This window comes from Poromitra crassiceps, assembly GCF_964638095.1.
Source record: "Poromitra crassiceps genome assembly, chromosome: 8".
In the NCBI taxonomy this organism is placed as follows: domain Eukaryota; kingdom Metazoa; phylum Chordata; class Actinopteri; order Beryciformes; family Melamphaidae; genus Poromitra; species Poromitra crassiceps.
In genome coordinates this window covers 39,404,620-39,474,249 of record NC_139629.1, presented here as the reverse complement: position 1 = coordinate 39,474,249, position 69,630 = coordinate 39,404,620, and the positions used below count along the sequence as shown (strand labels likewise).

Below are 69,630 nucleotides of genomic sequence, written 5' to 3'. Positions count from 1 at the left end.
TTGCCCTAACACTCCACGCTTTTATCTGCTGATATTCATCTCTGTCTGCTGCTCTATCTGTTCCATACATTTGGAGGTGATGCAGCTATCTGTGCATAAATACATATCACGGCCACATCTGCACATCTTCTCCTCCTCTGTCTCTCCATCTTGCTCTCCTCCTCATTCTCCCCGTCTCCTTCCCTCTCTTTTTTCTCCCCACCTTTACCTCTGCCTTTTCCTATCTTCCCTTCTTGCACTCTCGCGCCGACGCCCCCCCCCCCACGCCTCTCTCTCTCTCTCTCTCTCCCTCCATCCCTCTCTCTCTGTCCCCTCTCCTCTCTCTCCCTCTCTCTCTCTCTCTCCGCTGCGCTCTGATGAATTGCCTTCCCCTCCCGGTGAACTCGACCGATAATCCAGGGGAAGCAGTAAAAGACCATCGATCAGGCCTGCAGACAGGCCCACAAGCCACAGCACAGAAACAACACGCTAACAACAAGCACCCTGCACTTGGCTCTCTCGCTGCATATGCCTGCATGTATGTATGTATACGTATGGATGTATGCATGTATGTATGCATGAGCGTGCACGTGCATGTGAGCGTGCACGTGCGTGTGAGCATGCACGTGAGAGCGTGCACGTGCATGCATCTGCAGCACGCATGCTCGTGGTCCGTGTGCATGTGTGCACGCGCGTTTATGAATGAGACGGTCATGTGCAGGACTGTTGGACGCGAGATGCGAGACGCGAGACGATTGCATGTCTTTGTATAGGTTTTTGCTTGCATGTTTGTGACTTAAGACGGTGATTCTCAAGATTTTTCATATCAAAGACCCCCCTAATCTAGTCTACAGTAGGTCCATGGACCCCCATTTGATGAGATGTGTTGTCTCTCAGGCTCAAATCGGGAGAATATTTGTATTGTTTAGATATGATTTTGTCCAGAATGCCATGACTATCTGTATTGTCGGCGGTAGAGAGATAACAGAGAAACAACTGTTTTGATCATAGTTTAAAACCTATGATCAAAACAGTCTACATTCTCTGTTACCTTCTCCTCAAATGAAATAATGGTAACGTTAACAATTCCTGGGGGACCCCCCCCTGGAACGCTCTCAGGACCCCTGGTGGCCCCCGGACCCCACGTTGAGAACCACTGCAAGAGGCTACACAATGGATGAGTTGCAGAGAGCTTAGCAGCACTGCTGCTGGTGTTTGGTGCACTATGTTTAGCAGCATGTGTCACCGGCATGCTTAGCATATACTGAGGAGATCCTCCTCCCCCCTACCGCGTGCTGCGTGTCTCATCCGCTTGGAACGTACGTGTGTGTGTGTGTGTGTGTGTGTGTGTGTGCGTGTGCGTGTGTGTGTGTGTGTGTGCGTGTGCGACCCGTGCATGTCTATGTGTGTGTGTGTGTGTGTGTGCGTGCGCACGCGCGTGTGTGCGTGCCCGTGACCCGTGCGTGTCTATGTGTGTGTGTGTGTTGTTGTGCATGGCTGTGTCAATGTCTGCGTGTTTGTCTCTGAGTGTGTGTGTGTGTGTGTGTGTGTGTGTGTGTGTGTGTGTGTGTGTGTGTGTGTGTGTGTGTGTAGTGTGTGTACCCTTGGCAGCGTGTTTGTGTGCATAGAATTTGTATATGTATGCAGCACACACAGAGGCCATAAATCATCTGGCAGTCTCCAGGCCCATCCTGGAGGAGAAGGGGAGAGAATGCACATGGTCTTGGAGCAACGCTCGATGGCTCTGAAATTGACCAACTGATTGATTGAAACAATTAATTATTTTGCACCATGGCTCTCATAAAAGCCGAGCAGCCAAACAATCATTAGTTTTGAAACAAGCAAGTGAAGACAGCCGGATTGTTTTATAATTTCCACTACTGAAAGCCTGCAGCAAAAGGAACCAGCTATAATGCTCTCTAGGCTTAGGGGTAATGCTAAGCTACTGGCTGATTGGTTAAAGTGATATCACATGATATGATGGCTTGGACTGTGCGGTCATGTATGAAAGTCTATTCATCTCAATCCCCCCGTTTCTGCACACAAAAATAAGCTCAACTTGAGCGATTCAAACACGAGGCAAAGCCAAATGGTCATCATTCTATCCTCTTAAATATGACAAATGGAGTGTCGCTTCTATCGAAATCCCATTCTTTACGCGGCATATTACAACGCACCGCTGTTTCTTTTACACGCCGTATTACTACGCACTGCTGTGGGCCCAATGTGGAGGAGCTTGACCATAAAAAGCCAGTTGCTTGGAAGATAAATCTTGACAAGCCGCTGCACTGCTTTCCCATTGAGGAGGCTCCACCATTCATACTTTATCTGCCATTTTTTTATTTGGGGTTTGTGGGAGTTTGTCCTTCAATGCCTTTCTCTGCTGCTTGTGTCACTAATGTACTGGCAAAGGCTGACTTCATTAGGCTCCTGCACGCGGCAAACACATTTAGCGCCTATTTTCATTTTTCCCATTTCATTTTGCCCGTGATACACCACAGCACTGCCACCAAAGCGGAAAATAAAAGCGGCCCCTACCAGCACAGGCTTGAAGAAGCCATGGAGCTGTTTGTGAGCAAGGTGCCACCTTGTGGCCGAAACGGAGAACCACCGCCACACACACCGGCTGAAACCTCACACAAGCTAGAGGAGGAGGACCAGTTGACATACAACTGGTTCCCACACAGGGAACTGGCCCGCCGCTGCTATTACTGGCAGTTTCAAAACCAAGCTGAACGAGCCGCCCCACCGAGCGCACGAGAAACATGATGGCACGAACACCACCACCCTACTAACCTCAGAAGACAACCAGGTATCTGAGGTATTCGGCTGGTATGAGGAGGAGGAGGAGGCGTTTCTTCTGGCAATGATTCTTCTAATACCTGCGCGATGAGTTAACGCGAGGAGGGTGTGTGCGAACGTGCGAGTGAGGCCTCCCTGTGCGCGTTTCCTGAGAGCTGAAGCGCCGTCGCGCGCGGACGTTGACGGATCACAGGGGACGACGGCACAATTGCAGGTTGTTGCGTCCTGCTGTCACTGGCCTCATCTGTCACGGGGCCCTCGGCGAGCTGGGAGGCAGGAAGAGGCAGGAGCGAGGGGCGTCACTCCTTCCCCCGCAAGACGATGAGCGCAACCGGGGGCCGCGTGCCAAAGCACAGCCTGCTGGCCCTGTCTTGCTCCTGTGGTCCTTTTGAATTCTTCGCCTTCACGGGCTGATCCACAGAGCAATCATATGACGCGCTTTGATGGAATATAGACAGGAAGCGAAAGCAGGCCAGGGGATTTTCCCGGCTGAATACAGTATAGCTCTGTCTGTCTATCGTGCTATCTCTTGGCCATGGCGCTGTGTTGACGGTACGAGAAACTGTTGAGATGGATTTGGCAGCTCGCTGGGTTGTTTTGGCTGGATGAGGAGACATTTCTCTGCGAGGAGATGCCACACACAGATGCTGCGACTGTCTCACAGATCACGTGTGTGCGTCAATAGAGAGGCCTGCCTGCAGGAGCAGAAGTGATCGGACCTGCTCTGTCTCGCTATCTCTCTCTGTGGTTAGGTGTGTGTCTGTGTCACATGCACAGACAGACGCACAAACCACACACAGAGTAAACTGTCTTGCACTCTCGTAACCTCTCCTCTTTCTTAGCACACCTTCCCCATTCAGATTCAGAACCAACTGTAATATATCCTGCATAGGGAAATGATCTTGGTCCAGTGCTCCAGACATAAAAAAAACAAGTCCGCATAAAGACAATGGATTAATTAATACACAGGACAAGATGTTACTATCCCTTGTGCCAAAATCCGAGGAAAAACACATTTAGAAGCCCAATCCAGAATAAAACAAGCTAACAGGCTAACAAACTAATAAACAAGACACAAATCACCAGTTACCTACCCTAGCCAACAGCAGTATGAAGCATGTCATTGGGGTTTTCAAGTGGGCACCTTCCTTCACCGATGTTTCGTTAAGTTAGGCCACGACACCTCAAGAAGGCCTAACGGTGTAATCCAGCGTCCTGGAAACACCCCCCTCCATGCTACCACCACACAACTGCATATTACCTCACTATCTAAGCCTAGCTATCCGGGTCGGCTCGGTATGACATTCCTAACTACACCACCACTGTCAATGATTCAGCCCTGTTGATGCGGACCGTCAATCATGACCAACAACAAACAATCAATCTTACCTTAGTGAGCTCCCCAGCTAGCTAGCTTATGATTATGGATAATCATAATAAAACACAAGACATCTACACTCACAATCAACAATAATAAGACGATAATAAGTTAAAAAACAGCGCTCCTACAGTCTCATTAAACTACCAAACTGCAAAAGTGCAGACTGACCAGCTAAACGACTTGTTGGTTGAACCCTGCATGTTATACAGGCTGATAGCCTGTGGAATAAAATACTTCTTGTATCTGCTTGTTTTGTAAGAATCTCTTTCCCCGGACCACGTTGCGGCTGCGACTGATTTGAGTGTAGGACAGGTTAGGGATGGGTGTACCGTCCTGCAGAATAGACCCTTTTCACGGGGGCCATTTTGTGTGGAAACGGCAGGGTAAACACAGGTGCAAGCAAAACACTAATGAGGGTTTCCAACTTCCATGATTGGATTGTGGAAACGGCAGGGTAAACACAGGTGCAAGCAAAACACTAATGAGGGTTTCCAACTTCCATGATTGGATTGTGAAAAGGGTCTATTGTGTTTGCTGTCTCTCGCTCTATGTCTTGTCATTTTTCCTGCAGTCCTGATTTGGTGTTGCCGTCTGGCTCGGTCCTGTTTTGCGCATGTTACCAAGTTCACAGATGAGACCGAAAAATACCTCCTTCCTTTGTGTTTCTTCTTCCTGCGTCGAATCTGTTGTTGCCACACTGGCACACACACGGCTGCACTTTCACACCTGGCGCCCTCTACAGTCAGTGCCGGGGAAGGGCCTGTTGTTACATGAGAATAGATACAAACAGGAAGGGCAATTACAGCACAGCAGTCATCTATCTGTCAGGCGTGTGACAGGAACAGAGCACAGCCAAATATACGACGGCGCTCATAAATCACAGCGTCTCACTCTAACTAGCCTGTCTCGTGTGAGTAATTAGTAGTATCATGCAGAAGCATTTCGGCGTGCCGAAATACCATTAGATCATTTTACTTTTGATTTTCAGTCACTTTTCTCCAAAACCCACACACTCAGATGGCCAAATGTTCCTGAAAATGATATGCATAAAACTGATTTAAGAGGCACTCAGGCGATCGATCATGCAACAAAAATCGTTTAATGTTTAAGGAAGGGCCTTGTGATTTGTGGTGTTGAAACGGAGTTCATATTCCACATTTAAAGATTAAAAAAGAGGACCTTGTATTTTCATAGCGAAGCCCCGTAACCGCCTCGTACCCCCTCGGAGCAGTCCCCACCCTGAGAGCCTCCATTGCTATTGCAGATGCTTTATGACGGGCAATTTAGCTTCAGCTGCTATCTGAGCCATCTCAGGAATGGACGCGCTTAGAATCAAGTGCAATAAAGCAGAGAGGGAAGTGGAGAAGAGAGAAGAGAGGGGAGAGAGAGAGAGAGAGAGAGAGAGAGAGAGAGAGAGAGAGAGAGAGAGAGAGAGACAACAAGCTCGTCTGGACAGCCCCTCTGGACAAAAGGTTCGAGGGGAAGGGGAGGGGTGGGACACACACAGACAAACACACACAGACAAACACACACAGACAAACACACACAGACACACATCAGACACAAACACACACAGACACACACACACACACACAGAAACAAACAAACAAAGATTGGTTTCCCCGGCTTCAGGCTAGACAAGGCTGTGGTGGCATACCTGTTTGTTTTCACAGTAGCTTCTAAACAAGGCAATGTGTGTGTGTGCGTGGGGGGTGGGGGTCTCCATACGCTCATATGCATATGTGCACATTTTTGGGGGGTGTCTATACATTCCTGTGGGTGGGTGTGTGTGTGTGTGTGTGTGTGTGTGTGTGTGGGGTGGGGGGTGACATTTGTCCCTGCACCCTGGCTGGGCTTTGTTGAGTCTGCTGCCCCAGGAAATCTGTCTCCCCCCCCTGAGACGGGGAGACAGATTTACACCTTTCCCCCTCAGAGGGCTTAACAGCCTGGGACCCAGCAGAGCAACGGAAAGGGCCAAGAGCACGCACCCAGTGAAGAGCATGGGGGATGAGACACACAGGGGGGGGGGGGGGGGAGGGAGAGAGAGAGAGAGAGGGGGGGAGAGAGAAGAGGAGGGGGAGAGAGAGAGGGGGGAGAGAGAGAGAGAGGGAGGGAGGGAGAGAGAGAGGGAGGGAGAGAGAGAGAGAGGGGGGGAGAGAGAGATAGAGGGAGAGAGAGATGGGGGAGAGAGAGGGGGGGAGAGAGAGGGAGAGAGAGAGGGAGAGGGAGAGAGAGAGGGGGGGAGAGAGAGAGGGAGAGGGCATGAAATATGGCGGAGATTGGGAGAGGGGGCGAAAACGGTGATATCGATGGAATGCAACATGGCCGCCGTTTGCTTGCAGCCCTTCGCCTCCACTCGCATGCCCTCTCTCTCTCTCTCTTGCACCTTGTGTCTCTCGCTCTCATTTTATCCCTCCTGCTCCTTCTCTTACACAGCACACACGTGCACAAACATGTGTATGCACACACGCATGCACGCACGCCCACACACACACACACACACACACACACACACACACACACACACACACACACAGAGAGAGAGAGAGGGGTGATAAATCTGCCAGTGAGTGCTGCTATAGGATAGAGACACCAGGACAGGACAGGCCTCTGCTGTGTTTGGAGAGAATGCAGATGTACCTGCCTCCAGCACATCATCCTCTGTCCCTCGTCTTCCTCTCCACCCCTCCTCTGTCCCTCGTCTTCCTCTCCACCCCTCCTCTGTCCCTCGTCTTCCTCTCCACCCCTCCTCTCTCCCTCGTCTTCCTCTCCACCCCTCCTCTCTCCCTCGTCTTCCTCTCCACCCCTCCTCTCTCCCTCGTCTTCCTCTCCACCCCTCTTCTCTCCCTCGTCTTCCTCTCCACCCCTCTTCTCTCCCTTGTCTTCCTCTCCACCCCTTCCTTCCCTTTTGTCTTCCTCCAAAGTCTTTCTGTCTCGTGTTCGTTAACCCCTTTCCACCGTACAGGCCTGCGTCTCGCTACTCGATACATGGTATCGATCGAAACAACCCACCGAGTAGTATCGAAACGTATCCAGTCAAACGATACCTGCATTCAATCCTTCTTGAACACAAATCTAAAAAGAATGACTACCGTATTTGTGTATGGATTTACTCGCAGCCAATCCATAAGTGGTCTTTGTTTTAGTGTGATTAGCCCACTGACAGCTACAACACAGAGCAATCTAGTAAGAGAGTGGCGTCAGCGGAGGTCCAAAATGCATGACTCGTTAGCCAATGAACAGCCAGGAAGGGGACTCGCGCTACGTTTGAATGCTAAAAGAAAACTGATCATGTACAATTGGATTATTAAAAAAAAAAAAACTTTCAAAGTACTTCACAAACTGTCCATTTTGCTGCAACTCGACAGTGCTGCTTAATCCAGGACCTTACTTCCTGGAACTCTTGAGAGTAAAAAAACTGGTCCATTGGAGTGAATGGAGATGTCGGGACTCTTCTATATACACGACTCTGCTACCACCCATACAGTGTGTGGTGGTGAAGTCAAACCCATACAGTCTGTGGTGGTGAAGTCAAACCCATACAGTGTGTGGTGGTGAAGTCAAACCCATACAGTGTGTGGTGGTGAAGTCAAACCCATACAGTGTGTGGTGGTGAAGTCAAACCCATACAGTCTGTGGTGGTGAAGTCAAACCCATACAGTGTGTGGTGGTGAAGTCAAACCCATACAGTGTGTGGTGGTGAAGTCAAACCCATACAGTGTGTGGTGGTGAAGTCAAACGTATGTGGCCGAGTTGCCATTCAGCGTGCCGAGATGGCACCACAAGCGTTCCAAAGTATGGCTCTACTACTCCAGTCCTGTGGCATCATGTGATCAAAGTCAATCTGCATCAAATGTAGATGATTGTGTCGGGAGGAACTGGGAATGCTGATCAAGCGTGAAGACAACCTCAGGGTGGAGCATGCACTGCATTCAGACCAACGGCTTCTTCGACAGCAGCATTGGGGGGGGGAAGTACTGAATGAAATTCTCTGTAATTAGCGTTAGTATCGCTTAAAGGTCCTGGTGTCGTAGTCGCACCGTACCATACCCAGGCCTAAACATACCATACCCAGGCCTAAACATACCATACCCAGGCCTAAACATACCATACCCAGGCCTAAACATACCCATACCCAGGCCTAAACATACCATACCCAGGCCTAAACATACCATACCCAGGCCTAAACATACCCATAACCAGGCCTAAACATACCATACCCAGGCCTAACCTTACTTTAGCTTCTCTCTCTCCACTCACGCTTTCTGACCCATCTAATCCCCTTTGGTCTGGCTTTAGGAAGCAGCGGAGTCTCCCACTTAGGGGAACAAAACACTCCTGCCGGGTCCCATGTCAGTGTTGTGGCGGGACAAGGCCAGGCCAGGAGGGGGGGTGAGGACAGACAATAGGCTTCAGTCTATAGGCGACACCTTGTAGGGAATAATGGTAACACGTATAGGGCCGATGTAACCTGTTTGCTGCAGTTCCTCTTTCTGAGAGGCAGAATCCATCATGCAGTGACAGCTCTAACTACCTGCTGAGCGATACCTGATGTCCTCGGATGGTCGACATTCGCAGACAACCCACCTCTACCTGATATGGCTGGGAGAGAGACAGGCAGGCACGCCACAAAAGAACCGGGGGGAAACGTCCTGAATGAGAATGAGAACATGGAATGGTGGCGGCAGGTGCAGGTGTTGAGGGGCTGTATAAAAAGCTTGTTTATTAGTCAGAAGGTAGGGATGGGAATCGAGAACCAGAAACGCTTAGAACCGGTTCCAAATTGTCCAATTACTCTGAATCGTACGCCTCCGAGGTTATCAATTCCTTTTATCGATGCCGGCATGTTTCTCTGACAGTTGCGCAAGCACATTGCAAAATGACATCAAACTCTGTGTTGATGCTGCTGGAAACCTCCAAGGAGTCATTGAGTCATGGAGTCATAGAGTCATATAGAGTCATAGAGTCATGGAGTCATGGAGTCATAGAGTCCTGGAGTCATGGAGTCATATAGAGTCATGGAGTCATGGAGTCATGGAGTCATAGAGTCATAGAGTCATGGACTCATAGAGTCATGGAGTCATAGAATCATGGAGTCAAGGAGTCATTGAGTCAAGGAGTCATTGAGTCATGGAGTCATAGAGCCATAGAGTCATATAGACTCATAGAGTCATGGAGTCATGGAGTCATAGAGTCATGGAGTCAAGGAGTCATAGAATCATGGAGTCAAGGAGTCATTGAGTCATGGAGTCATAGAATCATAGAGTCAAGGAGTCATGGAGTCATGGAGTCATGGAGTCATTTAGTCATGGAGTCATAGTCATTGAGTCAAGGAGTCATAGAGTCAATACAATAATCATGAAGTCATGGAGTCATGGAGTCATAGAGTCAATTAGTCATGGAGTCATAGAGTCATGGAGTCAATACAAGAATCATGAAGTCATAGAGTCATGGAGTCATAGAGTCAATACAAGAATCATAGAGTCATGGAGTCATAGAGTCAATACAAGAATCATGGAGTCATAGAGTCAAGGAGTCATAGAGTCAATACAAGAATCATGGAGTCAAGGAGTCATAGAGTCATATAGAGTCATAGAGTCATGGAGTCATGGAGTCATGGCAGAGAGGAAGAAACAGTCCAAAGCGTGACTTCATTTCTCAAAGAAAGATGACAACAGTGCTGCTTAACATCTGTCAAATGATCATTTGGAGGGTGGAAACAGCAGCAATCTGTTGAAACATGTTATATCATTTGAAGAAAAGGAGCATTGCAATTTATTTTAACATGTTCAAATGTTATTAGGCAGACAGTCCACACTGTGTTCAGACTCAAGAGGTAATGAAACAGCTGCGTTGATGCTGAAAACCTGTGTAGGCCTAACATTTTTTACACGCCGATTATTGATCAGCAATCAATAAGGGAATGGATGAAGAATCGGACCTATAAGCAGAATCGATAATGGCATTGGTATCAATAAAATCTGATCAATTCCCATCCCTAGTCAGACGGCATAACGAGTTAGGCCTATAGCTAGTGTTTCAAACCATCTGCAGTGGCCTTGGTGGCCTCCAGAAAAACAGACCAACAAACACATGCACACAATAGATGTGCAGGCACCAGGCACAGCCTACTAGTCTATAGCCAAAACATGGCCTCTCAAACACAGACGCACACATGTAAACACACATGGTCCAAACAGACGTGGCCTGTAGGAGCTGATTTACAGCGGAGTAAACGGTTTAAGCCGCACATCTCACTCTAACACCTAAACACCTGACAGGCCTCTCATAAATAAGGCTGGCCAGAGACTCCCACATAATTTACACCTTCGCTATCTCCTAAGCTAACATGTAACAGGTCTCCACTCCATATTTCACCATTCAGAGCCCAGCACTCATTGGAGAAGATAGACGTGCAAAAGCTGGACCAGATGAAGGGGGCAGGGGAACTTCAAAAGCTCCCGAGAAAGGTTTGGACTTTGGGATGTGGTCTCCTGAGCCTATGGGTAGGGTGTGTGTGTGAATGGCCCCAGCCTGGGGCGTAGCCTAGCCTAGCCTAGCCCAGCCCAGATCAAGGTCCACATAGCCAGGAGTTGCACTTCTACCTCCGCCATAAATCGCCCGTGCCTTTTGTCTGGTCCCTCTTTCACTGGCTGAAACTTATCCTCTTCCATTAAGAGTGATGGATCAGCAGCTCTCAGGGCATAAGAGACTCTGAGGTTACAGGTCCTTCCAAAGACTGTACTTTACCCTGCGAAATGTCAACCAAATATACACACACACTCAGACGTGCACACACACACACACACACACACACACACACACACACACACACACACATACACACACACACACACACACACACACACACACTCAGACATGCGCACACACCTAAACCACACACACACAAAGCAACTCAATAGGCAACGTTAGACATGATATTAACTTTCCAGGCCGAGACAGACAAAGTGGCCCAAAACTACAGTTGTTTGGTGTTGAACCAATTGCAGAGCTGGTGATACAAATTTGAAAAGGTAATGGCTTGTAGCGTGTGTTTGAGAAATGGTATATCCTTTTACTGTTTTTTCTGTAGTAATGATTTTTAACTGTCACATAGCTCCCTTGCATTTAGCAGCATCTGTGCTCCCTCTGGTGGCTGCTCGCCGCCATAACTCCTTAATGTGATGCAATGTCCATTATGACTCAAACACGTCACTTAAAAATTTACCAAAAAACTATTCTCTATTTTGATAATAATACGACAATTGCATAGACACTTCATGTTACCGCAGAACACAATAATTGTAATATTATGATATATAGCCTATATATTATATTATAGCATGTGATAAAAATCACTGTAATGAATAGGCAATATATAGAGCCATATAGCCTACTGTTCATATTACAGATACAATATGACTATAAAGAAAGATATAGATTGATTGCTGGCTGTGGATTTGAAGGTTGGTTTTTCCCACAGCATGATTGAGGGAGATCATAGTTTGGCAAGAGATGTTACACCTCCGCATGTTGCAACAACTACCTCAGAGCAGCAGCTGTGTGTGTGTGCGTGTGCGTGCATGTGTGTGCGCGCGCGCGTGTGTGTGTGTGCATGCGTGTGTGTGTGTGTGTGTGTGTGTGCGTGCGTGCATGTGTGTGTGTGTGTGTGTGTGTGTGTGTTTGCACATGCATGCGTGTGTGTGTGTGTGTGTGTGTGTGTGTGTGTGTGTGTGTGTGTGTGTGCGTGCGTGCGTGTGTGCGTGTGTGTGCCCAGCGGATGTTTATTCTTATGGTGGATTATTACATATGAAGTGTAGTTTGTTACCATTAAATATGAAGGAAGGGCCATTGCCGAGATTAATAGCTTGTAATGTTGTATAACCGTGACTCAAGGAAGCATCATATTCACAACACAACATTTAAAGTCTTGATAGGGGAATAGGCGGTGCTGGCATGACAGCAAAGCATAGCGAGCCCAAGCCAAATGCCTCAGTCAAGTTCTTGGAAACCCATGGGAATTACCCGTGCATACAGTTTTTTTTTTTTTAAGGACAAGAACAAGTAGTCTAAACTCATTTGAGGGTTTTGTAACCCTTAGAGCTGTGGTTCTCAAAGTCGGGCATGGGGATCCCCAGGGGGTCCTTCATGGGGTTCCAGGGGGTCCCCAGCAAAAATGGGAATAATCTATTTTCACTGGGCTATCCATCCATAAGTAACTGTATAATATATGACTATTTTGGTCATGGCTTTCATATCTTTTGGTAATAAAACATCTAAAAGCTAAAGAAAATCTCTCATTTGTGTCAGTTTAGGGGTCCTTGACATGAAAAAGTTTGAAAACCACTGCCTTAAAGGATAAGTTCGCCCAAAAAATGATAATTCTATTATTATCTACTCACCCCCATGCCAACGGAAGGCGGAGTCCACAAAACATTTGTGAGGTTCACAGCAAAACACCGTTGCAGAATTCTCCTAAACAATTTAAGTGAATGTTGACCAACTTTCAAATGTTTAAAAAAAGGCTCCTCACTGCTCACCTGGAATAATCCAAGTCTCCAGAAGCCCTGAGATGCCAAGTTGATTTGAAAAGACGCCATTTAGGCTACAATATTCACTGTAGCAGGCTACATTATCCCCCCACCTTCTTGGAGCACCTGGCTACAGTGATACAAGATTTTGGCTAAAAACAGGATGTAAATTATGTATTTTCACGTCAACTTGGCATCTCAAGGCTTGTGGAGACTTGGATTACGCCAGACGAGCAATATGGAGGCTTTTTCCCCCCAAGTTTGAAAGTTGGTCACCATCCACTTCAATGTTTAGGAAAATTCTGCAACAGTGTTTTTCTGTGAAACTCCACACATGTTTTGTGGACTAAGAAACTTCATCCGATCTTCCACCGGCATGGGGGTGACTGGTGGTGAGTAACTAGATAATGACTGCATTTCATTTTTTGAGTGAACTCATCCTTTAATGCTTGAACAGCAGGGCAGGCAGGCAGGCTGTGGCAGGAAGGCAGGCCAGCTGAGTGGTGCTGCCCTCGGGTGGTGAGAGCAGGACACAGCAGCTGCAGGGCACCGGAGTCCATCAGCCAAGCTGAAAGATTCACTACTCATGCTTTCATCTGCTAGCTTGTATAGTGCCCATTTGTGCTGGAATGAGTCGTGCTTTTGATTTAGATTTGGTGTGTGTGTGTGTGTGTGTGTGTGTGTGAGAGAGAGAGAGAGGGGGGGGGAGGGATGTTGTGTGTGCACATGCGCAGTGAGCTTGTGAGCGGTGGCCTTTTGTCTAGGAGCTTCTTGCCTCCGGCGCCTGCGCCTGCGCGTTGCTCCGCCTGGACAGCGGAGGCACATAAAGCCTGGTAAATTGCACCGGGGCAATAAAATGGCCATAAAATGACAACAACAGTGCATTAATCCATCACCAGGGAGCGCTGGAGGTACTGTAAAGAGCTCTGGCTGGAGTTGAGAATGATTTCTAGGGTTTATCAGCTCAGCGGGCTGCTGCAGTGCCCATTCAGCATGCCAGGGGGCAGTGAGGAGCAGGGGGGGGGGGGGGGAGGGGGGCGGGCTGAACCCTCACTGGACCACAGTATATTAACATCGGACAGATAAGAGCTGGGAAAGTTTGATTTTATAGTGCAGCTTATTTTGCTTAGAACAGTAAATTAATACAATGATGGGAGTGGAGCTTTGAACGAGCGGAGATGAATGGAAATCTCCGTGCGTTCTGCCTCTTTTTTAGCATAGCCATCTTTGGAGTAGGTCTAGTATTTTCCATGACATGTTCTCACAGGAGGCCCGGGCGAGCTGCAGCGGCCCAGCCTGCAAGCCCCCTCCAGCAGGCAGCCTGCACGCTGGCTCCCCGTGGCTCCTGGAGAAAGAGCGCTTTATTCAGGAGCACCTGGATTTATGTGGGGGAACCAGAAGCAGCAGGTGATGGAAACTGCCGGCCCAGTGGGTTGGCTGTGGCCAGGGGGTTCTGGCAGGGTAGTAAGTGGGCCCGCTGGGTCACGCTGTCATTTCCTGTTTCACTCTACCTCTCTCTCTCTCTCTCCCTCTCTCTCTCTACCCCCCCCCCCCTCTCTCTCTCTCTCTCTCTCTACCCCCCCCCCCCCCACCTCTCTCTCTCTCTCCTTCCATCTCAGCCTGCCTTCATCTGCCTCCCTGCCTGAATCACTTCCTCCAATAGGAAACAGATGAGCAGCTCACAGAGTCTGCGGTGGCCCTGCATTGCCCTTCCCATCGTCAAGGCAACACATCTGACATACATTTTCACATAGTTTGGACTAAAATATGCCTCTAAAAAAAAGTTGTCATTTTGAAGTAACGCACTCGCGCACTAACCAAAAGTATCAACGTTTATTTTTCCTGGCCCATGTGGAGCTTTACTTTTCAACAGATTGTTAGTGGACGGATAGATCATTATATTCGGGTTGCAACTGACTTACACACCTTTGATTTTGCTGCTGTGCTGCAGTATAAGTGGCAGTCATTATCTACTCACCCCCATGCCGATGGAAGGACGAGTGACGTTTTTGGGTCCACAAAATCGTCCTTGAGTTTCACAGCAAAACAGCAACATTCACCTAAACCAGCCAGAGGTGTCAAAGTCATTTCAGTTCACGGGCCACATGATGTGATGCAAGTTGGTCTCAAGTGGGAAGAAGATCAATGCATAATAAAATAACCTATAAATAAGAAATTTCCAGTTTCTTTTAGTGTAAAGAATTACAGGCACATTTTCAGAACACGTTTTCACATAGGGTGATCAAATCTACTGTTTGTAAATGCATTGCATTTGACGACAAAAGGGTAGCCTAATGAAAATAGTTACAGCATTTAGTGATGAATACAGAAAGTATGAAGAGGCTACTTAATATTTAACTTGCTCCTGAAACCTGCTACCTCTTAGCCTTCACGAGTGCATTAGATTGGATTGAAGGACTTCTCAGTGCAATTTTCACACTTTGCAAAGTCATCCTGTGGGCCGGATTGGACCCTCTGGCGGGCCGGTTTTGGCCCCCGGGCCGTATGTTTGACACCGTTGACACCCCTGTCCTAAACAATTGAAGTGGATGGTGACCAACTTTAAAATGTAAAAAAAAAAAAGAGGAAGAAAAAATGCTGTACCGGTAATCCAAGTCTCCAGAAGCCCCGAGATGCCAAGTTGACTTGAAAAGATGTCATTTACACCCTATTTTTACCTGAAATCTTCCCTGTAGCAGGCTACTAGGCTACTACTAGATTCTTGGAGCAATGTGGCTAAGTGAAGATTTCCGCTAAAAAAAACAGGGTGTGGATGACTTTTTGACTCTTTTCAAGTCAACTTAGCATCTCGGGGCTTCTGGAGACTTGGATTACGCCAGTAGTATGGATTTTTTTTTTTTTTTTTTTTTTTTTTTACTTTAACCCGGGGGTGAGTAGAGAATGACCGCATTTTCATTTTTGGTTGAACTTGCCCTTTAATGCTGACCTGACAACAAATTCCACAGCACACACAGGGATGCGACACACACAGCCAGGCGAGGCTCTACTCTGCGGCGTAAACATCTCCGCCTCCCAGATGCATCCACTAGCCGTCAGCTATTCCGCAGCAACAACATTGTAAAGCGAACCAGGTGTGTACATGCCACAGAGGAGAGGTCAAAAGTGGAAACACATGATGCAGTCTTTCTTCTCCTCTTCCTGCTCTTCTTCCTCTCATAACCCGCTGGCTGGTAAAAAAAAAAAAAAAAAATGCTCTGTGCTAAAACGGACCATTAAAAAACCGTCCAATATTGCTTATGTAATGTGCATTTGGGTTCATGGCAAACAGATTTCAAACCAGGGCGCCACAGCCCCAATGGAAAGTAAAGGAGGAAATGAGAGACAGACAGAGAGAGAGAGAAGAGAGAGAGAGAGAGAGAGAGAGAGAGAGGGAGAGAGAGAGAGAGAGAGAGAGAGAGAGGGAGAGAGAGGGGGAGAGAGAGAGAGAGAGAGAGAGAGAGAGGTTAAACCTGTGGTTCTCAAACGTTGTCACATCAAGGACCTCTAAACTGACACAAATTAGACCACAGATCTGGTAAGATTTTGTCCCGGGGTCCCCTAAACCCTATCTGATAAGATTTAGGCTATGAAACGCATAACCATTATGTTACTTGTGGATGGAATTCGAGTGGAAATAAACGATTCCCCTTTTTTTGCACAGGGACCCGTTGGAACCCTCTCAAGGACCCCTGCATGGGGGTCCCCCCGCCCGGACCCCCACTTTGAGAAACACCCGAGTTTAGACAGACAGACATAATAGGCAGTCGTGTGAAATAGGGGGATAGCCAGGCTGACAGACAGCAGAGAGCTGGGGGTAAGAAGTAGGAGGTGTCTATGTTGTGGAAAGACATGTGTTTGGTCTGCGCCGTTTCCCAGATTCTCTCACGTTTCCTGGACTCCGGCCACACCGCCCCGCCTGCCTGCCTGCCTGCCTGCCTGGGTTTATTCCTGGCCAACAGCGCAGATGAAGGAGTGAATGTTTAGACATGAGTTGTTTGGATAAATTGGCTCCTATGTGTTGGAGATCCTGCGAGCAGAAGCCCTGTATCACCCCGGCGCGCTCAGAAGTGTGACACCCAAGACACGTCATATTTCACCAATATGCCCCAATGAATCAGCACGCAGACCATCTTCCTCTATTTCACTAAGTTTTATTACAAATGTGTTTACTGCTAATCAGTGTAATGGACTCGACTGTGAGCACTTGAATGTGTGTTTAATGTATATATCCTGCGGGGCGTCGGGAGATGACAGGGCCCTTATAAGGATAGTGGTTGTAATATTGAGTTATAAAACCTTTTCAAGGGGCTGTCGTGAGCCTTTCTGCCCCGGTGTGGTATAACATCTATGTCTAGGTTTTATGTGCCAGATTTGCTATGCAACGCGGCTTTATAAAGTATTTATCATGAGCTTCATAAGCCAGTAAAGTTGAAATTAGTCTGCAGCAGGACTATCCTGTATTGTTGGAAAAAGCCCGCTCTTCTAAGTCAAGGCCTTTATGGTCGAGCATTTTAAGTTGTGCCAGCGCTATTCCTTGCGGATCAGTTAATATGAGCCTCAACATCTCCTGTTGAAATAAATATCGCCGTAGAAAATCCCGGGGCTTTCATGGCCCTCTCTGAACTCTAAGCCACGGTGGAAGAGCGGCACAGGGCTGAAACTCGACATTCGTTTGACATCCCTACGAATTGAAATGTAGGATGTGTGGAGTTCCACGTTAAGACAGATGTGTCTTTTCTCTCCACCTTCTCTGCCAAAATGAGTCTGCCACAGCTGGATTTCTCTCACTGGGCTTTCTAAGCCTTGCATATTGAAGCTCAAGCGTATAATAGTTCACATTTCGGGGAGTGTAACATTAGATAGTTTATGGGCGTCTGTATGATGCCAGGGCTGGCTGGGGGCTTGGGGGGCTTGGGGGGCTTGGGGGGCTTGGGGGGCGGGGTCGGGGGGGGGGGGGGGGAGAATGCGGTGGTCAGCGGTGGCTCAGGGGCCGACTGAAAGCCATGCCTGCGAACGTGTCTGCTCTGAATGTTAATGGATTAACGCTCAACACACGTACAGCCACGCTGGGAAACTCAAGATGACTTTTAACGTAAACGGGCGCCAATAAGTCGCCATCATAAATTCAGGGGACACATGTTTGTCCGTAGCAGCCTGGCAGTCGGGCGCGTTTCCTCCGGGAGGGCCGGGGGCCCGGCCTCAGGGACCGTGTGATGGAGACCCGGGGGAGCAGGTGGGCTCGGCGTTGGCTGACCTTGCCTCTGAAGCGCCGCTATATAATATGATCAGAGCAGCTGTGGCCCTGCTCAACAACAAGCAGGGTATCAAGTACAGCAGGTACTGGATATAGTGTGTATACAGTGTATACAGTGTACAGTAAATACTGTATACACTGTATACTGTATATACTGTATACAGTGGCCAGTTTTCCACCTACGTGCATTGCTAATGCAGTGCTTCACAAAGCGGGGTCCCTGAGGGGGTTCCAGGGGGTCCCCAGCAATAAGGGTAATAATTTATTTTCACTATAATTCCATCCATAAGTAGCACAATGGCAGAATGTGTGACTGTTTTTGCAGCAAAGCATCGTATCAGATGGGGGGACCCTGGGACAAAATCGTATTAACCGGGGGTCCGTGGTGTAATTTGTGTCAGTTTAGGGGTCCTTGATGAGGACAAAGTGTGCTAATGCACTGAGCTGCTAGTCTGACTTCTCTCACCATACAGTTTGCTACAGAGCAAGTCTTTCTCCATTTCCCCCTCGGGGATCAATAAAGTCCTTCTGATTCTGACTCGACGTGGGGTCCACGGCCCACCAGGGCCCTCGAAGGGGGGTCCGGGGGTCCACCAGCACACTGACCAATTGTTCAACGTCACCATTATCTCATTTACAAGGAGTGAACACAGAGACGGTTTCCATCGCAGTGTCACCGTCGTCCGTCCACCTACACTAGAGATTTGGATCCAAGAGGCAAACTGTGGTGAAAAGGGTGGTGTGTGAGGCCTCACGTGGGCTAAATCAGAGGTCCTTGATATGGAAAAGGTTCAGACTGACTGCTGCTGTGGAGTGTTTTAAAGTCAGACCCTGCTGAGCGTGCACTTTCCACCACAACACAAGCCCATTCTGTGACAGCATTTCCCCCTCAATTGCTTTAAGCGTAACTTGGGCTTGTCTAATGTGAATTTCCACATGGCAAAGGAGAGTGCAGTCAGTGGCAATGCTCAACACTCAGCAGCACCAATCACCCTGTGTCATTTAGCAGCAGGGGGGCGACGAGCTCCTCTTGCAAGAGAGCATATAGTCCCAATTTAAAATCAATCAGGACGCTTTGGTAATATAGTCCCAATTTAAAAAATCAATTAAGACGCGTTTGGTATTTTAGGGCCTGCAGTTGAGCTGTGCTGTAAATAAGAACCACGTCGGAGGCGCGCATTGTTGTCTGCCTGTCTGTGTGTGTGTGTGTGTGTGTGTGTGTGTGTGTGTGTGTGTGTGTGTGTGTGGAGGGCCATTTTAAACGCACTGATGGATAATGGATTCATGGCACATTTCATTTCAAAGTTTCGCACACATTTTGACGTTAATATACCCAATTTTTCCTAATCTTTTAGTTGCTGCAGTGAAAGTAATTAGGTATAATTATGCCAGTGGGTGATTTCTGGCCATTTATTGGAGAACTGACTCACAAGCAATCATTAGCAGCAGCAGCAGCAACATGGTTTTAAATGATCCAAAGGGAAAACAACTGAAACATGCAGGGAAAGAAAAGTTATGGTGTTGGAATTTGTAATTCAATTATCTTATTCTCACGATTAAAACTCGGGTGCGCGTGGTCGCCTATGATTTTCTGTCTCCAATCACGGAGGACTTACTTAATGCTTTCAATCTTTTTTCGCTCTCTCTCTCTCTCTCTCTCTCTCTCTCTTCTGCAAATTAATTTATGGTCTAATTACAGGACAAGCCTCCAGATATGAAGGAGCACAAATCACTGGTCCTTACCAGATGGCAGAGAAACGGCACAGGATAATTGAAAATCTAGAAGTGGATCAATATTTAGAAGCCCAAGGTTACACGAAGTATGACATTACTATTAACATGGAAATATGATGCATTGCATCCACAGGCAAATTGGCTTCTATTATTTGATGGTGAATGGATATGGACTGAATACTTCTTAGTGCTGGCTACTCGATAGAAAGATAGCATGCTGGTTTTAGATGGATCACGGGTTAGCTGTTCCGATACACCCCTAGCTCATCATCACACATGTACAGTAAGTGTTTACATCAGTCTCACATGTGCACAAATGCACAGGTAACACTTCACAATAAGGGTACATTAATTAACAGTGAATGCTTAACAATGCGAAATAACTCTAACCTACTAACGATTAACTAACCCTAACCTATTAAATAATGTATAAATCCATACTTAATTAACATGAACGCCATTAGTAAATGATTACTAGACACATTAGTTGACTGTCAATTAGGGGTTAGTTCATGCGTATTAAGCATTAATGAAGGATTAAGTAACCCTTAATTAAGGTACCCTTGTTTTTAGAGTCGGTTACCAATGCACACGTGCAGCAGCTACATGTTTACACTTGCATACATGGCACACACGTGCACACATACAGAACACGCTGTCGGCCAGCCAATGGTGTGTGTGTGTGTGTGTGTGTGTGTGTGTGTGTGTGTGTGTGTGTGTGTGTGTGTGCGGCCGGGGCCGGAGGTCTCCTCTCCCTGCGTACTCTGAGTGCTCTCTGGTCCAGCCCGCCCCTCTCCAGCATTTACCTCTGGCCTGTTAAAAATGATATCAGCTCATGGAGGGCAAGCATTAGGATTTGCATTTTATTGGAAGCATGGAGATTTAGAGCGGAGGATATATCAGCTCTGAGCAGACAGAATTAGTTAACAATGCATTACCTGCCTTTTATGGCAGCTATAACTCTTCCCCCTGCTGGGGGAGAGGAGATGAAGGGAGGAGTGGGGATGGGGCGTGGGGGGGTCGGAGGGGGGGAGAGCCAGCAGAGGGTTGGCGGTTTTGGAGGTGTGGCGCAGCGGCGGAGAGGGAGGCGTTTAGAACGACCAGGCTTTGTCCTCCCGATGCTTTACTGCACATTAAGGGTGATCGCCGCCCAAATTAGAGCATCACGTCGCAATCACCTTCAACACAGATCAGCGGCGCTAAGAGATGATGTGCCAGACATCATCGCTAGCTGCAGACCTTTAGCTAGATCCGGTTGCAACGAGGAGATGGTGCGGCACAGCTGCTCGACAGCTGGGCCTACCTGATCACAGCATGTGAGAGGCCACATCGAATGACATCGTCCTCCGTGATACTCACGGCTTACCACACTTCTAGAGACAGCTTGTCACTGCTCCATTGGGACAGTAGGGGCGCTGCAAATTTGTAGTTTTTCCCCCCCCCTTTCAGATATGAGGAAATAATGTATTTACGAGTTGTGTGCGTGTGCGTGCGGGTGTGTGTGTGCGTGCGTGTGCATCTGTTTGTTGTTTGATGGTGTTCTTGAACAAGCTGCCTGCACACAACACTGATGAGGCCCACTGCAGCAGCCCCTTCCCGTGACTCTGCAGCAGCACAGCTGCACAGTAGCTCCCCCGACACTCGTCTGGTCTAATGTGCTGCAAGACGACCCACCTCTGCTGTTGGCAAATACCCTCTGGAACTCATTTGCACTCCAAGTTAGCAGCACTGCGCAGACCAGGCAGGCTTGACGAGCAGGGAGGCTGTTTGCAAAAAGAAAACAAACGACAACAAAATCATTTTAGGCATCATGCGCCAATGAATATACTACCAAAACGGTAACAATAACTATAACAGGCAGTCCCGTAACAATAACTATAACAGGCAGTCCCGCCCAGTTTATGAACCACTTCAGTCCCGCCCAGTTTATAAACGACTTTTTCAGAGAGGGTTCTGGCTGTAAAAAAAAAAAAAAGCATCATGACTTACATTTTTGCAGAAAAAAACATACAACAATTAGGGATGCACGATATATCGGCAATCATATCGGTATCGGCAGATGTTAGTCATTTTTTAACATATCGGCATCGGTCCGATGTTACAATGTTAATATCGGTTATCGGTATCGGCCAATATTTTCATATCGGTGCATCCCTAACAACAATGTTATATTAAAAATAAACTAATTCTAGTTAAGTGCAATGTCAAAATTCTCTGTACGAGTGCTGATAAAGAGGCAGCAGTCCCATAGCAGTGCAGCAGGAGCGAGGGCCAAGCCTAAATAGATGTTAACTAACGAGGCACGGACAGCTCCCTACTGACTCACTGCAGCACCATCATGGCCTAAATCCACATTTTCACCAATCCTTATTTAGATTTGGAGCTGGGCCGAAGCCTCTCTCTGCACCTCTGTTGACCGAGCAGCAGAACTGCCTCGACATCTGTATTTGCCACACACACACACACACACACACACACACACAAACACACACACACACATCACAGGCAGTGAGTTCCCCTGAGCGCCAATGCGGCTTTCCCAACCCACCCTGCTGGCCCAGGTTTGTCAGCAGACAGCTCCAGGCTCCATAAAATAGCCTGCTGCTCCGCTCCCTTTGCTGGGCTTAATGGTCCCAGGGGCTGGAAATTTACTAGTGACCTTTGCATTCCATTTGCAGTGTAACAGCCTTTTTTGCTAGGAAAATTCCACCGCCCTAGACGTAGCTGTGCAGCACTTTGTGTGCGAGAGAGAGAGCGATAGAGAGAGAGAGACAGAGACAGAGACTATACATAGTAGCAGAGAGCAAAAGAAAGATGGAGAGAAAGAGGATGATAATAGAGGAACAGGGGCATATAGCATGCAGTTAAGACTCAACCTATACCACATTATTCATAATAGCAGAATTAATTTGCCTAATTAAAAGCAGAAAGAGCAGGAGTAGCAGAAAGGTCAGTATTGATGTCCTGATACAGTCGTCTCAGGACACAAATTAGCCACGTCCTCAAAAGAGATTAATATAGAGAAGAGCACGAGGAACGGTGGAAGAAGATACCAGAGAATGGAAGTGCAACAGAGAAAGATGTGATGATGTAGTCAGTCAACTAGACAGCTCTGGGCCACGCATAATAATTCTCCATTAAAGGCTCTACAGAGAAGCCCCTGCTTTTATGAGTTGTACTGTGAGTAACGTGAAGTGTTTGTCTTGTAAATGGCTTGTATAAAAATGGGAGTTATGACTTTTGCATTGTTATCGTGTCAAACAGCACCATCTGCTGGGTGACTGCAGCTAGTGCTTTGAATGCTTTTCTCCCAACAAAGGAAACTGGAGGCCGGATTAAATGGCACCGCGGTCTCATGATACTTCTGATTTACTGGCTTTTATTGTCTCCCCCAGGAGAGTTAGTTTTTCCACTCTGATGTCCCCATGTTTGAAGTCATGTTTACAGTAATTTATCGATAACTCCAGATTCCCACAAAATTAGTCATTTTTATAGTTGCTTAACTTTACCCAATCCCAGTAATTTATTTCAGTGTAGGATGTAAATTAGGCTCTCCTCGCAGAAAATCCTTTAAAATAACACACCTTAAAATAACAGCCGGCTGACAAGTCATTTAAACATTGAAATAGTTTATTAAAGGTTGATACTGTACACACATTTGGAGCAAAAGATTAATTCACGCAAGGAAATATGAAGTTATACTTTTTTTTTTATTATATCATCAGCTCCTTATTCACGGATGAAAGAAAAAGGTCAATTGGGATGAAAGTGATGGGTGATATGCTGAATTACGTAAAAATAAAACTAAATATTTTCAAGGAAAGGAAACGTAAACGTTCAACCATTATCCAATTTGACCTCAGGAGACGTGATAAACGATCGATGTAGCCTAACTCGGGGCTGTGTCCCTGTTTGAAGTGATCTGTAAAAGGGGAGAAGAACGTCACAGCTTTCATGCAGATCGCCGATTGAAGCGAAAATGACAATCACACCAGACCTCACTCTACAATTTGGTCCTAGAAGTGTCCGTGTTGGAGCACATAATGAGAAGGATTTTTTTTTACTAATAGACGTCTGCCTGCCGGGCAGCAACATAGTAGCCAACCGCAAAATATCTGACACTTTCTACCCTCAATGTATGTTCAAAACATTCATCACAATTAAAACAAGACATGAATGATTGGATCAGATATGGTTTCAGCTCCCTTTAATGCTTCAACTTAACACTACAATGATATCAAGTACGACAAATACTCCAATGGTTGTGTGTGGATTTCAACTAAATATATACCAAAGTACCACTAAAGTATGAGATCAATAACACCGTGGAGACTGCAGGGCCGTCATTATGTGTCAATCAGTGGTCAGGTCAGACTGGAGCCCATCAAAATAAAAAGCCCACTCAACTTTTACATCTTTTAGCCACAAGGTGGCAGACTCAAATGACTGGTGATGGATGCTGGTTTTATTTGCCCCTGTAAATACAGTAGAACATGAAGATTGTCTAACATGGGAGACTGGTCCAATGGTAACACTATTGTAGCTTAAAATAAAATGGGGTACGAAACTAGTAACAAAAACTGCATGCAGAACTGAGCAAGAATGTGTTTATTCATTCATTTTCTGATCTGGAGATATCTTAAAAAAAATGTACAGAAAGCTACAGAAACCTTTAACATGTTACAATTTGGGCAAGATGATGGCTCAAAAGACAGCCACACAAGAGAAGCAGAGAGATGATGAAAAAAAAAAGTAATTTTTAATTGAACAAGAGGAGCCTTTCTACACGGATACAATTGGCAGGTGTCCTTTGTGAGTCAAATCGTTATATGCAAGTCGACAAACGGACAAACTGACATATACAAAACTGTCAGGGGCTAAAAAGTTAAAAAAGGAAATGATTACGTAGTCAGGAAACCTCCAACAAAATGTCCGATGACTGGGAGGTCTAGACCTTTTTTTTCTCTAAAATGCACTCGCTTCCTGAAAGTCTGTACTAGTGGGTCCTTAAAAGCAAAGTGGCGCATGACTAGAATACAGGGCGAGGACTGGGAACCTGCCTTGTGACATGCTCCTGGTTAGCGCAGTACATCGACGACTACATTCCAAATGTAAAAAAAAGATGGCCGCCTGTGCTTGCGAATGAAAACCGAGAAGACCTTACCGATAGAATCGTCTCCCAGAAGCACTAAAACATAACAAAAGACATTAAAAGAGCCAAAGACGAAGAATACAAAAAGAAAGAAAGAAGAGCACAAACCCTCCCCAGTAGCATATCAACCATGTCCCCCACAGCCTGCTCCCCCCCTCCACAGCCTGCTCCGGCCCCACCCCAAAATCCATATCTGTCAGTAGTTTGGGCTTGTGTTCTCCGATGCTTGAACGGGGCATGGATGTCGATGTCATGAAATGGTGTTTTGTGTCTTTGTGTGTCGTTGGGACAAGGTCAAGAGAGAGGACGAGAAGTTTGGGTGTGAAAGATGTTTAGTCTCAAGGGTGTGTCCCTGCAGTGGAGGAGGAGGTCCGGAGGAGGTCCGCATCACACACTCACAGCGTCTTTCTCCTTCTTGTCGCTGTCTTCGTGCCAGGTGAGGCGCTCCTCGTAGAAGGCGATGACGATCTGTGGGCACTTCGTGTTGGCCTCCTTGGCCAGCACAAGATCTGCCTCGTCAGAGTCCTTCCTGCAAAGAGATCAGCACAGGTCTGTAAATTTGCCTCCTTCCATGTCCTGTTTAGATCCGCAACGATTAGTTGATTGATCAATTAGTCGATCAATAGAAAATGAATCACCAACTATTTTTTATAAATCGGTTCATTTAGACTAATTTTGAAGAAACAAATCAATACAATTCTCTCGTTCTAGCTTCTTAAATGTGAATTGGCGGTGGGTAGTCTTCCATGATTAAGAAACTCATTATCTTTGGGTTGTGGACTGTTGGTTAGGACAAAAGAAGACATTTGAGGATGTCATCTTACTATCAGTTATCAGTAGTATTATTGTTGTTAAAACGCGCTGAACATGTTCAAAAAGTACTGATACACTCACTGAAATCATTTAGATTTAACCAAGTTTTATATTGAAAAGCACAAATAAAATCAACGGTTGTTTATGCACTTTTTGGTTTGCATAAACATTGAAACCAGGGTAGGAATTTAGCCAGGGGCAAGGGCAAAAATGCTCCCCAAGAAATCTCAGAATGTCCCCTAAAAACCATGATCATGGGGCAAAAATTGCCCCCAAGATTTCTATAATTTTCTTTTCATTCAATTCATTTAATTTCCATCTCTAACACACATGAATCAACACCTGCAAGCTGGTTGCCAGAAGATGACGAAGAAAACACTCACACAAACAGTGCGCTTTTTGAAACAATAACATATTAGCCAATAACTTGTGTAAACAATTCAACATGAAAACTCTATCAAATGTGCATCATACTAATACACAAGGAATCTGTCTGTCGGAGTGAGTGTGTGCGTCTCCTTTGCATATTTCGAGAAGAAGCGTTCGTCCAATCGACTTCACAGTTCACACTGACTTGGCGAGTGTGTTACTGGGGACAAGGACGAGCATTCTCTTGGTGCATTTTGGACACGAACCGGGTGACTAGCGCTCTGCAGCAGCAGGGCGAACCGGGTGACTAGCGCTCTGCAGCAGCGGGGCGAACCGGGTAACTAGCGCTCTGCAGCAGCGGGGCGAACCGGGTAACTAGCGCTCTGCAGCAGCGGGGCGAACCAGGTAACTAGCGCTCTGCAGCAGCGGGGCGAACCAGGTAACTAGCGCTCTGCAGCAGCGGGGCGAACCGGGCACTAGCGTTAGTTGACATAAATACAAGATGAGTCTGTATAGCATTATACTCACAAAATTAAAATATGGTGGCCATGCTTGAATGAATGATATTTGAAGTGATTAATGCAGAAAACATGCTGCTACAACGTCTGCCGGCGCAGCCGACATGCAGCAGCTCGCCGAAAAGGTGGCTCGAGGCAGCTGGCGCGAGCAGCGCAAGTATAATATAATGTAGATTGGCAGATAACAGGAGAGAGTGAAAGCTAGTACCAAGTATATGTGCTAAATTCTCTCCTTGGACTTCGTCATTGAAATCCTAGTGAAATCACACAATTTAGTAATTTTGCTGGGTACTTCACTCCCCTGCGACCCCCTTGTCAAGCTGAAGTAAATAAAGTATATTATTCAGTATTCGTGCATTCCTTTATAACTGGGAACTGGTAATCTTATGACTTCAAAGGTCATGAGCTGGGACGGTGACGTCACCAGAGCTGGCATTTCCCATTCCAAACTCGTAGGAGCCTCAGCAGCCCCGACCTCAAAAATCCAAGATGGTTGTGCCGCGCAACAACAGTAGTTATAATCGTAGTAATGTTGTTTAGGACTTCTGTTTTGTTTGTGTCTCACTAAATCAGCTGTACACACAGCACTGCCTAACTTCTATCTGTGTGGACATGAGGCTGCAGTGTTTGTATGCTCAAAATGCCGTGAAATGCCATGTTATCGCTAACAATGGCTAGCGACTGGATCTGACCAATGAACAGTGAACTTCCCAGCTCAAGTTTTCTGCAAACGGATGTGATGTCATCAGCCTCCACATCCCAGTTATTTTGCGATAAAGGAACGCACGATATAGACTATAGGTCTAGCTCTAGTTTAATAGGTGCTCTATGTTAGCCTAGCAATACTGGCTATGGAATGTTCAACTCTTACAGATCAGATAGTTGCACGTGAAAACAATGTAGCCCTAGTCAACAGCAACTTTGTCTTTTAGGGATGATTTATTTATTATGATTACAGACAAAGTTGTTGCCAACAGGGTAGTCTCTCCCCAGACGCAAATGTTACGTTGAATCGCTGCGCTCCGCATGCTACATAGTGAGTCTGTGCCACTTCACAGCCACTGCCGGGGTTTGAGGGCACGTCTAGGGGGGTGAAATTGAATGAGTGACAGGTCATAGCACCAATTAGAGAGCGGCGTTGAGACTACCAACAGGGCAACCAGACAGCAGGCCTTTTTTTGACAGGAGCCCATATCTGAGGGCACAATAGTTACGGTCAAGCCGTGTCACGGTTCCACCATTTCTGAAATAGTGGAACTATAATTATATAGTCTACTTAACATGTCAGAATTATCTGTTGCTTATGTTTATAGACCGTTTTAACTCAATTGAACCCCAGCTCACTTCCTGTTGCAGTGTTTGCTAATACAGGACATCTCCGAAAACATCACAGCAGACAAGACTGACAATTCCGTGAAAACCGTCTATATATGCAGACAATTGTTCAAATCATGTTTTTTTGTTGCGTTTTATAAATGTGTTGTATTCTTAATGCTTTTGTTTGTTTACATTCGACTATTTCACTCTTCTTTCCTGCTGCCCCAACAACCTAATTTGAATAATTCCCCATGGGCCTGGGTTCAATAGTTTAGTAGTCTCGCTTGCCAGACTCTCCCAGCAAAGGGGCTGGGAGAGTCTGGCTGGGGAGGCTTTCTATGTGGACTACAGCAATCCACCGAACGTACCATGCAGGCTGCTTCATTGCATAATCCACATCAATCGTTTTCAGCGTGTAGCAACGAGCTAGCGACTAGCGCTGCTGTTGTTATTGTTGTTTCAAAAGGCAGCGGCGCAGGCATTTGAGCTGGGCAGATTCAACATGTACAGCAGCAGAGGCACACAGATTCAACACAGGGGGCGTGGAAAGGAAATGCAAATATGGTCGCAGCCGCAGTCAGAGCGGGTCGGAGCCAACGCAGAGCTTGCAGGGAGTGGAATGGGATTTCCATCCGGCACCGACTGAAATGGTCGGCACCAATGAGAGAGCTAAGTCCACCATGCTGCTTCCACCCAGTCAGACTAATAGTTTAGTAATCTAATCTCAGTTGGCTATCACTGTGTCAAAAGATAAAAAATGTATTCTTTATGCAAATCAGCAGATTAAAATGTCAACAACACGTACCACTTCATAAGGAACATTAGGTCTCCACATGAGTCAGTGGCTCCAATGATCTTCTCTGGTTCAAGTCCTCTCTCAAAACCACGTGCAACTAGGATCTCCTCCTGAAAGACAAGATTAGCAAAACCAACCCCAATGAATCCTTCATTAGGGTGTCTGGACGCAAGCATATCTCCACTGATTCAGTGACGCATTTTTCAGCCCAAATGTTTGGTTGCTGTCTGCGTCAATCATTGAACTCTTTGACCAATCGCAGTAGTGCGTTATATGTTATGTGGTTCATTTGAATTTCAAGCAGCTGGTTAAAAAAAATTCTATTTTCAAGGTATTCCAGGGCTTTATTTCCCCCTCCTCAAAATGAAGCACTACAAGGAGCTTGTATGAACCCTGAGATAGTTACGGTGCATGACTCTGGGGTGTCCATGGCACTGGCCTTTTGACCATAGTATAATTCCTGCCCTGTACCATTAGTGTGATAAGGACTCTATAAAATGATTGCCAGCATAAAACTGCAGTCCATTATTTAATAGCCATCTCACTGGCTTTTCTTGGAAAAAGCAACTTCTTAAAACTGTATGATTCAGATCTTAAATAATCTGAATCATTTCATAACAAAATAATTTAAACCGACACGTTTACACCAAGCAAAGGTACAGTACATAGCTACTGCTGAATTGTTTGTCTACAATGTGAAAGAGCAAGGCTGAAGTCTTTCCATTCAATTTAAAATGAGGCTCCAGTCAACTGTTCATTGACGTACAAATGATGAGCTCTTACCAAGAGCCACGCTATTGTTTTGAGAAGAGTGCGACGCCTGCTTCCTACTGTGCAGAACACAATGCTAAAAAGATAAACTGCAAATTCTTCTGATCAGCTTGATAATGACCCACATGCAGTGTAGGCTTTTATCCAGGGTCTTCTCTGGCTTTTTGGAAGGGCTAAGCGCTTTGTCACTGGGGTGTGTGGGGCGGTAGAAAAAGTATGGTTCTCAAAAAAAAATGAAGGGAGGGCAATTTCACATAATTTTGGATCATTATTATTAGAATAATATACAAACATTTGGAAAAGCCAGAGCAGATAATAAACAACACAAGACAAAACTTGCTCACAGGGATGCAAACTCGCGGATAGTGAAAAAGATGACAGACCAGGGCAGATATAAAACCACTCTGAAATCCTTCACTTAAGTGTCATATTTTGGAATGAAAAAGGTGACCGTCACCCAAATGTGACTAGTTTGCATGCCCATGCTCAAGTAGTCCAATTGGGGACCAACACTGATTTTAAGTGGTGCCCAAAATGGCTTCGGTTCTGCACCTAAGCCTTATAAATGGTAGGGAAAAACCTACTTCTATCCCATTCTAAAACGGGATATACACATCAAGTTTCCTGTCAGGTGAAGCCAAAACTCTCAACTTTGATCAAATGTATGACCTTGGCTTTTACTGCATCAACATATACCTCTTTCTTCTTTTTAGGCTTACTACCCTCCTCTTCATCGTCATCTGAACTTCTCTTCTTTGAGCTACTGGTGTCTTTGGTGCGTGGGCCCGCGGTCGATTTGCTGGCCCCACTGGTAGGCGTGGAGGCTCCAGGCTTCTTGTAGGTCTTCATAAACTCTGAAATCAGCTCAGGACAGTCAAGATTCTTCTCTGGCTCCCATGTGTTGTGCTTCCTGTTAAGGATCACAGTACAGCAAGTCAGTAACCTGCAAGCCCCAGGGCCATAGCTAAATAGCTAACAATGCAGATGATACTGGTTCCACTTGGGCAGAGAAGACACTTGATAGGAATGCAGCTCCACTTACTCAGAGTAGCCCTTCCACTTCAGGAAGAACTCCACCCTGCCTTTCACCACCCTCCTGTCCAGGACCTTCTCCACCACATATTCTTCCTCTTCTGAGGACGAGCCGGCGGACTCTTCTTGAGACTTTTTGCCCATGGCTAAGTTAGCTTAGCTACTGAACACTTGCTGTGGCTGGACAATGAAGCTCCTCTGCACAGGAAGTCAAGGCTGCAGTGAAAGAACGATCGAAAATGCAATTGATAAAATAATTCCATCTAAGTTACGAGATCAGAAACATGGGGCATGCTTGTTATGACGTAGAGTTTGCTACGTTAACGCTAGCTAACTCTAGCCACGACACCAATGAAAAGCATATTTTTTTTACTGTCACGTTGAATCACTGCTAACGTTAGCTCTTATTCGCTAACCAGGAAACGAATTGGTTAGCAAAACGCACATGACATCGGCCACTCATTTAACTAACGTTATATTACTGTTAACTTTACGTTACATATCGCCAAATTGAGATGTAGCTTAACGCTAGAAATGGGAACAGCTAACGCTACAATGCTCTGTTAGCTAGCTAAGGAGCATGGAAGGCAAGTTGCTGAGGCAGGTAACGCTAGCTTACCAGCTAACATTGACACGTACGTGAGCTAACGGTGGCTAACTAGCGATATCAAACTCAAAAGGCCGTGTGCTTATGCAACAGTATGAAGCGAGGTGATACATAAAACGACATATGATCTTACCTTCTGAATGCAGACCACTGGGTTTGACTAGCAATCCGTAGGACGTAGCTTTGATCGAGTCTGTGTAGCCAATGTTGGGGTATATTCTAGCCAGAGAGAGCCACAAGAAGCGTCTGTCTGTGCGTAAAAGCGCGCGTTGAGAGCGCAGCACAATGAATGAACACGCCCCTAGCTAGGTCAGCTGATGACCTAGATATGCGCTCTTTTATCCTGTTAAATTGTGTTTTATGATTCAATTAATTACATAATATTAAAAGAAGATATAAATGGGATGTTTGAACGAAAAATGTACATGTTTGTGCCACTAATAGAATAGTGACGTTACTGTATCTATGTGGAACATCCGCCCCCACCTCCAACAACAAGTCAAAAACACAGATTCGTCGCTACATGTATGCCCCTTCTCTGCCATTTGGGACTTATTATTTATACTGTATAATACACTGTCCCTACTAGTATAGTATAACTGTTTTGCGTTGTTGTTGACTGCCAAAGACTGTTTCGAATAGTAATATTGATAATAAGTGATATTTTCCCATAACATTTTTTTTTTGTTCTCATCGAGTGCACGCCTACCGTCCATGCTATTATGTTACTGGATACTGGCTGTGATTGATTGCATCTCGCCCAATCACATTATCAGTGAAAGATGACGTAAGAGGGTAGCGGGAAATGTCGACCAATTGTTAGGCGAAAGAGGCGTATGCTTTCCCACTTACCCTACTCTTGTAACAGGCGAGTCTGTCGCAGATCTCTTCTCTCCCCGGTCAAGTCGCAGCAAGCAGCCTTGAGCTTCGAGGTTTCTGCCACAAGATGTCGAAGGACGTGAGTATTGTTTTCTGAAATCCCTTAGAGGAATTTCTCAATCGTATTAGTTATTTAAAGCGCGAATAATCAGCAGCTATTTAGAGAACAGTCGATGCGTATTGTGAAAACTCTGGTTAGACCGGCTGCAGCCAGAACGCACGGCACGGCCGCCATCTTACAGAAACTAGGCCTCGTGTTCGTGGCCTTTTGTTCTATGTTTTACCTGAGTAGCGACTGAATGCGAAATGCATGCCGATATTCAGTAATATGGTAAAAGTAACAAACAGGGCACAACGAAGTGCACGGCTATAGTGCTTATAGGTGTTCTTTTTTCAGCCATAAATTTGCGTTTACTGCGTTCGAGTGGTCCGGTAATGGCGGCGGTGTTGCTTTCTCCACCCTCTTGTCGTGGTCTGAGTCGCAGTGCTTAATTTAACCACTAAGGCATGGCTAAAGATATAAGTTTCGTTTTGAATACACTGATGATAAAATGGAATATGAATAAATGGTGTGTGTATATACACCCTAACTCAGCCATCTTTTGTCCATTGTTTAGGCACCACGTGAACCGGAGCAGCTCCGCAAGCTGTTCATCGGAGGATTGAGCTTTGAGACCACGGATGAAAGCTTACGAGCACATTTTGAACAATGGGGGACCCTTACAGACTGTGTGGTGAGTTGCTCTTAATTCAATATTCGTATTTTAACTGTTTATAACCAGTTGTATTCTTTGAAAACATAAAAATAATATAAAATGTGGTATACCCCCACCCCTCTACAGGTCATGAGGGATCCATCCAACAAAAGATCCAGGGGCTTTGGTTTTGTCACCTACGCCTCAGTGAATGAAGTTGATGCTGCCATGGATGCCCGTCCCCATAAAGTCGATGGAAGACTGGTCGAGCCCAAGAGAGCGGTTTCCAGAGAGGTATGTTAGATTGCTTGTAATGCAAACGGGACTCATTATGTCTTGCGGAACGACATGCCTAGTTGTAAATCAAAATGTCTTGTGATCACAGGACTCAAACCGACCAGGTGCCCATGTAACGGTGAAGAAGATCTTTGTTGGAGGCATCAAGGAAGACACAGAGGAGACGCACCTACGAGACTATTTTGAACAGTTTGGCAAAATCGAGGTCATCGATATTATGACTGACCGTAGCAGCGGAAAGAAGAGGGGCTTTGCTTTTGTGACCTTCGATGATCACGATTCAGTGGACAGGATTGTTAGTAAGTAGACCATACGGTCCAGAGCTTTGATGCTGATGTGTCAATTGAACTGAAACGGGTCAACTAACTGCTACGCAATCCATTCTTTTGCCCATAGTTCAGAAATACCACACTGTCAACGGTCACAACTGTGAAGTGAGGAAGGCCCTCTCAAGACAGGAAATGCAGAGCTCAGGTATAGAGAGAGGTGAGTTAATTGGAACACCGAGATCATGTGATTGAGTCACATGACTGACATATTTTTTTGCTAACGTTGTGTCTATAATAATAATAATGATTGGATTTATATAGCGCCTTTCCAAGGCTCAAAGCGCTTACACAGAATCATTATTCATTCACACCATTCGTACCGGTGGTTCAGAAGCGTGGCAGCCACACATTGGCGCTCAACGGGCCCTCCAAACCACCATCATCATTCATGTCTACATTCATACCAATCATACGAGGCAAGGAGGGTTAAGTGTCTTGCCCAGGGACACAACGATTAACAGCTGGGAGGGAGCGGGGATCGAACCGCCAACCCTTGCGTCATTGGCCGACCCACTCTACCTCCTGAGCTAAAGCCGCCCTCTCCCTTTCAGGTGGCCGTGGAGGTGGCGGCGGCGGCTCTGGTAATTTCGGCAGAGGTGGAGGTTACGGAGGTAATGATTTTGGCCGTGATGGATACTTCGGTGGCCGGGGTATGGGGTTTTTAGAACCACCTTGTAAATTGTGCTAATAATCTTGCATGATGCTCATCGTTCAGGTGGCGGCAGAGGCGGTGGAGGAGGATATGGTGGAGACGGTGGCGGAGACAGTTACAATAATGGCTATGGGGGAGGCGGCGGTGGTGGTAAGTACATGATTACTAACCAAAACATTTCCCTTTGCTGTTGCAGAATGTACTGAGGATGTGTTTATGTTGTAGGCCCCTTTACTGTTGCAGAATGTACTGAGGATGTGTTTATGTTGTAGGTGGCTATGGCGGTGGTCCTGGTGGGTATGGAGGTGGCGGCGGCAACCGTGGCTATGGAGGCGGTGGTCAGGGCTATGGCCAGCAGGGCGGCGGTGGTGGCGGCTACGGAGGAGGAGGCGGAGGAAACGGTTACGATAACTACAACAATGGCAGCAGCGGTGGTGGTGGAGGAGGAAACTTCGGAGGGGGTGAGTTATTTGCGTTCAAGTTGTTGTTGTTTTTTGTGAACGTTTTGCTCCACATTGGGTCTACTATATGGTTATGTAGACAATACTAATTCATCTTCAGGCAATTTCGGCGGAGGGGGAGGCAGCAGCAGTGGCGGCGGCGGCAGCAACTACAACGATTTCGGCAACTACAACAACCAGGCGTCCAACTACGGCCCGATGAAGGGAGGAGGAGGAGGAGGAAGCAGCTTTGGAGGCGGCGGCGGCAGCAGCGGTGGTGGTGGTGGCGGCAGGAGCGGCCCCTACGGCGGCGGTAGGTGGCATTACATAGGGAGGATCAGGGTTCTGCCAAGGTGCTTGAATAGCCCCCTATTTTTAAACCGGGTGCTTAAAAGTACACAAAATTTCACATGAACCACATAACGCTGTCTGTCAGTGGCTGTCGCGTCTTCTACTTTGACCAAAGTTGGTATTAAAAAGACAAAAGGCGCTTACTGAGGTATGAGCATCTGTTCAAAGTCAAAGCAATCCTTAGACAAATATTTTCCCGTGACCCTCCCATTCACAAGATTGATAGTAGAATTAACTTGTTAAAGACAAAATGTAATATAATGTAAATTTGATGCCCCGTTTGTGCCAAATTTATATTTGAAAAAAAAAAGAAGCACTTAAGTCATTGAATTTAATTTTGAAAGGGAGATGGCATGATTGTTATTTGTACACTTGTGTGTAGTCTAACTGTCCCCCCCCCTGTTCCCCTCCCCCTGGTCTGACTGTTCCCCCCCATTGTCCTTTTTTCCCCCTCAGGTGGCTATGGAGGTGGTGGCGGCGGTGGCTCAAGCACTGGATACGGCGGTGGCTCTGGACGACGATTCTGAGACGTGATATAAAGTGGTGAGCATTCCGGACTGTTGGATATGAATCATGAAACCAGAGTTTGTAGTTGTAGGGATTCTAACCAAGTATTGCATAATTCACTCTGGATGTCAGGTCATGCAAAGTCAGTGCACAGTTTAACAATGTTGTTCCGTATTGTTCAACAGGACTGATTATTAGGAGAGGAGAGCTGAGGAGAGCAAGCGAAGTTCAGGGCAGCTGCAGGTTACCTCCTAGATCTGCTCAGCCAAACAGTTGTGGCAGGTTTCAGCTGCTACAAGAAGAGATGTACATTAGAGAATCATGGAGGGTCTTCATTTAAAGTTTTTGTGTTGTTCGCCCAGATTATTTTATATATTGTTTCTGGAAATCAAGCATTCCAATGAGGTTTTTATGGATTTTTTTTTCTTTTTTGAGTCTGGTTTTATTTGTGTAACTGCAACCCACCAAGTTGAAAAATAAACCACCTTTCAGTTTTTTATAAAACTGTTCAGTCTTGTTAGCCTCATTTAGGGTTCGGGTGTGGGAGGGCGTTGAAGGCATTGGCAGGGCTTAAAGTTCTCGGGCACCATGCCTGATTTCAGGCAAAGCGCAGCTTTAAATTCATAACATAACTAAATACATTGGACACATTTCCTCCTAGACCAACTTTTCAGGCTCACAAACATGTCTTGCTTTAACCCCTGCATTAAATGCCACACATAGTGGGGGATGAGGGCCATTTCTGACCGTGTGTGAGATGAGTTGTGACGTGAATGAATGGTAAAACCGCTGTGGTAGTGGAGATTTGGAAGCACTCGATCCTTAGCGATAAGTAAGTACGATATCTGATGCTGAGGACTGAGAAGCGCTGCCACTCTACCCAGAGTAAAGGTCCTCCGGAGGATGCTAGCTTACATGCAAAGTCTTTTTGAGGCTAGCCATGGAAGCCAGCTGAGGGAGAGAAGTAGCAAAACCATCGCCAGGAGCAAGGAAGCAGGGGAGAGTGAGAACAGAAGGCTGAGGCTAGCATGATGCAGCTACCAAAAGGCTTTAAGGCTGTCTGTAGGTAAGACCTGACTTCTCAACTGCTGATAGTCTATTTTGCATTTCTGTTGCGTAAGCTGGTAGAGTTGTGTAGCCCAGTAATGACATAACATTTTGTGCAAAAAAAGATTTATTACAAATTACACCAATGTTGATGACTGGTAAAAATTGGTCTACTACTTACATTATCTATAATGCATGCTGTAAACGGTGATAGAACACACAGGTACGTCTTCTCCACTTGTATGCCATGCTTATTTGTGTTTCTACTTTCTAGGAAGCTCAACACATGGTCTCCGTAATGGAACTTCATTTCAGTCACAATGGCTCAGGCATTTTAAGGTATGATGATCAGAACCTTGCGATTTTTTTCCCTTGCACATGTCCTGTTGAGTTGTTTCTAATGTGTCTGGTTTCTCTTGTCATAGGTTGGCTGGACAGTTGCGCTGATGCAGAGGACCCTTTTTTTTCTGAAGACTGCTGTTTTTAAAGACCGCTGTTTTTAATCTGAAGACTGCTGTGCAGTGTTTTAATCTTTTTTTACTTTCATAATAAATGTTTTACAAAACGTCAGGTTGCACTTTCATACTGTATAGAAGCATTTACATGTAACATTCAAGTGTCCATTGATTGATACATTGAAGTTGTTTAAATGTGCTGGTCATAGGGCTTGGCGATATGGACTACTGCTAAATCAAATGTATCACGCTATTTCTGGCAATTGTAGGGATGACTTGGTGCTTTACCAAAATATAATTTACAAAATTATAGTTTTGATAAATCAGTAATGTGGGTAAAGGAACGGTTGAGAAAATCCCATAACTTTACTGTAATGCAGCCTTTACATAGGAAAACACTTAACCATATTACAATCTTGTCATATTGATATATTGCCCAGCCCTAGGTCAAGTTGATAGTCACAGCCACACGTGCAAAATGAATTGTATAACTTCAGCCAATTGGAAGTACGAACTACAATTTGCACAACCAGACATTGTGCCTTTTCCTGTATCAGTGGTTCTCAAAACCCCTAAACTGACACAAATTAGACCACAAACACCCACTTTGTCCCAAGGTCCCCCATTTCATAAGGGTTTTGTTTTTAGATATTTTATTACAAAATGTGTATGAAACGGACCCAAATAGTTATACATTGTCATTGTTACTTATGGATGGAATTATATTTAAAAAAAGCAATTGGCCTCCTTTTTTGGTCATGGTAAACCTGGAAAAGTTATGGAATTAGTCAAATCCTTGAAGGTTTTGGGAAAGTCATGAAGTTACAGTAATCTTACGTGGATAACCGATAACCTTACACTACATTTCTGTATTTTAGTGCTTGTGTTTTAGATCATTTGTATGTATGGAAAATTGATTGGGGGGGGGGGGGGGGTTTCAATCACTTCCATGCTATGTGAGGCAGTGACTGAATCAATACCAGAAATTATTACTACACTGGACAAATAGGCCATACTGCTTTATATTGTATTTCAGTGCTTCTTGTATTTTGAATATTTATGAAAAAATCATTTGATTTCAATAGCGTCCACATAATAAACACTAAAGTCCAATATAAAGAGGTGTGTCCTATATTTTCCAGTATAGTAATAATTTCTGGTATTGATTCAAAGTCACCGCCTGACATTACATGGAAATTATCTTATGGATCCTGGAAAAGTCAAGTTTTGAAATGTGTGGGAACCCTGCATCGAGGACCCCACTTTGAGAACCACTGGTATAAATAAGGCAATATAGTCCCCTGATGCTTTAGCATGGCTCTCTTCCCTGCATAGCTGTACGAGGTACCAGGTAGATTTTGCCGTCAGGGGTCTGTTGTAGGGCGTATTCATCTATTGAGTATGGTTGTCCGTTTTCATCCCGCAAGTGAGAGAACACTTCTGCATAGAGGTCTGTGAGACGGCACTTAATGAACGACAGGCTGCGCTGGAAGTCCAGCCGTTCCTGTACCAGGTGCTCTCTCTGGGCCTGCAGCTGGTCCAGTTCCCCTTCCAGGTGGATTATGTTCTCCAGCTTCCGTTTCCTGCAGTTCTGAGCCGCCACCTTATTCTTCCCCCTGCGCCTGATGTCCCTGATCAGGGCCAGCTGACTTTCTGTCAGCGTGTACTGCGTCACCAGCTCGTTGAAGTCGTCCACTGGCAGGTTGATGATCTTCGCCATGGGGAAAGGGATCTTCAGAGCCACGGCCCTCCGCTCATCTCTGCTCAGTGGAGCAGGGGGAGAGATGCTCCCTTGTGGCTTTGCATACAGGCCCTGCTGGGAGCTCCCTCTGCTGGACACTCCAGAGTCATTCATGTGCAGGTCGTTCAGGGCACCACTGGCTTGCCCTTGTTTCGACACAGGAGTCAGAGCGTTGTGTTGTGCGTGCGGTACAGTGGGTTGGGATGAGAAGTAGGAGGAGTGTGCTCCTGGGTACAGATATGGTTGAGGTTGGCTCTGATAGTCCATTGGGTAGTGGATGTGTGCTCTCCTGGCCTGCTCGGTCATACTGTCCATCTCACCATCACTATAAGTCACGCCTACGTCTGTGTGCTGGTAACTCGGGGCACCGCTGGCAGCGTTCTCCGGGGACGCCAGAGGGGGACTAGAACCCAGAGACAGACCCGAGTCTGACTCCAGATCGTCGGCCGAGCGAGGATGCAAGCTTTGCCCATGTGTAGTAGTCCACAGCATGTGTCGACTTAGACCCTGAGAGAGACAGGCGTTGGTCTTCCTGTGGCCTTCAGCAGCACCCGACATCTGCTCCCTGAGAGACACCAGGGAGGACTGTGCCACAGAGGAGGAGTTGGGGAGAATTCTGGGGTTGAGCTGAGATCCAGAATGCCCATACATCGTCTCTGCGTTGCCGCCTGGACGATGGCAGGCGGGCAGCACCTCGGAGTAAGATCCCTCATAAGTGGCGGACGCCGCGGGGTTGAGCGCACAAGCAGCATGCAGGGGCTCGGAATGGGACTGAGCCATTCCATACCCTCCCATGGGGTCCATTTGGTGGTACGGTGTTGTTTCATAGGGGCCTTCACCAGGGGCTCCAAACTCCTAAGAAAATGAAAAAATGTCTCAGTAAGTTGTAATTGACAGCCAGATCACTGAGACATGTCACAGCCGTGGCAAGTAAGTGATTCAAGGTGATGGTGAAATACACAAGACGTAATAGTGAATTAATTGGAAAGGGCTTTATTCACAAGTCAGCTGGTTTGCCATAGAACAGAGTTCACCCCCAATTCAGCATGCCACCCATAGCTTATGCAGGGCTTTCATAGATGTGATCAGGTTTCACATGGAAACAGATGGCCATTGTGCTGTGCAGGGGGCTGCTAGCAACATACAGCACTTGCCCCCTCTCCCAGTCTCTTCATCCTGCCATCACTCAATCGGGGCATTGTTGCCCACCTCACCTGAGTGTGTATTCATTTTTTAAACACTCCACATCAGATGAAACGTGCAAAGTGTATCTATTTTAAAAGTATCTATTTTGCTGTCACTGATCTGGAATGTCTTGAGTTTGTTAACTGCATCTCTTTTGTGAACGTCATTTTTTCCCTGCTCATATTTTGTGCTTAAAATGACACAAAGAATAAAACGCCTTTTCTCTGGTTAAAAGAACTGATACACTATAGTCAATTATTTCTGTTACAATAGGCATTATTGAGTTTGGAGTCTGGACACCCAGTAAAATACACATTTATTTAGTAGACTATATCAGATAAGATATGCAATTCCATGATCATATGGCAGTGTGGGAATATGATTGACATGTCTAGTTTAAGGATAAGACTACACAGTTGATGTAACTATGCTGCATGCATGATATAGCGTAGTAACTTCCCGGAATTAAGAACTATACTGAACAAAAATATAAGCGCAACACAACACTGTTTTTGCTCCCATTTTTTCACGAGTTGAAATAAAACATAAGGCTTTCTATGTACACAACAGCCTTATTTCTCACAAATGTTCATAAATGTGTTTAAATCTATTAGTGTGTACTTCTTTGCCAAGATAATCCATCCACGTGACAGGTGGGTGGGATATCAAGCAAGATGCTGATTAAACAGAATGATTATTGCACAGGTGTGCCTTGGGCTGGCCACAATAAACGGCCTCTCTAAAATGTGCAGTTTTATCACCAGGTACTGGCTGCTCTTCACAAAAATGCATATTGTATTGTGACCAGCCCAAGGCACACCTGTGCAATAATCATGCTGTTTAATTAGCATCTTCATAATGCCATACCTGTCAGGTGGATGGATTATCCGATTCTTGGCAAAGGAGAAGTACTCACTAACATGGATGTAAACAAGTGTGTGTGTGTGTGTGTGTGTGTGTGTGTGTGTGTGTGTGTGTGTGTGTGTGTGGGGGGGGGGGGGGGGTGAATTGGGGGAAATAAGCCTTTTGCGTGCATAGAAAAAATATTTTATTTCAACTCATGAAAAATGGGCGCATAAACAAAAGTGTTGCGTTTATATTTTTGTTCACTAGCCTAGCCTAGAGTTTCATTTCAACAGTACTTGCTTTTCACTTCCAAACAGTCAGGGTCTTACCTGCAGCTCGGTGATTGCCATCAGCTCCTGCCAGGCCAAATCCATGTCTGTGTCCTGAGGAGTTCCATGAGACCGGGCTCCAGCAAAGTGACTGGGCATGGACACTCCCCCACACAGCCTTCCTGGGGTGGCTAATACCTTGTAGTAGAGGAGAAAAATGGGATTACTAGTGATAGCACACTAGGAAACTTAGGTTTCAATATGCCTCGTGGTTTCTCTATTCCCACCTCTCAGACAGACCCACCTCACAGGTTCTCCTCAATGGGAGAACATAGTTGGCTGTTGAACACATTCAGGACAGGCTGTTGTTGCAAAGAATCCTCCTGGAGGAAACAGAGAGAAAAAAAAAAAATCTGTTCTTTTAACCAGCAATGCTCTCTTTTTCAGGAGCACCCTGTTCACATTCACACCTGGAAGCTGACCAGTACAACCACAGTCTGATCTGCTTGCCACTGATCAGCTCCACTGGAGCGCTGGTTGGGGTTAGGGGCCTTGCTCAAGGGCACTTCAGTGGTGGTAATGAGGGAGGAGCAACCGCTGTTCTTTCACTTTGCCCACCCAGATTTATCCTGCCGGTCCCGGGGATTGAACTGACAACCTTCTGGTCACAAGCGCGTCGCTTCTCTAATCTTTAGGCCACCACTGCCCATGATGTCCTTTATGAGATCCACCTGACAGTGTGATGATGACGCTTCTCCACTTTCCAAAAGTGATTCAAAGAAAGAAACATAACTTTTGAGCACATTCACAAATGCACATTTCAGTGAAGCATAAATTAAACCATATTTCTATGCATGCATACAATACATACTATAAACCCACTGCTGCTAAATACGCGACAGTGCCTGAATGCTGTGTGAGCCTGAGTTTTTGAAACGCATGGAGCGGTCAGTTCCGTTGGGTTGACTCCTCCCGTCAGCTGTGCTATGCCAGCCGCTGATAAGACAATCTGCAGGAGAGCAGCAAGCGCTAGAAAACGGAGACTGGGGCCTGATGGCAGCCTTGGGCATGTTGGTGTCTGGCAAACATGTCTTCATCAATCTCAAGGCTTTCTTGACCGAGCTCTGACAATAATAGGCATGATTGGTTGTAGGTTCAGCGTCTCCAGACTGTTTCTCAGCATGACAACCTTCTTGACCTGGCTCTCAGATATCTGTGGGTCAATTGAAACTGAATTGTAAGAATAAAATTTTTCCTTGGGCGAGAATCTTGTCATCCATTGGGCCATATCTTCTTATAGTTCAAGCCCTTACAGTGGAAAATTCACTTTAATTGTTTATGTCGTTCTCATCACAGGATGGTTCAGTCAAGATTTTTGAACAAGCAGAAGTGTCTGCCAAAAAGCAAAGCAAAAGGCAATGTCATCAAGAGACAGCCTTAGGTTTACTCCACTGACAATACAACTACTTTGTGGATGCTATGATAGTCTTCACTGTCAATGTCTGTGGATAACTACAGATCATTCTGAAATAATGATTTCAATGTGAACGGTCTGACAAAAGAGTCATCTCAAAGTCAGGCTTTCTATTCGCCGGCAATGGAGTAGCTCCAGCAGGCTATGTCACTTGAACGTGTCACAGATTCACAGCCTTTTTTAATTTTAAGCTTTGTCTCTGCATTGATGAAACTATCTTAGACTAAAAACAAATTAATTCAAATATTTGCGTGTATTTCATTGTAGGAATTAGCCTATATTTGTTAGGGTATGTAGGCTAGGTAGGTGTCATCCGGGACTACAGTAGAATGCTACTTTTTCCCTTCTTTTCTTTGCACTTCCAATTTTGTGCTGTTTAAACGCTCACATACACGGGGTTTTATAACAATCATATCCTGCAACAAGCACTGTTGTGTTGGTGGTGAGTTTCATAAGACTATTTCCTCTAAAGGGGGCATAGTTGACTGCCACCAGTCCTGCAGCTATGTCAGTATAATGCTCTGGCTCTGACAGTACAGGAAAGTGAATGGTTTCAACAAAGACTATAGTCCAATGGAGTCAGCAGAGTAAAACTGCATCTAAATCTGTGTTGAAATGCCAAGGAACACTGTGTTTGTTATTAGCTACATTGTGTTCTACTCAAATGAATGAAAGGTTCAGCAACAGCATAGTATTACAGTATGTTGTCACATTGTTGTCAATGGTTACACTTTCAACATGATGTTTTAGAAAAACCTGTCATATTCTCTGCAGGGTTAGGTTTACTAAGTAGCCCTTTTTTACAGACCCTATTTAACACAATGAAGACATCATGCACGTCTTGAAGTTGTAACATCTCAACATGGTCTTTTTTAGTAGACAGAGAAAAGCTGTTCAAAAGCTGTGAGGAGGAGATGAGAAAGAACATACCTGAACCACATTCTCTGCGTCTTCAACAGGTGATGAGGGCGGAAAAAAAACTTCAGATGTGAAACATAATCCTGGTGGTAGATAAGAAGAAGGAGCAGAGTAAAAAAAGACCCTCTCTTCTCTTTGATATAATGTCGTGGCGTGACTTTCCAACAGAGCGTCAGAAGTCAAAGTGTAAGAAGCATTGCCTTCTCTCACTCTATCTCTCATTCACTCTGTCTGTCTGTCTGTCTCTGTTCAGCTACAAATACAGCCACCGGCATAAATGGGATGGCTCTGCGCAGACAAACGCAATCTTCCTGTAAAGCACCCACACTACTCTTTTTTTTGCACACTTGTATCCTTAATAGCACACTTGCACCCTAACCCCAAAATTTCCCTTTTCCCCACATGACAAACCACAAACCAACAGTCTGGCATCTACAACAGCAGTCATTCGCTTCTCCTATTCAAGTACATGGATGATTAGAAGTTGAAAAAGACACTTTAACCAATTGTGATTTTAGCTAATCATGTAATGGTAATGCAAATAAATCACCCGGATTAAAACAAGTAGGAGTGAGTAAATCTAGCTGATAGATGTCTCTCCCCTGGCCAAAGCGTACAAGAGCAGTGTCCTTACAAATCCTTCCCAATGCAAGGTATGAGGAGTGTGATGTGGAGCACCTGGAGTTGGAGCTGGCGTTGCAGTGAGGGCCCTGTTCAAGCAGGGCTGGGTTGGAGGCTGGATTGAGACTTAGTTTAGTAGGGATGGAATGTACACCTCCGACAGGTAAGAAAGACCACATTGTTCCTCTATCTGGCAGAGCAACCGCCAAGGGAGAGAGAGGAGCAGGGGGAGAATGGAGGGGAGCGTGTCTTACATAGCAAGTGACCATTAAAATCCTTCGCCCAAAAAAAAAAAAAAAATCCCCTCATTGCCCTCGTCAGAAGCGTTGTGAACAGTGAGAACTCACAAAAGGCAATGTGTTGTGTAGAACCGGCCTATTGTGTGTAACAGCTTTCACATGGTTACTTGTTATTACTACATTATTATCGTGTAATGCATTGCATCTTTTCAATGTCACTTATTGTGCTAGATTGTGTGTTTTGATAGACATTAAGACTTAAGTGCATAGAGTGACAATGATGATGTTGGAGATAACCAAAATACATACAATATGCAAGCAGTTTCATGCTCTCTGAAAGACCCCCCCCGCGCGCGCGCGCGCGCGGACACACACACACACACACACACACACACACACACACACACACACACAAGCACGCACGCACACACACACACACACACACACACACACACACACACACACACACACACACACACACACAGTGTACTTATAGCACAACTGTAGAGTAGGCTACCAGCAATGCACACATTTCCCATAGGAATCAGTGTATGGTACATACTTATGTTGCACGCTCTCAGAAATGTTAAGTCCAAAACAGATATACACATGCTTCCTGTGGACATATTGAAATACCAATGTGTCAGTGGGTCTGTGTGATACAGTATGTGTTTTGTGCACAATGTTAAGAAATAGAGGTAATTTTGCAACCTTTTCTGCAAATTTAAAGTAGCAATACTTTTGCTGTTTTACTATTCCAAGTAAAAAGTCTTACGTTAAAATAAAATTTGGTCCGTATAAAACGTCAATTTCTTTTTCCCCCACTTTTCTTTTTTTGGTGAAAAGACGATGCATTTGTCTGCTAATGAACCACAATGCAGGTAATAAAATTCAGTTAGATATATTCAACGAACATGAGAACATGGAAACGTTTGTCTGGCCCCATTACAGTGTCAGATCCCACCGAGGCATAGATTATGATGTGTTTTTTCTCTCTCATTGTTCTAAGATGGAAAAAGTAGGTGGCTGACAGAGTCAAGAAAGGTGAACGTCTACCAGGAATCAGAGAAGGGACTTCCCAACCCAAGTTCCTAGCACCCAGCCCCCTACTCAACCACTGCCAGCGCATGCCAAAAGAGCACCCTGTTATTACTCCCACCACAGTGGTTTTGGATCTGGACACAGTTCCCAGGTCAACGCCCACGCTCTCTGTTGATGTTTGTTTGCTTCAATTAGTCGTTGACATCTCTGCTTTCCAGCTTTGCTAAGCCTGCCTGCCCACTCTCATTGTGCACCTCTGTGATACAGTTACACCCTCGGCTTCAGAAACAGACATGTCTGGGACCTGGGAGACTTCGGCAGACAACCTCCCTCCCCCATTGATTTAGCCGATTCGTAAATTATATGAGTGACTTTTGACTACGAGTATCTCGAGTTGCAAGTCTGAAATCAACGCTTAAATATGTTTGTCCCCTTTTTTTGTTCTCCGCCTCAGCCACGTTTGTTGCTGTTGTCCGCCTCGACCGTGTTTCTTGCTGTTGCCATGGCGTTTATTCATTAAGAATGGAGGAATGTGGCATCTTTGGTCTTGTTTTAACAACCAAGAAAGCATGCTGTATCAGACACGAGTGGAAAAACGACCTCACCACTAAACAACATGAGTGTATTCCTTTGGTTGTGGTATCAGGAAGGGAATATTTTTGGAGTCAGCTGCTGGGAAAAGAGGGGACAAAAAATATATTACAGAGAGGGCAGATGGCCGTGTTTTCTTTACTTTCATCCAGCATCACGTTGATTATAATGAACAAATCTTAAAATGTGAGAAATTGTAGAAAAGGACATTTTACTTTTTTTTTCTTACTTAACATTTCACAAAAATAAAGGGAGCATGATCCTATTGTATAGTTCATAGTTGTGATATGTAGATGAGGATTCAGCTGATAAGGGTAAGGGTAAGGCGTCTGGGTAGTGTAGAGGTCAAAGCACTCACCTACCACCGTGGAGACCCGGGTTCAATCAACTCCCAGCAGCGGCACCTCCGGCTGGCGACTGCACATGTATCGGAGGAGGAGGCATGTGCTCGTCTACAACTCTCCCCAGATCAGCAGAGGGGGGGCGGAGCAACGACTGGGACAGCAGGGGGAATTGGCTGAGTATAATTGGGGAGAAAATGGGAGAAAAATCAGAAAAACTTCATTAAAGAAGAAAGATTAAACTGAGATGGTTTTGTGATACCATTATTTTTGAATTGATGCTGCTGATAGCCGATTTTTCATGCCAATATCCAATACCATTAAATTCGACCATATGTGTACCAAAAATTTACAATAATATGTTGACCACTACTACGGCTACTACTACTGCTGCTGCTAGTGCTCCTACTATTAATATTAAACTATTATTAATAATTATTATTATAATAATTATAATAATAGCATACTTATGCATACTTGTGTGGAATCTGATCAAAAGTTTGCATTAATGTTAAAGGCTTCTCAGACCAGTGTGCTATTGATCAATTATAAAATAAATACTGTATGTAAACTGCACCAGTCCACTGTATTGGAGGGTGATGAGACTCCCTGGCAAATATCCTATTTTTAATCTTTTTAAATACTGTATCAGCCGTGTATATCGGCAATCCAACATATTGGTCTAACCCTAATGTGGACAATATGTAATTGGTATATCATGTACTGTACATGATGTATGGGTATTTATTGTATAGTATCTCTATCTTCTATCGTTTCACCGAGTACGACACAGAATCATCCTTGCAGACGGTTTTCCTCAGAACAACTGTGGCGGCAGTAGACAGAAATAGGATTCTGAGAAACCATGCTCTTGAAATGTTGGTTATGATGGTCAAAAATGATATGTCTACCTGAGAAAGAGCAAATGAGGAACCTGCATCATTGCAGCATCATTGTTCTGTCTCAATAAAAGCACTTATCTATATTTTTCAGATTGAGATAACATTTCGCAATAACGGCTGTACATTTGTCTGGCATTTCTTAATTATTTTCTGATCATTTTGTCTCACCTCTTTCTACTGTTCACAGTGTACAGCTGTGCATAAGAAGAATGACCCTTGAAGTGACTCTCTCTGTGCGTGTCCATGTGCAAACATGGCTACATGCATGTATTTGGGTGACTGTAGCCGATGGATGTGAAGGTTTGGCGGGTTACACAGAGGCAGAGAGGGAAGGCAGGGAAAGGAGGATGTTGGCTAGCGGAAGCTCTGCTGAATGCTGATAAAAGCAGCGCTAAGTTTTTCTGAAGGGAACTGCTAACTTCTGTGGTTTCTGCTATAAGCTGAGGAGTGGGTAACAGCCCATAATACTATCACACTGTTACTTTGCCCTGAACATGTACTGTATCACTGTGCTCAAATACTTTCTACTCTCTGCAGGTATTCTTTGGGTGAACTTGAACAGAGAGGTAAAATAGAAGTGAAGCGAATAGCGATCATCTCTGGTATCCCCTCACAATTGTCTTGTTCGGTTAAAGAACTCCCGAATGTCAAGGGGGTTATTTTATACTTCGTCCACGGTTTATTCTCCCCATTAAATAGTAAAACACTGTGGTCACATTTTCCGTCAGCAGTTACAATGTTTGCATTTAAGGGGCAATATAATATGTTGACGTTTGATTTGATCCAAAGTACACCACAATGTGAGTGCATGCATTTTCCTATAGCTAATGATTTCAAAGAAATCTTTGGTATGGCTTGAATCAAAATGTTAATATAGCACTGTCAGTGCCATGCACCATCCAGTAAAAACACGGTCATAATATACTGTAGGTTTTACAGTAGCTATTGTATACTTCGCTGACATTCATCACCATTGTCAAGTCTGCCAGTCATCGCCACTGTGGTAGAGTGTACATAGGCTACTGTATATTCCAATGCAGTGTAGGCCTATGTGAGAATAAAGAAATTGACACATCAGACTTGTAAAATGAAGCGGCATGTACGACATGTACAAATATTTTAACCTTTCTGCACAGTGCACACTGTTTCGCTTCTGTCCTCCAGGGTCATTTTGAAATCTTAGTGGTGAATTGTGTAAACATAGAGCAGAATTGCAAAATCGCATGGTTGCCCACAGTATTGTTGCACATGTAAGTTAAAGTAGTTAACTGTTATTGTAGGCTTATAATATTTTTCAGGATAATCATGAACAAATAGCAATAGCCCATTCTTCTTTGAAATGATCCATTTTCCACTGTTAGTTAAGAGACTGAAATCCAAAATATCTTACAGTAAGGCCCAAAAGTGATGTCATTTATGGAGTGAGTGAGATAGAGGGAAATCCCCATCAGCCCGGGTTTCCAAATGCTTCCCAGAAGTGGGAACTAGGATAATTGGGGTTGGTTAACTGTAGGAGGATCCTTAAAAAGATGTTGATGTGTCCGAGCAAGCTAAACTGGTATACAACATTTTACTTTACAGGCCAGGGCAACAGAAAACAGCAAAAGCCTCGGGTAAATATGTCTATATATAGTGCTGTGTGGGTTACCGTAACCAAAAGAGTTGTCTGATGATGAAATGAAAAAGATCTAGGCCTACTGTTACGAGCAAGTTAAAATTGGCTAAGTGAGCTCCGGATGCATGGTGTCAGTCACGATTTGTGATGCAAGTGATGTCATCAGTGATGTCACTTGAGCAATTGTGATGTCATCAGTGATGTCATCAGTGATGTCACTCCAGCAAATGTGATGTCATTAGTGATGTCACTCGAGCAATTGTGATGTCATCAGTGATGTAATGCATCTTTCCTGGCTGGGGCTATGTGGTGGGAGTAGGGAGAAGAGGACAAGTGTGAGTGGAAAAGGTAATTTCTCCAGAGTCTCCACGCTAGAAATCGAGAGCCCGTAGTGTGTCAGATTTATAATCTTCTTGTGAGCAGAATTTAGTCCGGCCGCGGCTGTGCCACTTTACGTACTATCAGGCTGAAACTTTCAGGGGTTGTAAAGAGCATCCGTGCGGGTGACCTGACGAGCCGGATTTTTTAATTAGGTGATTGCCCTAATTACATAATGATGTGATATCATCAGTGATGTCAGCGATGATGTCACCAGTGATGTCATCCTTCCTGGCTGAGGCTAATAAGTTCAGTGATGATGTCATCAGTGATGATGTCATGTTCCAGATCAGGGGGGTCCCCACGGGTCCGCTAGTGTAATAAACCCTTCCTGGCTGAGGGGGGACCCTAGACATCGAGCTAAGTGGGCTCTGTCAGTGGTGGTCACGGGGTTAGGTGAGTGGTAGTACTATTATGTCATATAGTAAAACTAGTTACTTGTGAGTCACTAATCAAAGGAACTCTAACTCCCTACACAATGATTTTTTGTATGGGACACTATCATGCTACCAGCTTTGTGTAAATAGGGTGACAAAATGTTGATAGATTTAAATGTACTGTGTGTGTGGGGGGGGGGGGGGGGGGGGGAGGGGGACTCTGGACTGCTGTGTGTGTGTGGCGTGAACTCTGGACTGCTGTGCCACACCCACCACCGTGCACCACAGCCACAACGCATCAGCCAATGGGAGAGAGCCGCATTCACTTACGCACTATGTACGCTAACTAGTAGCCTGCTAGCTAGCTTGCTAACCAGAAAAAGAAGATGGATTCTCCCATACTGGTAATGTTTAGCTGTCACGTATGTTGATCTAACATGTATAGTATGCGCGTTGTTTAAGACATAATTTCATAGAATGGCCATTGCTTCACAAAACGTAGCGAAATCTGCTACGGTTATATGGACTTGAATGGACCTAACGTTAGAGGAGCTGTGCTGCTAGCTAGCTAGCTAACGCTACATTGCTGTGTGTTTCTGGGTGATGTGGAAGTTTCATGTTTTCATTGTTTTGGCTTCCTCCTCTAGCAGCTGTCATTTTCAACATTATTCGAATCATATTGACGACTATTTGTTAAAGTCATCCGACATTAGTATATTTACCTTTTGAGCCTGGTACAGTAACTACTTGTCTTGGTCAGCGAACTTTGTTTAGTGCACAGGCTTGCTGCTGCATTGAAAGATCTGTGATGATAACGTTACGCCAACGTCACACATTTACCTATGTAACGTAACGTGTCTTGTAAAGCAATGTAACGACACGTGTCTGTCAATAAAGATGATTCTACTTGTTTCTCTAACAGGAACCATCCTTGTACACTGTCAAAGCTGTTCTCATACTGGACAACGATGGAGACAGGCTGTATGCCAAGGTATGATTATGGCAAATCAACAGTGATGTAACTTAGTTCATTTTGATAAAGCAGTTCCTAGCTGAACTTCTTCTTGTTACTATTAGACCTGCAGGAATGGTAATTTCCATATAGGGCTTAATGTCCTGTGTGTAGCAGTTGTAAAGTCAAATTAATTGTGATACATTGGTATAACTGTTAGCAAATGAGACTATGACTGAGATCATTGGTAGCCTGTATCTCATGCCAGTGGTTTTGGCAGTGCTCAAAATTGTGGAGTTTCACCGCAAAACACTTTCTCCTAATTCTCCTAAACAATTGAAATCTATGGAGTCCAACTTTCAAACGTAAAAAAAGAAGCCTCCATGCTGTCACCTGGCGTAATCCCGGTCTCCACAACCCCTGAGATGCCAAGTTGACTCAATGTTTACACTCTGCTTTCGCTGAAATCTTCACTGTAGCCGTAGGAAGAGGAAGGAGCCAGAAGATTGGGAGTAGCTACTGTAGCATCCTCCTACAGTGAAGATTTCAACTGAAAACAGGGTGTAAATGATGTCTTAAATCAACTTGGCATCTCAGGGCTTGTGGAGACTTGGATTACGCCAGGTGAGCAGTATGAAGGGTCCTTTTTATTTTTCTTATTTTTTTTATGTTTGAAGTTGGACCCCATCCACTTCAATTGTTTAGGATAATTGGCATGGGGGCGCGTAGATAATGACTGCATTTTCATTTTAGGGTGAACTTATCCTTTAAGTCTGAGTGTGACCCACATAAAACCTTGAAATAAATCTTGACCGCATACTGTGCTGCGAGAAACGTCGGGTCAAAAAGGGGGCCTTGATCCTTGAGCATATACAAAACGGACATATGTAATGCGATACTGTGCTAGCTGTACAACACTATTTATTGGGTTTATTTAATGGCTTGTCTCAAAATGTGGCCAGCGTGCCGCGTGCTAGAGGCAGTGCTGCCATGTGCCACACGGACATGGAGAACAGAGGTAATGCGGCGGGCGGGGGGCAAATGGTCGACTTGGATTCCTCCGTTTGAGCGACACACAAAGTTGACTTGTGTCATAAGATACCAACCTTCCTCCTTGTGCATCAAGAAGGAAGGCATTGTATCAGAACCTGTTTTTGCCCAGCCACTTCTTGCTGCACAGTATTTGGATAAGATTGGTTGAGTTCAGATTCATGTTTGGACGACTGTGTCTGCACCATCGTTAGTGTTTTATTTTTGCCTTTATTGTCTTTATTGGCCCCACACATCTGGAACACTGCCCCTGGTGAAGATTTGGCCAATAATATTGTCGGCCCGTCCAAAACTAAAATAACAATTGCCATGACAGTTACAGCTAGCCTGGTATCCAGCCCCAATGAAGAGTGCTGGCAACTGCGATTCATATGGGGCTGGATACCAGGCCTATTACACAATTGTTCATATAAGTATCTCAATAAAATTCTGTTTGTGAACGGGCATAACTTACTGGAACTGATTCCGAGATTGGCCCAACAGCAAATTTAGGTCTCAGCAGCAAAATTAGTCCCATCCTTATCTGAAAAAAAAAATGCAACCACTGCCATGCTTGTGTGTTAACTGACTCGTTCCTAATTGTATTTATTTATTGACAGTATTATGATGACACATACCCCACAGTGAAGGAACAGAAGGCGTTTGAGAAGAACATATTCAACAAAACACACCGGACAGATAGTAAGACAGCATGATGATTTACTATCAACAGGGTTCCCACATTTCCTTGAAATTCTTGAAAGTTTATGAATTTGAGGGGGTGGGGGGGTGTGAATCAAGGTCTTGAACGTTTTTGAAAATAGACTTAAATAGACACGGGCCATTATATATGCTTGAATTTCTACTTTTTGTGCAAGAATAGATTTTTTTTCTTCTTTTGTCTGTGAGCTTCTGTACATTCTTCTGTTCCGTACCGAGGGGGTACGATGGTGCAGTGGTAAGCGCTGTCGCCTCACAGCTCGAAGGTCCTGGGTTCGATTCCCACCTGGGACGCTGTGGAGTTGTGACCCCCCCCATATATTCAGTGCCTACTGCCCAGGTGGGCTATCTCGTCGAAAGGGCCTTTCTGTGTGGAGTTTGCATGTTCTCCCCATACCCCCCAAAAGGTTCCTCCGTACATAACCCCCCACTAAAAACATGCAGAAGATCGTCATCCGACCAGTGACGACAACATCTGAAGTTGGTCCAATGATGGTCCAATGAAGGTCCCCGGGCGCTGGAAAGAAATAGCGACCACTGCTCCTGGCCTTTCCCCTGGAGGAAAGGACAAGCCTGGATGGGTCAAATGCAGAGGACATATTTCACCGGTGTCAGCATGAGTGTGTGTAGTGGCCACATGCATGTGTTGTAGTGTGTTCGTGTGACAATAAAGACGGGCTTCCGTCTGAAATCGTGTTTATTCTGCTAGTTCTCCCTCTAAAAATTCTCAATGACTACGTTTACATGCACACAATATTCCGGTTTTTGCCCATATTCAGAAAATGACAATATTCCGACTAAATGAATAATCCACTAATATTCCCGTTTACATTCAGCCGTAGCTCGACCTCCCCGACACGTAAGGGAGGGGGGAGAGAGAGATGCACGTGGGCAGAGTTTTTCCGTTGAGAATAAACAGAGGATCACTTGGTCCATTTCAGGAGCTTGCTGCTGGAAAGTTTGGCGTTGCGATATTTGCACATCCAAGTCTTTCATAAAAAGTAGGCTAGTAGCCTATGTTATTACCTCGCAGGCTCGCAAGCATTTTAGACTTCCATGGGCACCACTCTCTCTTTAAGTATCTCTCAATGTTTCTCATCTCCTCCCGATCAGAAATGTGGGCTTTTCTTTTCGCATGCCAGAGATGATGGATTATATGATTATATTGCCTGTTCTAGTGCTTTCTAGCACACATCAGTTGACCACAAACAGGCAACATGCGTCGCAAACTGTGGTAAAAACCCTGATTGAGACCCATATTCCGAATGCGCTGTATACATGATCAAAGAATCCTCCTAAAACCCGAATAATACTGGAATAACCTAGATGTCTTAATCGGAAAATGCTAAATTCGGAAAATGCAACTGGAATATGCTGTTTACATGACCCTTATCAAATTCAGAATATTGTCATTTTCCGAATAATAGTGGAATATTGTGTGCATGTAAATGTAGTCAGTGTTGTAACAGTAATTAACCTTGATCCATGTCTCAAACTATGCTGTGCTGAGTCCTTGAATCTGAGGGAAGTGGGTCTGGAATGTCCTTGAAGGTGTGGGAACCCTGTGTTAAAGACAATCCCTTTTTACCCCTCAATAATACAGTGCTAATAATGTGTGTGGTTGTTTCCGTGTGCTTCTAGGTGAGATCGCATTACTGGAGGGCCTCACAGTTGTCTACAAGAGCAACATAGACCTCTTCTTTTATGTGATTGGAAGTTCGCATGAAAATGAGGTAGGTTTAGTTATGATGTAGTAGTGCACCAATATCAACTATGAGTAGTACGTCTCAACTAGAAGCCAATCAAGAATGTCATGGGGGGGGGGGGATGAACTCGATGTAAAAATGTTATGCAGCTTTAACAAATATTGTTATTATTGCACTAAACTGTATGGAATGACAGAATTGGCAGAGGTTTCTGTTTGTCATTCTGACATCTACGGTAATTTTGTAATGTAAATAATGGATGACATAATTTCATGCATCATCAAATTGCATGATACTGTTCTTGGTATCTGTGTCCCTCACAGATGGAAAGTAAAAGTAGTTTAGAGCCGTCAACTGGCAGAAACTGACAGTGGTATTCACCTTATGTTCCAACACAGGGGTCAGCCAGTTACTTCCTATTGTGTTGACACTTCCTGTGACAGTAAAGTACTAGTGTAGACCAGGTAAAACAGACTGTCTTTTTTGAACAGGAAGTCATAACACAACTGGGTGAAGTGGGCGGGGCTACATAAGGTGAAAAGGTGCACCAGTAGAATAGATGAAGAGAAGAGCGCTGCGTGGACTTAAAAATATGAGAGCCAGGTGCACGTGGATGGGTCAACTTGGAAGTAATTGATATAGAAAAGTAAAGTTTGTCTCCCGCAAGAAAAAACTTTTGTGGAGAGTGGAAGCGAGCAAACCTTAAAAAAATCCCACAGCAACACTGGTCTTTTTATTAGAAAATGTTAAAAAGCCTTTATTTTAAACATGGCTATAGATTAAAAAACACACCGACATGTTTCTGCGCACGCAGGAGCCTTCATCAGGGAGGTACACCAGTAATTGGAAGGAATAACTTAAATCTTAGGTTAGCTTAGAAAATGCTGTGAACATGATCAAAAAGTGATTGCACCCATGCTATATTTGATTGACTTTGTCCAAAAGGTAATCATCATTAAGCATGAATAATTGATCCTGTTTTTTTTTCTTTTCTTTTGGCCAGCTTATGTTGATGGCTGTTCTGAATTGCCTTTTTGATTCACTCAGCCAGATGTTGAGGTGAGTTGTATTTATTTAGACTCCAAATTTGTCATCTTGTCATCTAAGTCTAACTATCGAGTCGATAGTTAAGCTTTGGTGTTTTTTCCTCACTTTGCAGGAAGAACGTTGAGAGGAGAGCTTTGCTGGAGAATATGGAGGGCCTCTTCCTCGCTGTGGATGAAATTGTAGATGGAGGGTAAGCGAGAATTGATTGCTCAAAACTGTTGATAATATGTTTTCTCTGGCTAAAAATAACTATTGTATATGAGTTAGGGGTTGTGCGATATCAACCATTGCGATGGTTCCACAGTGAAACATCGCGATGGACGATGGTATTGTCGGGGGGTAATTAATGATTTCTGAAGTCGCTGCGGTCTACATGAGACCAGCGGGCTTCTCTTTAAGTGTTTTTATTTGCAAGGTAGAGTACGGTACACATTGGTTGCAATCAGACAATCATATTCTCCAATGAAACAATAAGTAACTCAGAATGTACAGTCTGCCTCTATTTTCTTTTTCACAAATAACCAAGACAAAAAAAAAAAAAAAAAATCAGACAAGAAAATAAAATAAACATATATACACACACACACACACACACACACACACACACACACACACACACACACACACACACACATACACACACACACACTCCAATATTACAACTATGAAAGTGCTTGTAAAGGTTCTGCATGGCATAGGGTCCCACACGAGTCACTCATCATCCCTAACCTCGTCAAGGTAGGCCAGAAACGGGCCCCAAACAACCGAAAATCTCCAGAGTTAGTTGATTCTCAGGAACCTAAGTCTCTCCATCCGTATGACAGAGATCATACCCGCCAACCGTAGCTGAAAAGATGGTGGGGAGGGGGACTTCATTCCTGTAAAATGAGTTTCTTAGCAACGATTGCCCCTGTGTCAGAGCTTGCTGCACAGCTGTAGGAAAGCTCAAAGAGGAGTCCGAGCAGCCGAAGATGGCAAGCTCTGCCTCTGGCTGAAGGGTCACTTTGTAGGCCTTAGAGTACCAGTCGAATACTTTGGCCCAGAACTCAGTCAGTGAAGGACACAACCAAAAGGCATGAGACCAGCGGGCTTGGATAGGCTACTACTACAGCACAGAGCCAGGCGACTGAAGCAGTGGCTGTCACTACCAGCAATATTGTACGGCACAAAACAAATAACGTTACAGATCCTGACCAATTTGTGTTGAATTTAACTAGCTGGCAGAAAACTGACAGAATTACTGGCGGATATTGTAGAGATTAGATATATATTGTTAGATTTGTGTGGGCTCAGTTTTGAACCTAACATTATGTTAAGGAAAAATAGAAACACAGCAGCAGCAGCCTACAGTATGTTATGGAGTGACTTCATGGAAACAGGCGAGTTGGATTCACAGTTGAAGACTTGTAACGTTACTCACATTGGGTTGAAATAAAACAGGAAAGAACACGAAGTTTCTTCTTTGTCTTAACATTTTCACAACAACACAACTAACTGACTTCTGCTTCTCCCCCCTCCTCCTCCTCCACTCTACTGCTTCTCTGAACTGGGTGCGCTTGTTTAATGCCACCCACGCATCGTGGTTGAGTGGACTTGGCCTTTTTTTATTATTAAAACTGCACAATTTTAATTCAAACAGATAATCACGATGGTCCGATGTAGAAGGCTCAGAGGTCGATGGGGGTTGTCCCATCAACGATGGTCGATGCCATCGTCCATCGGGCCAACCCTAATATGAGTGCATTTCTCCTCTCAGTATACCAGTTACAAGCCTGTCTGTTTGCTGCCTCCTACAGGGTGATCCTTGAGAGTGACCCGCAACAAGTTGTGCACCGTGTGGCTCTCAGAGTAAGCTCAGCTCCTCTCCTCTCCTCTCCTCTCCTCTCCTCTCCTCTCCTCTCCTCTCCTCTCCTCTCCTCTCCTCTCCTCTCCTCTCCTCTCCTCTCCTCTTCTCTTCTCTTTTCCTCCCCTCCTCTCCTCCTCCTCTACTCTCCTCTCCTCTCTACTCCTCTCCTCTCCTCTCCTATCCTCTCTTCTCCTCTCCTCCCCTCCTCTACTCCTCCTCTACTCTACTCTCCTCTCTTCTCCTCTCCTCTCCCCTCTCCTATCCTCTCCTCTCTTCTCTTCTCCTCTCCTCTCCTCTCCTCTCCTCTCCTCTCCACTCTACTCTCCTCTCCTCTTCTCTTCTCTTTTCCTCTCCTCTCCTCCTCTACTCCTCCTCTACTCTACTCTCCTCTCCCCACTCTCCTCTCTACTCCTCTCCTCTCCTCTGAAACATTAACAGTGTAATCTCGCTCTAAACACATGTTTCCTCCTGTAGGGAGATGATGTGCCTTTGACGGAGCAGACAGTCACCCAGGTAAGAAAAAAACCCATTCCTGTCTTGCTCCTCTCTGCTATAAAGTGTAAACGCTCCATTAGTTTATTGATTATTGAAAGTCATTAGCATAGAACCTGTGAATACAAGGGCTCAGTTACAGCACCGTTTCTGCTGCTCTCCTACTCTGTCACTCGCCCCTCGATTGTGGCACATCGCCTTATCTCCCATGCATGTGTACATGATAAGTAATTATTTTGTGGTAAGGTGGTAGGTAGCCAGCGGTGCTTCTGTCTTTTACTTCCTAGATGACTCTGCCTGTGTGTGTGCTCCTCCTTGATTAATGTCCTCATTTAAGAGGCCTGAGACAGGCTACCGCCATCCCTCCTCTGGCCATGATAAATGGCTGTCCCCCTTCCCCATGCTTTATGGTTATGGTTCGCCTTTCATTCAATGAATTAAGATGATTAATTAAATCTTGCATATTTCTCCTCGTGTACATCACTCATTTACCCTTCTTTGGCCAATTTTTTAAAAAATATATAAAATTTATCAAGATTGCTCCTTTCAACCTCTTTAAAGTGTCAGCGATTTTTTTTCCCCCTCCCTCTCCCACAGGGGTTTCTCTCAAATAGTGAAACCGTACTGTACCAGGGCAATGCATTTAATAATGTAGTGTAGGACTGCAACTACGATTATTTACATTGTATCGATTCATCTGACGATTATTTTCTCGACCAATCGATTAGACGCTTTTTCCTCAAAGCCCAAGATGACGTCCTAAAATGTCTTCTTCTTGTCCTGGGCCCAGTTGCACAAAGCACCTTAGGTTAAGATTTCCCTTAGAGTCAGAGTTAAGGTGTCCATAAAATAGAATCGGCTGCACAAAACACCCTTAAATCTTGTGCTTATGTTTTCCTTCAAATGTTTAACCTTATGGAGAAGATTTAAGGGTGTTTTGTGCAGCCGATTCTATTTTATGGACACCTTAACTCGGACCCTAAGGGAAATCTTAACCTAAGGTGCTTTGTGCACCTGGGCCCCTGGCCAACAACAAAGATAATCAGTTTACTGAATTACTGTCATAGAAGACGAAAGAAACCAGAAAATATTCCTATTTAAGAAGCAGGAACTGTTTATTTTCTTAAAAATGAGCCTAAACCATGAATCAATTATAAAAAAAATAGTTGGATATTAATTTTCTGTCGATCGACTGAATCATGTCAGCTCTAATGTCGTGTTTTTGTTGTTGGAGTTGTTGCTCTAAACTAGTTTCCCTCCACAGGTGCTTCAGTCTGCCAAAGAACAGATCAAGTGGTCACTCCTCCGATAGGGTCACTCCGGCAGGGGGCCGACCAATGAGGCGCTGTTCAGTCTTCATGGCACTGATCCACATCCTTCTTTTCTTCCCACTTCCACTCCTCTCCTCCGGTCCAGCCAGGCTGCGAGGATCATCCAGTCCCTCTCAGAGGAATTCTTAAGTTTCACTTGTTTCTCCTCTCTGTGCAGGCTCGGGGGTAAGATAGGGATGATATGGTATATACATTCCAGCTTCTGGTTTCTGGCCTGTCTTACTGTGTGTTTTCTCTTTACAAATCTTTGATGACGTGTACCTTTCCATGTAAAACATTATGACCCTGATCATAGCCCGTGATAACATTCCAGGTTTTTCTTAGAACAAGAAGTGTAATCCTGTTTGACAGCAGCCTGTCATCTCCTCCATACTACTGTACAAACTCAAAGTACGGAGGCACTGATTCTGTTACACCACATTTCAATTCTATGAATATTGTGATAAAGGCGTACTGTAAGTACACCACTGGCTGCAGAGGCATGTGTTTGTTTTATCCAGTGACCATTCATCATCAGATACTTTGAATAAATGTTTCTTGACATTATAACTCAGCTGTGATATCACAAAAACGACCCGCGTGTTTCATTCTTAACACATGATTCTTTCGCCATCTTTTTCACGAACGGTCACACACAGAGTAATGGTCATTGACTTTATACTAGGATGTCATTCATGCTGTTAACATGATTTGCTATTGTAGCTTATATCAACAGATTGGGTCAGGTTGTAAGAGTAAGTGTCTCCTCATTCCAGGACCATGCTGTACCATGCGCTCTTTGTTCTTCCAGACCTCAGTGGTAGCCAGAGACTCTCAGCTAGAGCAAGGGCGCCATCTCCTGGTGTCTGCAGGGAAGCACACTGAGGTACACTGATGGAAAACACGAGAGATATCAGATTTACCATGCACATAGTGGGGTGTAACGATGAATCTAGCGATGCATCAATTTATATTCCTACATATTGTATCATATCGCTCTAAATGAGCAAATATCATTCTGGCATCATATCGCAACCACGTATCGTGATACATATCGTATCATCGTTAAAACGTATCGTTAGACCCCTAGTACTTCTCTTTCTTCCAGGATGGCTGCCTGTAACCTAGCAACCATTTGTACATGGCTATGGAACAGACGACTGTTATGTGTTGATATATGAGAAATATATCAACAACATAACGCGTCTTATTACTGGCTCTTGTAAACAACTCAGTAGAATGGTAGTAATATGCTTTTCCAGTGTTTTACCTACTCTACCACTGCATAGAAGTTAGGCATTTTCTTTTGAAAGTGGTTACCAATGGTTACAGGCAGCCATATTGGAAGAAACGACACGAACATTCCATGCATCTATTTTTGGCACAAAAAGGTTGTGACGAATCGTATCGTATTACTCTAAATGAGCTAAAGTTAAACATATATCATTCAAATGTATCGTGACACCCCTATGTATTGTATAGCGATGATGTGAAGCTGAGTATGCTTCATTCATTTCTACTCTGTAGAGCCAACATGTGCTTCATGAATTGTGTGCTTTCGTGCATACCCCCCCCCCCCCATGCACTCATCTTTATGTAAATGAAGGATGTCCTCCAGAGAGGAAGGGATGCGAGAATAGGCAGTACATCATGTAGGTACCTGATGCATATCGCAGGAGAAGAGGTGATCTATCTGCATTCCTCCACCTTGGTACCCCCATATGTTCTCGTGCTGACCTCTTGAAGGCATTTGTTGCAAGCTGAGATTTGCGTTGTGTTGCGCAACAGACAGGTCCACCATGCCTAATGTGAACCATATTGTGGCAGCAGGCCTGGTCTAAGCCCATGACTCCTCCATAGCCTTCTCCCCCCCTTGTCCTTCTCAGACTCAGGCCTGGTCTAAGCCCATGACTCCTCCATAGTCTTCTCCCCTCCTCTTCATAGTCTTCTCCCCTCCTTGTCCTTCTCAGACTCAGGCCTGGTCTAAGCCCATGACTCCTCCATAGCCTTCTCCCCCCCTTGTCCTTCTCAGACTCAGGCCTGGTCTAAGCCCATGACTCCTCCATAGCCTTCTCCCCTCCTCTTCATAGTCTTCTCCCCTCCTTGTCCTTCTCAGACTCAGGCCTGGTCTAAGCCCATGGCTCCTCCATAGCCTTCTCCCCCCTCCTTGTCCTTCTCAGACTCAGCCTTGTCCCTGGAACTACTTTGCATGCTGTGGCATGTCTGCCGGCCAGGGTCAGCAGACTTGTCTGTGGCCGTCTCTGTGTTTGGGGTACATGGTGACTTTAACCTGTTTCTCCACGTATCTCTCTGTTGTCTGTCTGTCTGTCTGTCTAATGACTTGGCTCAGATATCAAAGGGAGAGGCGGATAAAGGGGAACGCTCTGCATGTTGAGCTGTCTATGGCCTGGAGCAGTCAGTGGAAGTACATCACACATGTTCCTGCAAAAAAGTGTCAGAACCAAGAGGGTGGAGTTAACCATTGCACCCTTTTATTTGCAGTATGGGGGAAATTCCACACCTCCTCCATTGGCAATTGTTCTTATTTTTGGGGAGTATTCCTCTTTCTGAAAATGTGCATCGTTGATGTGAGGTGATTATCTCAATCACAATGATGTAGGGTGGAAGACAACACAGCAGGAACAGTTTGAGCTTTGACTCACTGGGTCCATCTGTGGTGTTGTTGTTTTGTTGTAGCATGTAGGGCATGATGTAGGGTAGCATGTAGGGCATGATGTAGGGTAGCATGTAGGGCATGATGTAGGGTAGCATGTAGGGCATGATGTAGGGTAGCATGTAGGGCATGATGTAGGGTAGCATGTAGGGCATGATGTAGGGTAGCATGTAGGGCATGATGTAGGGTGGCATGTAGGGCATGATGTAGGGTAGCATTGTAGGGCATGATCTAGGGTAACATGTAGGGCATGATGTAGGGTAGCATTGTAGGGCATGATCTAGGGTAACATGTAGGGCATGATGTAGGGTAGCATTGTAGGGCATGATCTAGGGTAACATGTAGGGCATGATGTAGGGTAGCATTGTAGGGCATGATCTAGGGTAGCATGTAGGGCATGATGTAGGGTAACATGTAGGGCATGATGTAGGGCATGATGTAGGGTATGATGTAGGGTAGCATGTAGGGCATGATGTAGGGTAGTATGTAGGGTAGCATGTAGGGCATGATGTAGGGTAGTATGTAGGGTAGCATGTAGGGTATGATGTAGGGCATGATGTAGGGTAGCATGTAGGGTATGATGTAGGGTAGCATGTAGGGTAGCATGTAGGGTATGATGTAGGGTAGCATGTAGGGTAGCATGTAGGGTGTAGGGTAAAATAAAGCATAGCTAAAAAACAAGCTAAAACAAACATTCAGACACACCAATACAATGTGCGTGATGCATATCTGGTTGACTAGGCAGATTGCAGTGGACATGAAACAGGACAACAGTGTGTGTGTGCTTGTGTGCATGCGTGTGGGTGGGTTGATGTTTTCATGTAACAGAGGAGTGTAGTCAATGAAAGTGTTATTGGCTCTGACCCGTGGTCCTATTGTGTTGGCTTTGCTCCAGTCTGATTCAGCCTCTGGGAATCTGTGGCTCTTTATCTCCGCAGAGATAGCATGAATGGAGGCTATGTTGGCGCTACTTGCTAAGCGCTTCTCTATAGAAAGAGCAGGGAGTAAAGAACGCTAATCATTATAAATGGACTCTATTATTGCGCCAGTTGACTGTTATCGCGGCGGTTTTCGCTGGTATAATGGGAACAGCTTCCTGTGTGAGTGGTGTCTCCGTGTGTGGCTTCAGAGAGGAACGGGTAACGTGAAGGTTAAAGAGGACGAGCTTTAGCAGAAGTAGTAGAGACGACCGCCGTGAATGTGATGAGATGAGATCCCGGGCGAGGAGGCGAGGAGGGCGCGGCGCGGGGGTAGAGAGAGAGAGGGTTCAAATGGATCCCCACCCAAAGGTGCCTGTCCGGACCCTCACTCTTCATCCAGATAGGCCGGCAGCACCCATCAGGCCGCTCAATGACTCGCTCTCATCCGCTAATTACAGTTGCACCATCGTAAAGAAGCAAAGAGGTAATTTATATTAATTATACAGGAATGAGTATAACAGTCTGAAACGCCACGGCTTGACATGCTGTACATAACATGCAGTAAAATTGTCAGAGACGTGTGGGGCTAGAGACCCTGTAATTGATCGATGCGTACAGCGAAAGAGTCTCCCTCACTCTATCTCTCCCTCTCTCTCTCTCACACACACACACACACACACACACTTTTTGTGTGTGTGTGTGTGTGTGAGGGAGAGAGAGAGAGAGAGAGAGAGTCAATAAATTATCATCATCTGCTAGCTTACAGAGTCTTTATGTCATAGTCAATGGGCCTGAGCACCCATCCGATGGCTAGCCCTGGTGAAGAGAAACAACACGCGCGCGGCCAGGAGGGGAAAACAATGACAGTGTGTTGGAAGCAAATCCGGCCAACATATTAAACAAAGTGCCTTCATTATGGTTCATTATGGTCGGAGCAGGACAAAGGCCAAGACCCACATGATATTTCACGACCCACTGTATTAAAGTTAACAAGGCTATTTTAGCTGGCGTCCACACATGAAGATGAAGACCTAGAGACAAAGATGGCTCGTGGAAAAGGAACTTGCGATCGATCCCCGTGTGTCTGCGAAAAACCAGCGTTTTCTTTGTGTCTGCTTGAAAGACTGGCAGTGACTCGCTTTTCAAACTGAACTGGACCAATGTCAAATGCAGGGAATTAGGGCTGGGCAATAATATATCAATATCATGATATGTGAACAGATTAGATTTTGGATATCTGCATTACAGTCAAGTGATGTCATTTTCTAAACTTACTACCAGTCTGATATTATTTGCCTTTACTCACTTAAGTCATCATTATCCACATTACCGATAATTATTTATCAAACATCTCATTGGGTAAATATTTAGTGAAAGCACCAATAGTCAGGGAAGGAGACCCTCTCTTTGCATTTTAATTTTAATCACAGTCTTATTTTAATAAAAGCCTCAAATACAGAGATGATGTTTGGTCCATATCGCCCAGCCCTACATGGAATCATTCTTCTAATCATTGGATTTTTGAAATGGGTCGATAAAGGCCGCTCAAATGTATGTGTGTGTGTGTGTGTGTGTTTGGGGATGGGGGGGGGGGGGGGGGGGGTGTAGGAGGTATGGGCCTGGGGCTGGTCCCTTTGCCTCGCAGCATCTCGGCAGGCTGACATGCTTTATGACCACGCGGTCGCCCTCACTGGGCCTGTTTATGGATTCCCATAGAATGGAGAATCATGGCCGCCCCAGGAAACGCCAGCCAAAAACAACACCTCCACCATTGCACTTTTGCCTGCCTCTCTGCCATAACTCAACGTGCTATTTATGTTTCTGAATCAGAAGGGGGAAAAAAATCATAGTAATGACATAAGATGACCGTAAATTCTGATGCTAATGTTTAATTTTTGTTGTTGACGTAAGATAAAAGTGTCACCACAAATGTGGCTGGTTTATTGGGTGACATTACAATTTGGTGAGAAAATTGTAGGGCTTTGTTGGGGGAAAGCTTCTCTCTCTTTGCATTGGAAAAGCGTTGCCTTCGCAGAAGCAGTTATTTTATTACGCCTGTCAGATTTATGACATGAAAATGTTCTACTTTGATAGGATAATGAAAGTGCATCACCAAGGGCATTGTTAATGGAGCAAATATTCGACCTGATGTGTTTTTCCTCTGCCGTTTTTCCCCACAGTTCTCTTGGACCAGTGCAGTCCATTACTCTTCACACTGAGCGCACGCTTTAGCTGAGCGCTCTTGATGCACTCTGTCTGCGAACGTCCTCCTCTCAATTTAGAGAGTGTGGTGATCAAGCTTAGACGCAGCGGGGCCATGCCCTGTCTTTCGCTCTGATTTATTCTGCAACTTTTTGTTTTTTCCCCCTAATTGTACTTGGCCAATTCCCCTGCTGTCCAGGTTGTTGCTCCACCCCCCCTCTGCCGATCCAGGGGGAGAGTTGTAGACTAGCACCACGCTTCCTCCGATAACATGTGTGCAGTCGTCGCCAGCCGCTTCTTTTCACCCGACAGCGAGGAGTGTAGCACGTGGGAGGATTGCGCTATCCCACCCAGTTCAGCCCCTCCCTGCCCGAACAGGCGCCCTGACCGACCAGAGGAGGCACTAGTGCGGCGACCGCCAGGACTCACACACCCCCACTGGCTTCCCACCCGCAGACACGGCCAATTTTGTGTTTGTAGGGACGTCTGACCGAGCCAGAGGTACGGCTGCCCGGAATTGAACCCGGGTCTCCACGGTGGTAGGCGAGTGCTTTTACCTCTCCACTACCCTCACACGGCCCTTTCACCGTGATTTAGCAGCAGAACAAACCTTTCCAGAACCCGACCCTGCTGCGCCGCAGCGGCACGTTTACCAACCAGTCTCCCTCCTCTGGAGCTGCACAACTGGGGCACATCTGGTCAGAGGTTGGGCTCCGGCGCTAACCCCCCCCCCCCCACACACACACACAACCCCCCCTCAGAACTTCCTGGACGGTCAGAGCGTAATCCCGAGGGCAGCCCTGTAGCAAAGCCCCACTGATTGTGCTGTTTGATGACAGTGAGAGGTTACTGGGTTAGTGCTGTTATCAAACAGTCAACACTAAGTTTGGGGCCCGGCGATGATGCAAGCGAGCGGTAAAGAATGGCCATCAGTCATTTTCACTGTAGACAGTCAAACATCAGACGCATAAAGCTTTATGAGTGTTTCTCCTGCTGTTATTCAACTCCCATTGCATCCCTCCGGGGGGACATGTGTTTCTCCTCTTTTGTGGCCGTGTTTAGTCTTGTTTTGCTCCCCAAACTCCTCGGCGCACGCCCTCCTCCACCTCCACCGCTTCACTACAGCCTGTGTTGTTTGTGTGATTTTTATCGGGGGGCCAAAGCATGAAAAGGAAAAGCATTTTCTTCTGTGGCATGCCTCTGAACCCTCAGTTCACTCCCCTCCTCCCTATGTCATCTTCTCCCTCTCTCTCTCTCTCTCTCTCTCTGTCTCCCTCACTTTCTCCCCCTCCCTCCCCGTGGATTCCCCAACCACACCACAACGCCGTTAACAGACGCAGCCCCTGACAGATTTACCGCCATCGTCTTTCCATTGGCCGCCAGCGTGACAGCTGAGATTTAACGCCACCCTCTCATTGGCCAAGACTTGACAGGCTAATTTATGGGCGCCCTGTGATTTGATGCCTGCTGCCTTTGAAGTGAGTTACAGCTCTGTCGCTTATAGGACACAGAAATGGTGTCAGGTTGCAATCGTAAAAATCGTATCCCTGAAGGGAGGTGGCGCTGGTGTATAATAGTCCTGACGTCATGAGAGGAGAAGAGACCTTCTGGAGAGAGCACAGAGGAAGAACAGAGAAACAGCATGGTAGGATCAAAAGAGAGCCCGTGGCTATAGAGGTGTCGATCCAGAGGATGCTTTGAATAGTTGACAAAATACACAAACTCAAGGGGAGATTGTATTGCATCTGATTTTTCTATTCACTTGCCCTGTAGCCTACATCTTGAGAGAGAGAGGAGGAAAAGTGTATGACTGTGCATGTGTGCATCGTATTACATTTGTCTTTTCTGCCACTCAGTGAGAATGACTACATGGTATGAACTAGGCATGGGAATCACCAGGCTCCAACGATGTTGTCATGATACGATGATATTGTGATTTATTTATTTTATTTTATTATTTTTTATGTTTTCACAACATAAAAAACAAGAACAGGGAAAAAAATAACATACATTCAACATTACAATGTTACAAAGTGGTGCTACCAGTCATGTCAAATGCTTGTGTGCTTAAATAAAAAATAAATACTGTGCAAGGGATCCACTACAAGTGGTCCAAAAGAAAGTCAATGATCGTTTTTAGCCTCATCAAAATAGATCCGGAACGGATCCCAGATAACTAAAAAATGTCCTCAATGAATTGGTCCTCTGGAACCTGAGTCTCTCCATATGTATAATTGAGACCATGTCTGTCAGCCACAACTGAAAAAAAGGTGGAGAGGAGGACTTCCATTCCTTCAGAATTAGTTTCTTGGCAACAGTCATCCCCTGTGTCAGAGATTGCTGCACGGCCCGTTGGGAGGAGCAAAGAGGGATATTGAGATTTTAAAAATTTTGCGATATGCTGAGTATTGCAATAACATATATTGCCATTTATTACTTTTTTTCATCTGCAAATAATGTCCCCCCAAAAAAACCCATAGGATGTAAGGGTGGGGATCATCAGAGGCCCCACGATACAATATTATCACAATACTTAAGTCACAATACAATATTATTGCAATTTTAAAAGATCACTTGGCATCTGTGTATCAATACAATATTGCCACGCAAAATATCGCAATACTATGCTGTATTGACCCTCCCCTCCCGGAGTATGAATGGGAATGTGTGGATTTGTCTAAGCGATGTTCTGCACCTGAACTGCACAGCTGTGTAGTGTCTCCTCTCATTCCACAGCTCTCGTGATCAGCAGGTTTTCATATGACTCACACGGGGGGGGTCAGGAGACCTGAAAGGACAGAGAGTAAATCACTGTATCGCATAGCTGATCAACAGCAGCAAAGTGCCAAAGTCACTTTGACATCTGCCTACAGTATCCCTCCTCCTCCTCCGCTCGCTGGCTGCAGCGTTCGTGCAGCGCCGTCATCTATCTAGCGCCTATCTCTTCATCAGCCTGACAGTCTATCCTGCAGAGATCAAGAAGAGCAGGAATGCGGCCCCGTAACGGCCTTGACCCATGGAAATCTCTAAGGGTAAATAGCAAGGTTGCCCCTGCCCTGTCTATCAACCCCCACCTGGATCCATGCGCCATTTCCCCTGGATATCAAATCCCTCTCTCGGTTCCCTCTCACTTTACACTTAGGGCCGTCTGCTCGAGTGGAAAATTGCTGGAAAATGAGGAGACGGAGAGAGGGGAAAGCCCTGGACTCTCCTTGTCAGGCGGGGTTGCGTAATTCCGTACGAGACCTGCTCATAAAGTTGAAAACTTGGGGGTTACGTTGAACGCACCTCTGACAACGTGCCACGCAAGAGAAACTAAACAGGTTTTTACATCTGATAAAACAAGATCCCTCTGAAGAAGAATGATGGCTCCTTCAGTGGTGTGTTAGAGGAGTTTGTGACACACACAGACACCGGCTACCTACAGTTAACCAGTTCAGTGAAGTCTTTTCGATAGATATACTCCACTTGGATGCTTTTGTTTCCATGACAACACATCTTATGTTTGTGTCTGTTGCTGCGTGTTGTGTGTACTTTCCCCCAGATTTTTCTCCCATTCTCTTCCCAATTGTACTTCGCCAATTCCCTGCTAGAGTGTGCCGGTCACTGCTCCACCCCCTCTGCCGATCTGGGGAGAGTTGTAGCCTAGCAAATGCTTCCTCCGATGCATGTGCAGTCGCCAGCCGCTTCTTTCCACCTGACAGCGAGGAGTTGCACTGGCAAGACCTAGCGCGTGGGATGATCACGTTATTCCCCCCCTCCCCCGAACAGGTGCCCCGACCGACCAGAGGAGGCACTAGTGCAGCGACCAGAGCACATACCCTTAATCCGGCTTACCACCCGCAGACACGGCCAATTGTGCCTGCATGGATGCCTGACCAAGCCGGAGGCAACACGGGGCTCAAACCGGCGACCCTCATGTTGGTAGGCCGGTTGGTCATACTGTAGTATAGCTCTTTGTTGGAGCAGTGAATTGCATTGTAAGTAGTGCTCTTCTTAGCAGATATATTTCACTACACAGTATTGGGAGTCCTACGCTTTGATGAACTCATACCAGAGAAACTACATTTGTATCTGCTTTATGGATCCCATTCATAAAGGTGGTGGTTTTCTCTGATCAATGTCCCCTCCCACAGTGCTGTGAGCATCCAGCACTTCTGGCTGCTATAGGTGATCTAAAACCAGAAGCCTGGCATAGTTATGCACCTTTTCCATTCCAAATATTATGACTGTAAATATTGATGAACAGTGGCTTAATCTATACTGTGTATTTGATGGGAGTGACTGCAGTTTGGCTGCTGCTTCACCATATCAGCTCGTTTGAATCTTTTCGGACAGAGTCGTAAAATGAAAAGACTTGTGCCAGAATCCATTCAGCAGTTGAATATCGATATCGGTCCAAGTATTCCCCCACGTGTTCTTGGTCAGCGGGAACTGCATCAACTTAGATTTGTCTGCCATAACGTCACTATTTGATGCCAGTGACCAGGTCTATATAATCCCTGGTTGATGCTAATGGCTAATAGGCCTAAGCTATATTAAGCTTTAATTGCCGTGTCTCCCTGACTACCAATAAGGAACAGAAACAAATACATAACCTATGAAATTGGATGAGCTCTTCCTCTTTGAGTTGAGACCATATAATCACCACCTGCCCCTTATATAGACCACCCTCGGAAGCCAGCCTCTTCGACCTAGGACCAGAGATGCGGGCATGGCTACACGACACCGAGTTGGACCTCTGACGTTACACGAAAGAAGAAGCTCTTCCTCTCAGCAGAGTTCTTTTAGCTGACTATTCGATCTCTGAGAATCCCTTCAGATGTCCTAGTGAAGTAAGTACACATGCAGGCCTGTAGAGCTGAAGTGTGGGGGGGCACTCTCTCAGGGACCCATGTCTTGGCTGGTTGTCTGCAGGCTTGTAGAGATGAAGTGTGGGGGGGCACTCTCTCAGGACCCATGTCTTGGCTGGTTGTCTGCAGGCCTGTAGAGCTGAAGTGTGGGGGGGGGGCACTCTCTCAGGACCCATGTCTTGGCTGGTTGTCTGCAGGCCTGTAGAGATGAAGTGTGGGGGGGCACTCTCTCAGGGACCCATGTCTTGACTGGTTGTCTGCAGGCCTGTAGAGCTGAAGTGTGGGGGGGCACTCTCTCAGGGACCCATGTCTTGGCTGGTCGTCTGCAGGCTTGTAGAGATGAAGTGCGGGGGGGGCACTCTCTCAGGGACCCATGTCTTGGCTGGTCGTCTGCAGGCCTGTAGAGATGAAGTGCGGGGGGGGGGGGCACTCTCTCAGGGACCCATGTCTTGACTGGTCATCTATAGGCCTGTAGAGCTGAAGTGTGGGGTGGCACTCTCTCGGGGACCCATGTCTTGGCTGGTCGTCTGTTCCTTGGAGATGAATGGGGTGGCGTGAGGCCATGGCATGTTAATGTATCTGTCGAGGCTAAACGCGTCTCCGTTGGAAAGTGATTTTTACACAGTCGCAGGG

At 45.5% G+C, this 69,630-nt stretch overlaps 4 protein-coding genes across 6 annotated transcripts; 2 read left to right on the top strand and 2 right to left on the bottom strand.

Moving 5' to 3' along the window:
* Positions 1-23,873: 23,873 nt before the first annotated feature.
* On the bottom strand, positions 23,874-31,311 carry cbx5 (chromobox homolog 5 (HP1 alpha homolog, Drosophila)). The gene is made up of 5 exons (XM_083642313.1): positions 31,190-31,311; positions 30,460-30,665; positions 30,114-30,327; positions 28,656-28,756; positions 23,874-25,362 (listed from the first exon to the last, which is right to left on the bottom strand). Exons 2-5 carry the CDS (start codon positions 30,591-30,593, stop codon positions 25,221-25,223), a joined length of 591 nt encoding a protein of 196 aa, XP_083498439.1. The 5' UTR covers positions 30,594-30,665; positions 31,190-31,311; the 3' UTR covers positions 23,874-25,220.
* A 613-nt stretch (positions 31,312-31,924) lies between these two features.
* Positions 31,925-36,836, top strand: LOC310781703 (heterogeneous nuclear ribonucleoprotein A1-like). Of its 3 annotated transcripts, XR_014552975.1 has the most exons (12): positions 31,925-32,014; positions 32,553-32,669; positions 32,778-32,924; positions 33,016-33,226; positions 33,324-33,413; positions 33,808-33,867; positions 33,972-34,058; positions 34,181-34,369; positions 34,449-34,661; positions 35,156-35,242; positions 36,528-36,592; positions 36,679-36,836. XR_014552975.1 is itself a non-coding variant. In XM_083642305.1 (11 exons), exons 1-10 carry the CDS (start codon positions 32,003-32,005, stop codon positions 35,224-35,226), a joined length of 1,176 nt encoding a protein of 391 aa, XP_083498431.1. In that variant the 5' UTR covers positions 31,925-32,002; the 3' UTR covers positions 35,227-35,242; positions 35,392-35,713. The 3 variants fall into 3 exon arrangements, 2 of the variants coding, with proteins under 2 accessions (XP_083498431.1, XP_083498430.1); XM_083642305.1 differs by lacking the exons at positions 36,528-36,592; positions 36,679-36,836 and adding an exon at positions 35,392-35,713 and having other exon boundaries at positions 34,470-34,661; XM_083642304.1 differs by lacking the exons at positions 36,528-36,592; positions 36,679-36,836 and adding an exon at positions 35,392-35,713.
* Positions 36,837-37,803: 967 nt separating this feature from the next.
* Positions 37,804-41,101, bottom strand: nfe2 (nuclear factor, erythroid 2; the record flags this gene model as incomplete). The annotated part of the gene is made up of 3 exons (XM_083642303.1): positions 37,804-39,304; positions 40,810-40,947; positions 41,054-41,101. 3 exons carry the CDS (start codon positions 41,099-41,101, stop codon positions 38,018-38,020), a joined length of 1,473 nt encoding a protein of 490 aa, XP_083498429.1. The 3' UTR covers positions 37,804-38,017.
* An 8,475-nt stretch (positions 41,102-49,576) lies between these two features.
* copz1 (COPI coat complex subunit zeta 1) lies at positions 49,577-58,918 on the top strand. The gene is made up of 9 exons (XM_083642315.1): positions 49,577-49,650; positions 50,169-50,237; positions 51,848-51,929; positions 53,589-53,680; positions 54,657-54,712; positions 54,813-54,890; positions 56,497-56,548; positions 57,021-57,059; positions 58,303-58,918. Exons 1-9 carry the CDS (start codon positions 49,633-49,635, stop codon positions 58,348-58,350), a joined length of 534 nt encoding a protein of 177 aa, XP_083498441.1. The 5' UTR covers positions 49,577-49,632; the 3' UTR covers positions 58,351-58,918.
* The last annotated feature ends 10,712 nt before the right edge of the window (positions 58,919-69,630 follow it).

Excerpts from the sequence above, each read along its gene's own strand:
- cbx5 (XM_083642313.1), bottom strand. The coding sequence starts at position 30,593 with ATGGGCAAAAAGTCTCAAGAAGAGTCCGCCGGCTCGTCCTCAGAAGAG. Across the intron at positions 30,328-30,459 it reads AAGTGGAAGGGCTACTCTGA|GAAGCACAACACATGGGAGC; the intron begins GTAAGTGGAGCT and ends GATCCTTAACAG. Across the intron at positions 25,363-28,655 it reads CTAATGTTCCTTATGAAGTG|GAAGGACTCTGACGAGGCAG; the intron begins GTACGTGTTGTT and ends ATCTCTTTGCAG.
- LOC310781703 (XM_083642304.1), top strand. Across the intron at positions 33,414-33,807 it reads GAGCTCAGGTATAGAGAGAG|GTGGCCGTGGAGGTGGCGGC; the intron begins GTGAGTTAATTG and ends TCTCCCTTTCAG. Across the intron at positions 34,662-35,155 it reads GAGCGGCCCCTACGGCGGCG|GTGGCTATGGAGGTGGTGGC; the intron begins GTAGGTGGCATT and ends TTTCCCCCTCAG.
- copz1 (XM_083642315.1), top strand. Across the intron at positions 51,930-53,588 it reads CAAAACACACCGGACAGATA|GTGAGATCGCATTACTGGAG; the intron begins GTAAGACAGCAT and ends GTGTGCTTCTAG. Across the intron at positions 53,681-54,656 it reads GAAGTTCGCATGAAAATGAG|CTTATGTTGATGGCTGTTCT; the intron begins GTAGGTTTAGTT and ends TCTTTTGGCCAG.